Raw genomic sequence first — 71,899 nt, 5'->3', positions numbered from 1 at the left:
AACCATGGGTGACGCTTGTCCTCCCAGGTCTCTTGTCAGCTAGTGAAGCATCCTTCCAATTTACAGATGGGGAACTGGGAAACATGGCAGGGTATGTGAGGAAGGATCTGGCTATCCCTGGTTTCTTATACACTGGTCCAGTGCCCAAGCTGCTAGAAAACCCTTCCAACCCTTGGCAAGTGATTCCTGTCCCAACAAAAGGGAATCACCTAGGGTCATCTCTTTCAGTCACAGCCTTGGAGGTATTTTATACTGCTGCCCATCAGTGCAGCATCTGAGCACCGTCCATGTAAGTTCAATAGGGATAGTGAAGTGCCTAGTGGACTTCATGGAACCTCTGGCACTTCTTCCTTTTTGGAGTAGCTGAAGGGTTAACTCCAATCTCAGGGATGCAAAAGGCTGATGCCACTCCATCGGTTTTTTCATCGTTAGACGTGTCATTATATATTCAATGGTGACTCCATTTACCATCCAGAAATTCAAACTGTCTGTCAGAGGATGACTCTTTCCCCTGTTATTTTATTATGTAATTCTAAATCCACATCCAAAGAGACTGTTTTCCAGGTATAATGTACTGCACCATAACTAAAGATTTTAAATTCTTCTAGTTCTTCCTTTTCACTTAACTTTTACCCACATTTTAACTTTAAGAGCATGAGGCAACATATTGGGTCAGGCTACAATTAATCTGCTTAATTCCAACATTCCTCATGTACTTGTCCAGTGTTCTTATTGGTACCATTTTCCCTTAATTTCAGCCCAGAATGTCAAATCTAACAATTTCATTCTTAGATGTACAGGCACTTCCCAGTAGCAACGTGCATCATATACTGCGGCATCATAAGACGTGAATCACATGCAATTCATAGTGCTTGAGCTAGAACTGACTAACTTTTTAAGCTCTGATCTGGATGAATAACTAAAGGCTTGACACCCATAATCTATGACTGATTTTACTAATGCGCTGCATAGCATCATCAGCACTTTCCAATCTGCCCCCCAATTAATCCCAGCAATACTTCTAAGTAGAATCAGGAGTTCTCAAACTTCACTGCACCACAACCCCCTTCTGACAAAAATTACTACACGACCCCAGGCAGGGGGACTGAAGCCTGAGCCCACCCAAGCCCTGCCACTCCAGGTTGGGGGGGCAAAGTCAAAGCCCAAGGGCTTTAGCCCCAGGCAGGGGGCCTGTAACCTGAATCCCACCACCCAGGGCTGCAGCCCTCAGGCTTTGGCCCTGGGCAGTGGGGCTTGGTCTTTGGCTCTGGCCTCGGGCTCCAGCAAATCTAAGCCAGCCCAGGCAACCCCATAAAAATGGGGTTGTGATCCACTTTGGGGTCCCGACCCACAGTTTGAGAACCACTGAAGTAGATTAATCCTACCTTTTATATTTGTTTGAGAGATTTTCTATATGGCTCTTCCAGATAAGTTTATTATCAGACAGTACACCCAGAAATTTAACACTGTTAACCACACACACACGTTCTCCACAAAGGTATAAACTACACTCCAATTTTGTTTCTAGTGAAGAAAAGCAATCAAAAGTTTAAACCCACAAGCATCTCCCCAGTCTGTGACCCCCATGAGCACTTCATGGAGACTCTCTCAAGCCACTCTAATTCTTCTGTCTTTAACCCATATAGCACAATCATCTGCAAATAAGGTTATGCCTATTTGTGCCCTTACACTTTTTGGAAGATCATGTATCATAATGTTAAGCAAGGTAGGGCTGATAATACTCCCCTGTAGAGTGCCACTGGCAATCCTATAGATACTCAATAAGACTTTCCCTCCTCTTACCTGTATGGTCTTCTCACTCAAAAAAAATCTCTTACCCAATAGAACATTCTTTTTATCCTTATCATGGCCAACCTACAAAATAAACCTCTCTCCATAACATACCCTCTGCTTTTTCAACGTCCACAGCAAGAGTCACCGTACACTTTGTTCCTCATGCGGTTTTGTATTTCTGTTTCTAATCTTACAATAGTCTCCCCATCCTAAAGCCACATTGCATATTATTTAGGATTTCATTTTTCCAGGTACACAACATGCCTCTCATTTAAACCCCCCTTCAGGTAGGTATTTAATCATTATTTTACATATATTCTTTACCTGGGGCTGTGATTTCACTTATCTGTGGCATTTTTGAGTCCCTGCATACTGAAGTTTGCATTCAGTACATTACTCTTTCCCCAACCATTTAGGCTCTCACAATTTTCTTCAATGGAATTCCTTCCCTCCTTCTATCCCACCAGAAAAAACCTGGACTTTGATTCTCATCATTACCAACTTTCCGGAACACCTTTGCTAGGATTTTTGCTTTTTCTTGGATTTGAACTGATAAATATTTTCTTAAATAAGACCAGGGATAAAATTGTTATTGATCTATGTTCCATTCATTCTCTTAACTTGCTCTGAAACCTTGGTATCTTGACTTATTTCCCCACAATATTTCTTTCAACTTGCTTTTTTAGTCCTCTTAACTCTTTGGTGCCACTGCCTTGTTGCTTTTATATTTCATGAAGTCCTCACTGTTCGGGGTGGCTGTAGCTTTTCTATATGCTTTTTCTTTTTTAATTGCAGTCTCACATTCTTCAATCCACTATGGAACCAGGTTTCTGATATTATGGCAAGTCGATATCTTACAAATAGCTACTTTGGCTGCTGCCATAATTCCCTTTATTAAATTATCATTAAATTCCTCTATATCAGTGGTCCCTAAACTGAGGGGTGTGCCCCTCTGAGGGGATGCAGCAGGGCCCAGGCCAGCCCCCATGGGAGTGGGGAGGGAGTGCCACCCAGACCTACTCTGCCCCCAGCTCTACTCCGGCCCCGACTCCACTCCCAACCATGGCCCTGTGCCCTGGCTGCAGCTCCACTCCCGGCCTCACCCCCAGCTGCAGTCCTGGCCGGTTCCTGGTTCTCCACTCCTGGCCCCATCCCCGAGCCCTGCCAGGGGCCCCAGCTTCATCCTCCGGCCACAGACCCATCCCCAACTGCAGCCCCGGGGCTCTTGGCTCGGCCTCCGCTCCCAGCCCTGCCTCCAGCCTCTCTGTCTGTGACTCCGCACCGTGTCATGGCCCTCCTGCTTCTGGCCCCTGCTCCCAATCGCGGTGGGGATGGGGGGCACATGAAGTAAAAAGTTTGGGGACCCTTGCTCCATATTATCCCTTATACACTTGTTGCTCAAACAATGATCACACTTACTCCTGAAAAAACCTCCCAATCAGCCCTTTTAAAATTCCAAATAGGAGTTCCTCCAATGTCTTCAACATCACCCTTTCCTTGCCACATAACAAGTGCCATGATCACTTCTCAGTCCCTCTTTCTTGTAAATTTCCCAACTACATTTATTACTATATTGCTTGTTGCAATTCCCAGATCCAAACAGGAAAAGGAACCAGCACCAGAGTTAAACTTAGTTGGTTAATTAGTATCACCAGATAATGCTAATCAACAAACTGTTCCAAACATTTGCTGTTGCTGTCAAATTTCTCACTTCCTCATTCCAGCTATTCAAATCACCACATATAACATATGAACCCTTTTAATTTTGAACTCTCCAAATCTTTACAGGGGTTATAGACATCACAGATCCATACAGAAGTATTTTTATTCTGCATTGGAATCTCAACAGTATGCTCAAAAACTCCGCTTCTTTACATTAATGTCTACGTCTTAGATTTTCCTTTATAAGTGTACATGCCCCCACTCCCCTTCATATTTCTCTATCATATCTGACTATACTATATCATGGGACTTTAAACAGCTTTTCTGTTAATCACACTTCCACACAGTATCGGGTTTGACCTCTATTTCAAAAATAGTTCCTATTTCAAATAGTTCTATTTCAAAAATAGTTCTTTAGTTCCTGATCATGGGCTATTAGGCTTCCCGCATTCAAACAAATTGTTATTTGGACCATATTTGTTATACTGCAGGGTATGTCTACACTACGGAATAAGGTCGAATTTATAGAAGTCAGTTTTTTAGAAATCGATTTTATATATTCGAGTGTGTGTGTCCCCACAGAAAATGCTCTAAGTGCATTAAGTGCATTAACTTGGTGGAGTGCTTCCACAGTACTGAGGCTAGAGTCAACTTCCAGAGCGTTGCACTGTGGGTACCTATCCCACAGTTCCCACAGTCTCCGCTGCCCATTGGAATTCTGGGTTGAGATCCCAATGCCTGATGGGGCTAAAACATTGTCGCGGGTGGTTCTGGGTACATATCGTCAGGCCCCCCTTCCCTCCCTCCCTCCGTGAAAGCAAGGGCAGACAATCGTTTTGTGCCTTTTTTCCTGAGTTACTTGTGCAGACGCCATACCATGGCAAGCATGGAGCCCGCTCAGGTAACCGTCACCATATGTCGCCTGGGTGCTGGCAGACACAGTACGGCATTGCTACACAGTAGCAGCAACCCATTGCCTTCTGGCAGCAGACGGTGCAATACGACTGGTAGCCGTCATCGTCGTGTTCGAGGTGCTCCTGACCACGTCGGCTGGGAGCACCTGGGCAGACATGGGCGCAGGGACTAAATTTGGAGTGACTTGACCAGGTCATTCTCTTTAGTCCTGCAGTCAGTCCTATTGAACCATCTTATGGTGAGCAGGCAGGCGATACGGATTGCTAGCAGTCGTACTGTACCATCTTCTGCCGGGCAGGCAAGAGATGAGGATGGCTAGCAGTCATACTGTACCATCTTCTGCTGGGCAGGCAAGAGATGAGGATAGCTAGCAGTCATACTGTACCATCTTCTGCTGGGCAGGCAAGAGATGAGGATGGCTAGCAGTTGCATTGTACCATCTTCTGCCGAGCAGCCATGAGATGTGGATGGCATGCAGTCCTTCTGCACCATCTGCTGCCAGCCAAAGATGTAAAAGATAGACGGAGTGGATCAAAACAAGAAATAGACCAGATTTGTTTTGTACTCATTTGCCTCCTCCCCCGTCTAGGGGACTCATTCCTCTAGGTCACACTGCAGTCACTCACAGAGAAGGTGCAGCGAGGTAAATCTAGCCATGTATCAATCAGAGGCCAGACTAACCTCCTTGTTCCAATAAGAACAATAACTTAGGTGCACCATTTCTTATTGGAACCCTCCGTGAAGTCCTGCCTGAAATACTCCTTGATGTAAAGACACCCCCTTTGTTGATTTTAGCTCCCTGAAGCCAACCCTGTAAGCTGTGTCGTCAGTCCCCCTCCCTCTGTCAGAGCAACGGCAGACAATCGTTCCGCGCCTTTTATCTGTGAGGACGCCATACCAAGGCAAGCATGGAGGCCGCTCAGCTCACTTTGGCAATTAGGAGCACATTAAACACCACACGCATTATCCAGCAGTATATGCAGCACCAGAACCTGGCAAAGCGATACCGGGCGAGGAGGCGACCTCAGCGTGGTCACGTGAGTGATCAGGACATGGACACAGATTTCTCTGAAAGCATGGGCCCTGCCAAAGCATGCATCATGGTGCTAATGGGGCAGGTTCATGCTGTGGAACGCCGATTCTGGGCTCGGGAAACAAGCACAGACTGGTGGGACCGCATAGTGTTGCAGGTCTGGGATGATTCCCAGTGGCTGCGAAACTTTCGCATGTGTAAGGGCACTTTCATGGAACTTTGTGACTTGCTTTCCTCTGCCCTGAAGTGCATGAATACCAAGATGAGAGCAGCCCTCACAGTTGAGAAGCGAGTGGCGATAGGTTCAGGGGGTACTGGCTCCAGGTCTAGGGTGAGAAACAGTTCCTGGCTGTCGGGAAAACCGGTTTCTCCGCTTGCTTGCTGTGAGCTATCTACAACCTCATCATCTCATCATCTTCTTCGTCCCCAAAACCTGCTTCCGTGTTGCCTCCATCTCCATTGAAGCAGTCAAACAACACGGCTGGGGTAGTGGTGGCTGAACCCCCTGAAATGGCATGCAGCTCATCATAGAAGCAGCATGTTTGGGGCTCTGACCCAGAGCGGCCGTTCGCCTCTCTGGTTTTCTGGTAGGCTTGCCTCAGCTCCTTAAGTTTCATGTGGCACTGCTTCGGGTCCCTGTTATGGCCTCTGTCCTTCATGCCCTGGGAGATTTTGACAAAGGTTTTGGCATTTCGAAAACTGGAACGGAGTTCTGATAGCACGGATTCCTCTCCCCATACAGCGATCAGATCCCGTACCTCCCGTTCGGTCCATGCTGGAGCTCTTTTGTGATTCTGGGACTCCATCATGGTCACCTGTGCTGATGAGCTCTGCATGGTCACCTGCAGCTTGCCACGCTGGCCAAACAGGAAATGAGATTCAAAAGTTTGTGGTTCTTTTCCTGTCTACCTGGCCAGTGCATCTGAGTTGAGAGTGCTGTCCAGAGCGGTCACAATAGAGCACTCTGGGATAGCTCCCGGAGGCCAATACCGTTGAATTGTGTCCACAGTACCGCAAATTCGAGCCGGCAAGGCCGATTTAAGCGCTAATCCACCTGTCAGGGGTGGAGTAAGGAAATTGATTTTAAGAGCCCTTTAAGTCGAAATAAAGGGCTTCATTGTATGGACGGGTGCAGGTTTACATCGATTTAACGCTGCTAAATTCGACCTAAAGTCCTAGTGTAGCCCAGGGCGCGGTATTGTCCTCACTCAAAATTGCATAGATGCGCTCTGTTGCCAAATTACTAACATGCCATACTATTTTGCTGCTTTGATTGTCATCTTCAGTTTTTTCCATTCTCTTTCCTGCTTGTGAAGTGCAATTTATTATAAATGCTTCAAATTTCTCTCTACAAACAAAATGTCTCCCCCTTTCTCTTAGATTACGTGCTACTTTGTAGCACTATGTTGTAGCAATAGTACCTTCACCTTATTGGTTTTTGCCTCCTTTCCCAGCTGTCATTCTGAATGCCTTTTAGCAGCTTCTGCAGAAGATACCTTGTCCTTTGCAGCTCCCTAGCCTGTTTAGCTACCACATATGCTCCAGAAGCTGTATTGTGCTTGTCCCCACAGCTGCTACATGTTAGCTCTACTTCTGCACAGCTTTTGTACCAATGCCCCTCTCCACATCTGCCCACTTTTATGTTTCCTCTACATACATTTACCACATGTTCAAACTTGTGGCACTTATAACATCTCAAAGGGTGGTTTAGTCCAAACCATCTGAGACCACACTTTACCCTTGCCAGGTAAAGCACTTCCTCTAAATGCTATTTGCACAGCTGTGGACTGCTTGTTGTTATCTCCCCCTCTTCTACTAATTAACCACTAAACGAATCACACCTGTGACCTGTTCCCCACCTGTACTTTTTAAATGTCATCCTCAGTAACTTCCAGTGTGATCCCTTATATTATCCTTCTTGTTCCCATCATCATAGATTGTGGCTGGCAATCTGCTTTTATTTTCCCTAGACTTGTAATGTTAAGCAGTTTTCCAGCCTGTTCTTTATTGGTACACTTCACCTGTGAAATCTCCACTGTATAATCTGCTAGCTCTTGACAGACCTCCAATACTTTCCCTAATCCATTCAGTTATTTTTAAGTGATTAATGGCTCCTATCTTTCCTTCTTTACTCAGCAATTTAACAATTACAGTATTTTGGTTTTCCACCCTACTCTTTGTTCCCTTTCTGCCTGCTTCTTCTGATTCAGAAAGTTCTGTTCTTTTTTCTAACTTACACCCAGTCTTCATTCCTGGCTGCTTCACTCTGACTGTCTAGTGTGACTTCTGTGCTAGTCATCCTACTTTCCCCTCCCCAGCATGTCCAACTAACCTGTTCCACTTCTCTCCACCTTTCTTCTAGCTAAGGCCAGCTTGCTCCTGCTGGAGTCTTTTCAGCCCTTTCTCTTTCCAGACCTCTTCCTGACCCAGTGGTCACATGACTTTTATTCTCCCCACCTGGGGAGGTGAATTAACTTTGTCACAGGTGGACTGCAGGTCTGTCTCCCCTTAAAGGGCCAGCCACCCAGTGACACTCCCATAGCATGTCCTTGTTTCAGGGGAATGGATGCAGCCTGTGTGAGGCATGTATTTCTACAGTCGCTGGTTGTTTAGGCCCAGAGCTGGGTGTGGAAATGCCTAGAGCTCCACTGTCAATCTCATGAGAGGGACAGGGCCAAATGTGCTGTACAAGTACTTTCCCTGGGCCCAGGGATAAGCTCTACAAACTCCTCACAGTGCACAGGAAACTCTGCCTGAGGTCAGGACAGAGATCAAGGAGAGAATGCAGCCTTCATGCAACTAACCAACCACTGAGTTATTATTTATTATTGGTTCAGTGTTTTAATAGCACATTGATTGCCCAAGCCTGGTCTGCACTTAAGAATTAGATCAACCTAGCTACGTCACTCAGGGCTGTGGGGAAACTTTTGCATGCTCAGTGTAGATGCACTAGAATTTCTTCTGTCACCCTAGTGACCGACTCTTGGAGAGTTAGATTAACTACATTGAAGGAAAAAACCCTTCCCTGGATAGAGGAAGCATCCACACTATGGCAACACTACAGTGACACAGCTGCAGTACTGTAGCTGTACCACTGTAGCATAGACATGGTTTTCCTGAGAAAATCTGATCCTTCCTATGGCTGCTGCTATCTCTGCCAGTGATTGCTCTCCTTTTCCTCTGCCTCCCATTCTGGTTCTCTCAGCCTTCCCTGTCTGTACGTCTCCCCGTTGTGTCCTCTGCATTGCCATTCCCTGTAGCAACTCTCAATTTCCACACTGTGAGTGTCGCTCCCTCCCCTGTTTCCATCCACTACAACCATCAGTGATTAAGTAGTTAATGTTAGCTCGGCGCAGTCATCACTGGGCTTTAAAGTGGGTACTTCACTCAGATTAATAAAGGACATGGGAGTTCACTCTTCTTAGCCCTGGTCTACACTAGGACTTTAGGTCGCATTTAGCAGTGTTAAATCGATGTAAACCTGCACCCATCCACACGATGAAGCCCTTTATTTCGACTTAAAGGGCTCTTAAAATCAATTTCCTTACTCCACCCCTGACAAGTGGATTAGCGCTTAAATCGGCCTTGCCAGCTTGAATTTAGGGTACTGTGGACACAATTCGACGGTATTGGCCTCCGGGAGCTATCCCAGAGTGCTCCATTCTGACCGCTCTGGACAACACTCTCAACTCAGATGCACTGGCCAGGTAGACAGGAAAAGAACCACAAACTTTTGAATCTCATTTCCTGTTTGGCCAGCATGGCAAGCTGCAGGTGACCATGCAGAGCTCATCAGCACAGGTGACCATGATGGAGTCCCAGAATCACAAAAGAGCTCCAGCATGGACCGAACGGGAGGTACGGGATCTGATCGCTGTATGGGGAGAGGAATCCGTGCTATCAGAACTCCGTTCCAGTTTTCGAAATGCCAAAACCTTTGTCAAAATCTCCCAGGGCATGAAGGACAGAGGCCATAACAGGGACCAGAAGCAGTGCCACGTGAAACTTAAGGAGCTGAGGCAAGCCTACCAGAAAACCAGAGAGGCAAATGGCCGCTCTGGGTCAGAGCCCCAAACATGCCGCTTCTATGATGAGCTGCATGCCATTTTAGGGGGTTCAGCCACCACTACCCCAGCCGTGTTGTTTGACTCCTTCAATGGAGATGGAGGCAACACGGAAGCAGGTTTTGGGGACGAAGAAGATGATGATGATGATGAGGTTGTAGATAGCTCACAGCAAGCAAGCGGAGAAACCAGTTTTCCCGACAGCCAGGAACTGTTTCTCACCCTGGACCTGGAGCCAGTACCCCCTGAACCCACCCAAGGCTGCCTCCTGGACTGGGCAGGCGGAGAAGGGACCTCCGGTTAGTGTACCTTTTAAATACTATACATGGTTTAAAAGCAAGCGTGTGAAAGGATTACTTTGCCCTGGCATTCGCGGCTCTCCTGGATGTACTCCCAAAGCCTTTGCAAAAGGTTTCTGCGGAGGGCAGCCTTATTGCGTCCTTCATGGTAGGACACTTTACCACTCCAGGCCAGTAACACGTACTCGGGAATGATTGTACAACAAAGCATTGCAGTGTATGTTTGCTGGCGTTCAAACAACATCCGTTCTTTATCTCTTTGTGTTATCCTCAGGAGAGTGAGATATCATTCATGGTCACCTGCTTGAAATACGGTGCTTTTCTTCAGGGGACACTCAGAGGAGCCCGTTCCTGCTGGGCTGTTTGCCTGTGGCTGAACAGAAATGTTCCCCGCTGTTAGCCACGGGGAGGGGGGTGGGTTGAGGGGGTAGCCACGCGGTGGGGGGAGGCAAAATGTGACCTTGTAACGAAAGCACATGTGCTATGTATGTAATGTTAACAGCAAGGTTTACCCTGAAAGAGTGTAGCCACTGTTTTATAAAATGTGTCTTTTTAAATACCGCTGTCCCTTTTTTTTTCTCCACCAGCTGCATGTGTTTCAATGATCACAGGATCTTCTCCTTCCCAGAGGCTAGTGAAGATTAGAAAGAAAAAAAAAACGCACTCGTGATGAAATGTTCTCCGAGCTCATGCTGTCCTCCCACACTGACAGAGCACAGATGAATGCGTGGAGGCAAATAATGTCAGAGTGCAGGAAAGCACAAAATGACCGGGAGGAGAGGTGGCGGGCTGAAGAGAGTAAGTGGCGGGCTGAAGAGAGTAAGTGGTGGGCTGAAGACAGGGCTGAAGCTCAAATGTGGTGGCAGCGTGATGAGAGGAGGCAGGATTCAATGCTGAGGCTGCTGGAGGATCAAACCAATATGCTCCAGAGTATGGTTGAGCTGCAGCAAAGGCAGCTGGAGCACAGACTGCCGCTACAGCCTCTGTGTAACCAACCGCCCTCCTCCCCAAGTTCTATAGCCTCCACACCCAGACGCCCAAGAACGCAGTGGGGGGGCCACTGGCCAACCAACCACTCCGCCACAGAGGATTGCCCAAAAAAAAGAAGGCTGGCATTCAATAAATTTTAAAGTTGTAAACTTTTAAAGTGCTGTGTGGCATTTTCCTTCCCTCCTCCACCACCCCTCCTGGGCTACCTTGGTAGTCATCCCCCTATTTGTGTGATGAATGAATAAAGAATGCATGAATGTGAAGCAACAAGGACTTTATTGCCTCTGCAAGCGGTGATCAAAGGGAGGAGGGGAGGGTGGTTAGCTTACAGGGAAGTAGAGTGAACTAAGGGGCGGGGGGTTTCATCAAGGAGAAACAAAGAGAACTTTCACACCGTAGCCTGGCCAGTCATGAAACTGGTTTTCAAAGCTTCTCTCATGCTTACCGCGCCCTCTTGTGCTCTTCTAACCTCCCTGGTGTCTGGCTGTGCGTAACCAGCAGCCAGACTATTTACCTCAACCTCCCACCCTGCCATAAACGTCTCCCCCTTACTCTCACAGATATTGTGGAGCACACAGCAAGCAGTAATAACAGTGGGAATATTGGTTTCGCTGAGGTCTAAGCGAGTCAGTAAACTGAACCAGCGCGCCTTTAAACGTCCAAATGCACATTCTACCACCATTCTGCACTTGCTCAGCCTGTAGTTGAACAGCTCCTGACTACTGTCCAGGCTGCCTGTGTACGGCTTCATGAGCCATGGCATTAAGGGGTAGGCTGGGTCCCCAAGGAGAACTATAGGCATTTCAACATCCCCAACAGTTATTTTCAGGTCTGGGAATAAAGTCCCTTCCTGCAGCTTTTGAAACAGACCAGAGTTCCTGAAGATGCGAGTGTCATGTACCTTTCCCGGCCATCCCACGCTGATGTTGGTGAGACGTTCCTTGTGATCCACCAGAGCTTGCAGCACTATCGAAAAGTACCCCTTGCGGTTTATGTACTCGGCGGCTTGGTGCTCCGGTGCCAAGATAGGGATACGGGTTCCGTCTATGGCTCCACCACAGTTAGGGAATCTCATTGCAGCAAAGCCATCCACTATGACCTGCACATTTCCCAGGGTCACTACCCTTGATATCAGCAGATCTTTGATTGCGTGGGCTACTTGCATCACAGCAGCCCCCACAGTAGATTTGCCCACTCCAAATTGATTCCCAACTGACTGGTAGCTGTCTGGCGTTGCAAGCTTCCACAGGGCTATCGCCACTCGCTTCTCAACTGTGAGGGCTGCTCTCATCTTGGTATTCATGCGCTTCAGGGCAGGGGAAAGCAAGTCACAAAGTTCCATGAAAGTGCCCTTACACATGCGAAAGTTTCGCAGCCACTGGGAATCGTCTCAGACCTGCAACACTATGCGGTCCCACCAGTCTGTGCTTGTTTCCCGAGCCCAGAATCGGCGTTCCACAGCATGAACCTGCCCCATTAGCACCATGATGCATGCATTGGCAGGGCCCATGCTTTCAGAGAAATCTGTGTCCATGTCCTGATCACTCACGTGACCGCACTGACGTCGCCTCCTCGCCTGGTACTGCTCTGCCCGGTTCTGGTGCTGCATATACTGCTGGATAATGTGTGTGGTATTTAATGTGCTCCTAATTGCCAAAGTGAGCTGAGCGGCCTCCATGCTTGCCTTGGTATGGCGTCCTCACAGATAAAAGGCGCGGAACGATTGTCTGCTGTTGCTCTGACGGAGGGAGGGGGACTGACGACACAGCTTAAAGGGTTGGCTTCAGGGAGCTAAAATCAACAAAGGGGGTGGCTTTACATCAAGGAATATTTCAGGGAGGACTTCACAGAGGGTTCCAATAAGAAAAGGTGCACCTAAGTTATTGTTCTTATTGGAACAAGGAGGTTAGTCTGGCCTCTGATTGATAAATGGCTAGATTTACCTCGCTGCACCTTCTCTGTGGGTATGTCTACATTCCGAAATTAGGTCGAATTTATAGAAGTCGGTTTTTTAGAAATCGGGTTTATATATTCGAGTGTGTGTGTCCCCACAGAAAATGCTCTAAGTGCATTAAGTGCATTAACTCGGCGGAGCGCTTCCACAGTACCGAGGCAAGCGTCGACTTCCGGAGCGTTGCACTGTGGGTAGCTATCCCACAGTTCCCGCAGTCTCCGCTGCCCATTGGAATTCTGGGTTGAGATCCCAATGCCTGATGGGGCTAAAACATTGTCGCGGGTGGTTCTGGGTACATATCGTCAGGCCACCGTTCCCTCCCTCCCCCCGTGAAAGCAAGGGCAGACAATCATTTCGCGCCTTTTTTCCTGATTTACCTGTGCAGACGCCATACCACGGCAAGCATGGAGCCCGCTCAGGTAACCATCACCCTATGTCTCCTGGGTGCTGGCAGACGCGGTACGGCATTGCTACACAGTAGCAGCAACCCCTTGCCTTGTGGCAGCAGATGGTACAGTACGACTGGTAGCCGTCATCGTCATGTCTGAGGTGCTCCTGGTCGCCTCTGTGAGGTTGATCAGGAGCGCCTGGGCAGACATGGGCGCAGGGACTAAATTTGGAGTGACTTGAGCAGGTCATTCTCTTTAGTCCTGCAGTCAGTCCTATTGAACTGTCTTATGGTGAGCGGGCAGGCGATACGGACTGCTAGCAGTCGTACTGTACCATCTTCTGCCGAGCAGCCATGAGATGTGGATGGCATGCAGTCCTTCTGCACTGTCTGCTGCCAGCCAAAGATGTAAAAGATAGATGGAGTGGATCAAAACAAGAAATAGACCAGATTTGTTTTGTACTCATTTGCTTCCCCCCTTCCCCTGTCTAGGGGACTCATTCTTTTAGATCACACTGCAGTCACTTACAGAGAAGGTGCAGCGATGTAAATCTAGCCATGTATCAATCAGAGGCCAGGCTAACCTTCTTGTTCCAATAAGGACAATAACTTAGGTGCACCATTTCTTATTGGAACCCTCCGTGAAGTCCTGCCTGAAATACTTCTTGATGTAAAGCCACCCCCTTTGTTGATTTTAGCTCCCTGAAGCCAACCCTGTAAGCGCCCCTCCCAGCTTCAGAGCAATGGCAAACAATCGGGCATCTGAGAGTGCTGTCCAGAGCAGTCACAATGGAGCACTCTGATGGGGCTAAAACATTGTCACGGGTGGTTCTGGGTACATGTCGTCAGGCCCCCGTTCCCTCCCTCCCTCCATGAAAGCAAGGGCAGACAATCATTTCGTGCCTTTTTTCCTGAGTTACCTGTGCAGACGCCATACCACGGCAAGCATGGAACCCGCTCAGGTAACCATCACCCTATGTCTCCTGGGTGCTGGCAGATGCGGTACGGCTTTGCTGCACAGTAGCAGCAACCCATTGCCTTCTGGCAACAGACGGTGCAATACGATTGGTAGTCGTCCTCGTCGTGTCCGAGGTGCTCCTGGCCACGTTGGCTGGGAGCGCCTGGGCAGACATGGGCGCAGGGACTAAATTTGGAGTGACTTGACCAGGTCATTCTCTTTAGTCCTGCAGTCCTATTGAACCGTCTTATGGTGAGCGGGCAGGCGATACGGACTGCTAGCAGTCGTACTGTACCATCTTCTGCCAGGCAGGTAAGAGATGAGGATTGCTAGCAGTCGTATTGTACCATCTTATGCCAGGCAGGCAAGAGATGAAGATGGCTAGCAGTCGTACTGTACCATCTTCTGCTGAGCAGCCATGAGATGTGGATGGCATGCAGTCCTTCTGCACCGTCTGCTGCCAGCCAAAGATGTAAAAGATAGATGGAGTGGGTCAGAACAAGAAATAGACCAGATTTGTTTTGTACTCATTTGCCTCCTCCCCTGTCTAGATCACACTGCAGTCACTCACAGAGAAGGTGCAGCGAGGTAAATCTAGCCATGTATCATACAGAGGCCAGGCTAACCTCCTTGTTCCAATAACAACGATAACTTAGGTGCACCATTTCTTATTGGAACCCTCCGTGCAGTCCTGCCTGAAATACTCCTTGATGTACAGGCACACCCTTTGTTGATTTTAGCTCCCTGAAGCCAACCCTGTAAGCCGTGTCGTCAGTCGCCCCTCCCTCCGTCAGAGCAACGGCAGACAATCGTTCCGCGCCTTTTTTCTGTGCGGACGCCATACCAAGGCAAGCATGGAGGCCGCTCAGCTCACTTTGGCAATTAGGAGCACATTAAACACCACACGCATTATCCAGCAGTATATGCAGCACCAGAACATGGCAACGCGATACCGGGCAAGGAGGCGACGTCAGTGCGGTCACGTGAGTGATCAGGACATGGACACAGATTTCTCTGAAAGCATGGGCCCTGCCAATGCATGCATCATGGTGCTAATGGGGCAGTTTCATGCTGTGGAACGCCGATTCTGGGCTCGGGAAACAAGCACAGACTGGTGGGACCACATAGTGTTGCAGGTCTGGGACGATTCCCAGTGGCTGCGAAACTTTTGCATGCGTAGGGGCACTTTCATGGAACTTTGTGACTTGCTTTCCCCTGCCCTGAAGCGCATGAATACCAAGATGAGAGCAGCCCTCACAGTTGAGAAGCGAGTGGCGATAGCCCTGTGGAAGCTTGCAACGCCAGACAGCTACCGGTCAGTTGGGAATCAATTTGGAGTGGGCAAATCTACTGTTGCGGCTGCTGTGATGCAAGTAGCCCACGCAATCAAAGATCTGCTGATATCAAGGGTAGTGACCCTGGGAAATGTGCAGGTCATAGTGGATGGCTTTGCTGCAATGGGATTCCCTAACTGTGGTGGGGCTATAGACGGAACCCATATCCCTATCTTGGCACCGGAGCACCAAGCCGCCGAGTACATAAATCGCAAGGGGTACTTTTCGATAGTGCTGCAAGCTCTAGTGGATCACAAGGAACGTTTCACCAACATCAACATGGGATGGCCGGGAAAGGTGCATGACGCTCGCATCTTCAGGAACTCTGGTCTGTTTCAAAAGCTGCAGGAAGGGACTTTATTCCCAGACCAGAAAATAACTGTTGGGGATGTTGAAATGCCTATAGTTCTCCTTGGGGACCCAGCCTACCCCTTAATGCCATGGCTCATGAAGCTGTACACAGGCAGCCTGGACAGTAGTCAGGAGCTGTTCAACTACAGGCTGAGCAAGTGCAGAATGGTGGTAGAATGTGCATTTGGACGTTTAAAGGCACGCTGGCGCAGTTTACTGACTCGCTTAGACGGTGTGAAAGTTCTGTTTGTTTCTCCTTGATGAAACCCCCCGCCCCTTGGTTTACTCTACTTCCCTGTAAGCTAACCACCCTCCCCTCCTCCCTTTAATCATTGCTTGCAGAGGCAATAAAGTCATTGCTGCTTCACAGTCATGCATTCGTTATTCATTCATCACACAAATAGGGAGATGACTACCAAGGTATCCCAGGAGGGGTGGTGGAGGAGGGAAGGAAAATGCCACACAGCACTTTAAGCACAGCACTTTAAAAGTTTACAACTTTAAAATTTATTGAATGACAGCCTTCTTTTTTTTGGGTAATCCTCTGTGGTGGAGTGGCTGGTTGGCCGGAGGCCCCCCCACCGCGTTCTTGGGCGTCTGGGTGTGGAGGCTATGGAACTTGGGGAGGAGGGCGGTTGGTTACAGAGGGGCAGCAGTGGCAGTCTGTGCTCCAGCTGCCTTTGCTGCAGCTCAACCATACTCTGGAGCATATTGGTTTGATCCTCCAGCAGCCTCAGCATTGAATCCTGCCTCCTCTCATCACGCTGCGGCCACATTTGAGCTTCAGCCCTGTCTTCAGCCCGCCACTTACTCTCTTCAGCCCGCCACTTACTCTCTTCAGTCTGCCACCTCTCCTCCCGGTCATTTTGTGCTTTCCTGCACTCTGACATTATTTGCCTCCATGCATTCATCTGTGCTCTGTCAGTGTGGGAGGACAGCATGAGCTCGGAGAACATTTCATCATGAGTGCGTTTTTTTTTTCTTTCTAATCTTCACTAGCCTCTGGGAAGGAGAAGATCCTGTGATCATTGAAACACATGCAGCTGGTGGAGAAAAAAAAAGGGACAGCGGTATTTGAAAAGACACATTTTATAAAACAGTGGCTACACTCTTTCAGGGTAAACCTTGCTGTTAACATTACATACATAGCACATGTGCTTTCGTTACAAGGTCGCATTTTGCCTCCTCCCACCACGTGACTACCCCCTCAACCTTCCCCCCTCCCTGTGGCTAACAGAGGGGAACATTTCTGTTTAGCCACAGGCAAACACCCCAGCAGGAATGGGCTCCTCTGAGTGTCCCCTGAAGAAAAGCACTCTATTTCAACCAGGTGACCATGAATTATATCTCACTCTCCTGAGGATAACACAGAGAGATAAAGAACGGATTTTGGTTGAATGCCAGCAAACATACACTGCAATGCTTTGTTCTACAGTGATTCCCGAGTACGTGTTACTGGCCTGGAGTGGTAAAGTGTCCTACCATGAAGGACGAAATAAGGCTGCCCTCTCCAGAAACCTTTTGCAAAGGCTTTAGGACTACATCTAGGAGAACCGCAAATGCCAGGGCAAAGTAATCCTTTCACATGCTTGCTTTTAAACCATGTATAGCATTTTAAAAGGTACACTCACCAGAGGTCCCTTCTCCGCCTGCTGGGTCCAGGAGGCAGCCTTGGGTGGGTTCGGGGGGTACTGGCTCCACGTCTAGGGTGAGAAACAGTTCCTGGCTGTCGGGAAAACCGGTTTCTCCGCTTGCTTGCTGTGAGCTATCTACAACCTCATCATCATCATCATCTTCTTCGTCCCCAAAACCTACTTCCGTATTGCCTCTATCTCCATTGAAGGAGTCAAACAACACGGCTGGGGTAGTGGTGGCTGAACCCCCTAAAATGGCATGCAGCTCATCATAGAAGCGGCATGTTTGGGGCTCTGACCCAGAGCAGCTGTTCGCCTCTCTGGTTTTCTGGTAGGCTTCCCTCAGCTCCTTCAGTTTCACGCGGCACTGCTTCGAGTCCCTGTTATGGCCTCTGTCCTTCATGCCCTGGGAGATTTTGACAAAGGTTTTGGCATTTCGAAAACTGGAACGGAGTTCTGATAGCACGGATTCCTCTCCCCATACAGCGATCAGATCCCGTACCTCCCGTTCGGTTCATGCTGGAGCTCTTTTGCGATTCTGGGACTCCATCATGGTCACCTGTGCTGATGAGCTCTGCATGGTCACCTGCAGCTTGCCACGCTGGCCAAACAGGAAATGAGATTCAAAAGTTCGCGGTTCTTTTCCTGTCTACCTGGCCAGTGCATCTGAGTTGAGAGTGCTGTCCAGAGTGGTCAGAATGGAGCACTCTGGGATAGCTCCCGGAGGCCAATACCATCGAATTGTGTCCACAGTACCCCAAATTCGAGCCGGCAACGTCGATTTAAGCGCTAATCCACTTGTCAGGGGTGGAGTAAGGAAATCGATTTTAAGAGCCCTTTAAGTCGAAATAAAGGGCTTCATTGTGTGGACGGGTGCAGGTTTAAATCGATTTAACGCTGCTAAATTCGACCTAAAGTCCTAGTGTAGACCAGGGCTGAGAGTGACTGCAGTGTGACCTAGAGGAATGAATCCCCTTGTTTTGATCCACTCCATCTATCTTTTACATCTTTGGCTGGCAGCAGACGGTGCAGAAGGACTGCATGCCATCCACATCTCATGGCTGCTCCGCAGAAGATGGTACAATAGGACTGCTAGCCATCCTCATCTCTTGCCTGCCTGGCAGAAGATGATGCAATAGGACTGCTAGCAATCCGTATCACCTGCCTGCTCACCATAAGATGGTTCAATAGGACTGACTGCAGGACTAAGGGAATGACTTGATCAAGTCACTCCAAATTTAGTCCCTGTGCCCACGTCTGCCCAGGCGCTCCTGATCGACCTCACACAGGCGACCAGGAGCACCTCGGACATGATGATGATGGCTACCAGTCCTATTGCACCGTCTGCTGCCACAAGGCAATGGGTTACTGCTGCTGAGTGGCAATGCAGTACCACGTCTGCCAGCACCCAGGAGACATACGGTGACAGTGAGCTGAGCGGGCTCCATGCTTGCCGTGGTATGGCGTCTGCACAGGTAACTCAGGAAAAAAGGTGCAAAACAATTGTCTGTCCTTGCTTTCACGGAGGGAGGGAGGGAGGGAGGGAACGGGGGCCTGACAATATGTACCCAGAACCACCCCGCGACAATGTTTTAGCCCCATCAGGCATTGGGATCTCAACCCAGAATTCCAATGGGCAGCGGAGACTGCGGGAACTGTGGGATAGCTACCCACAGTGCAACGCTCCGGAAGTCGACGCTTGCCTCGGTACTGTGGAAGCGCTCCGCCGAGTTAATGCACTTAATGCACTTAGAGTATTTTCTGTGGGGACACACACACTCGAATATATAAAACCGATTTCTAAAAAAACGAATTCTATAAATTTGACCTAATTTCATAGTGTAGACATACCCTTAGTCATTGTTTCAGGGTCCCTGTACAATCGAGACTTAAAATGTAGACCTACCTAGCTAGTGCACACTGGAGTGTGAAAAATTCACACCCTGACCACCCTAGTGAAGCCAACTTAACACCCAGTGTAAATGCAGCTAGGTCAAGGGAAGAATTCTTCCATCAATTTAGCCTCCACTCCTTGGAGAGTGGATTAGCTACAGCAAGAAAAATCCCTCTCCTGTTGATTTAGGAAGCATCTACATTATGGCACTCCAGCTGTGCCTGCCTTAGTGTAGAATCACAGAATCACAGAATCTCAGGGTTGGAAGGGACCTCAGGAGGTCATCTAGTCCAAACCCCTGCTCAAAGCAGGACCGATTCCCAATTAAATCATCCCAGCCAGGGCTTTGTCAAGCCTGACCTTAAAAACTTCTAAGGAAGGAGATTGTAGCCCTTAGGCAAACAAGGAGGAATTTTTAGCGCAGCCCTTGAGTCCATTTCTGTGTTATTTATCCCACTGTGGGAGCCCAGGTTTCACTGTATTTGTCCTCCTTGTTTGTGTAGGTGAAGGCCTGGGCTGAGGGCTAGGATCCTTTCCTGCTAGGCTTTGTAGTTCCCACAGGCTGAGCCCTAACAGCAGTGGGGGGCGGATGTCAGCAAACTAAATGTTTGTGGAACCATTTGCAGTGGGAAGGAAAGTGTGAAAGTTGCTCAGGGTCTTTTCCTGCCTCTTTCAAGACACAGGGATGAACAAAGAGCCTGTGGCTTTCGCTTCAAAGGAAGAGGGAGCCCCTGCGATGCTGGAGTCAGAGACCTGGCTTCTGAGGCTTTTGTCTTCATTCATACAGGGAGATAATTGACACCCAGTCATTATCTGGATGCCCAATCCTCAGAGCTGACCAGACACTGGTAGAGTTTACCATGACGTAGCTAGATGAGATCAGCATTACATCTGCTACTCCTGGCTAACCCCACTACAAGCCTACACTCTCTAAAGTGCCACAAGGACTCCTTGTTGTTTTTGTCTCCACCAGGCACTCATCTACACATGGCGTTATTCCAGAATACCAAGTCCTGAATCATTCCATGTGTGGACTTTTGATTCTAGAATAACACTAGCTTGTCTCACCAAAAACTCTAAAAGTGCTTCATTAAGGAAATTACAGTCATCATCCCCATTTTACAGATGGGGATACTGAAGTACAGAGCAGGGAAGTGACTAGTCCAAGGTCACCCAGCAGGCTAGTGTCAGAGCCAGAAATAAAACCCAGGTCTTAGGCAAGTGCTGTAGCCATTAGGCCATGCTGACTTTGCAAGTAGATTAGGTGAGATTCAAGGCACTCTGATTCAAGAATTAACTTGTAAGTGTAGACAAGCCTTGTGTTTTTAATGCCCATTAGTTATCCCACGGTAAAATCACACTTTTTGTCAGTGAAGACATAGCCTTAGTGACACAATCAACATGGACTAATTCCAGTGTTGTCAATTATCCCAGCATTATTGTGAGACTCCTGATATTTGGTGTTCTCAGCTCTTGGACTGAGGTGATATGGTAAGAATTGCAGTTTTTATATTTAAGAAAACAAACAAACAAAAAAGTTCTAGCCTTCAGTTGGAGGAGAAAAATAAGCTGAGGGTAACCCTTCAGACACCAGAAAGTACAAAGAACCCCATATTTAAAAAAACTCATGATTGTTAAGACTATCTTGGAATTTTGAACCTTTGATGGTGGTGATGCTGTCCTTTACCTTAATGGGTCAAGTCTGATTTCCCTGATCTTGCTGGAGGACTCACTGGAGGTGTCTGGGATGTGGCCCATGAAAGTGCACAAGAATCCGAGAGGGGTGAATCTTTCACAACAACATTATTTCTCCCAAGTGTTTCTCGGGCCTTTGAGTTGATTGTGTGTTTGAGTGGCAAACAATTTCAATAAACAGCTCTGCCCCTACTAGCTAATCAGGTTTCACATCTATGGTAGCTCTGATGGCATTGTCCTACCAGTTCTCCAGTCACGCATAGAGTTTTCCAGGTTTGTGCTAGGTGCCGTATGCACACATAGTAAGAGTGTGTCTCTGCCTTGAGGAGCAAAGTCTAAATACACAAGACAGGCAAAGGACGAGAGAAAAGGATTATTATGGGGGGCTGGGCTAGATGACCTCTTGAGGTCCCTTCCAGCCCTATGTTTTTGTGAGTCTATTATTGTCCCCCATTTTAAAGATGGGGAAACTGATGCATGGAGTAATTTTTTAAAAGGTTTGGCCTGAACCTTTTGTGATCTTTTAAACCATGGTCAAAGGCGTGCAAAGTGATTTGCACTGGTGTAAGTGATAAAACAAGGGGGCTCACTCTCTAGCACCTCAGATCTCATTGGGCCATTTACCCCCATGTGGAAAACACACCTCACTCAGAATGGTGGCATTCTGCATCTGCCTTGCAGGGATGTAAATGACCACACAGGTAATGAACTGGACCCACACTGACGCACCCAAGGTCGCACGGTTGGTCTGGGGCAGAGCCTGGAACCTTTCCCAGGAAAACCCTTCTCTTCTTATTTAAACATTGTATTTAAAAAACATGCATTATTTTAAGGAAAATGGGCAAATACATCCCATGGATTTATGAATTTTCCCAAAGGGTCAAAAATATTAGGCCATGGTAATTAGGAAGACTACAAAAGAAACTGCGAAAAAACAAACAAAGGGAAACTTAATAAGGAACAGAGTAATCACCCTGCATCCTTTCCAAGCCTGAACAAAGGCTGCACCGGATACTCCATAGCAAGTATATGAAGGATGTAAATAGCAGGGATCATTTAGGGTGGAACTTAAGGAAGTGGCTAGGAGCTCTGGGATGAAAATAAGAAATGGATGATACTGGACAAGCATCAAGAAAACTGCTTGGTACTGAAATATTTGAACCCAATTGTTCTCTGGAATCATAGGCACTGACTCTGTGCGTACTCTGGGGCTGGAGCACCCATAGGGAAAAACTAGTGGCAGCCAAGCTCCCTGCCCAGCCCCACCTCACCTCCCTCTGCCTCCTCCCGTGAGCGCGCCTACCTCCCAGTGCTTGATGAGGCCAAACAGCTGTAGCAAGCTCCAGGAGGGAGAGGAGCGGAAACATGGCGCGTTCAGGGAAGGAGGTGAGGAAGAGGCGGGGTAGGGGCAGGGATTTGGGGAAGGAGTCAGAGTAGGGGCAGGGAGGGGGCGGAGGTGGGGCGGCGACTTTGGGCGAGGGGATTGGAATGGGGGCGGGAGGGGGCAGGGTAGGGGTGGAGTCGGGGCAGGGTCGGTGGCAGTCGGGGGTCAAGCACCCACCAGCACCAGTACAAGTTGGCTCCTATGTCTGGAATCATGTCCTTAAGGGAAAGTTGAGAGCCCTATTAACTGGGATTTTAATAAGAAGAAAGCAAGAATAAGACCACATATTTTTTGTTACAATAGGACCAAGAGCTCTCATGCTTGGCACTATGCAGACATAAAGACAGAGACAGTCCTTGCCCACATGAATTTACAGTCTAAATGGGCAAGGCAGACAAAAGCTGGGAGGGGAAACTGAGGCACAGAATGGGGACGTGACTTGCCTGGGTCAGTACCAGAATTGGGAACAGAACGCAGGTCTCCTCTAGAGTCTGACTGCAGTGGCCAATACAATGACGACGATGAGTTACTTATTAATTAATTAACATTTGTGTGCAGAGATGAAGATGTGCGTGCCATCTTACTGCAGAATCCAAAACCAAAATCTTTGTTAAGTTTCCATTTAGATTGCTCAGTACTATTCAAGAGAAAAAGTTCATCCTTTTAAAACACATCCAGTTGTGCAAATCACAAGAGCAGGTCACCTACAAATTTCTGACACTAATTGTAAGTGCTCATTTCGGGCCATTGAAGGGAAAACATAGGCCTCATCTACACTACTCACTTTGCTGGTTATAATAATGTCGCTTAGGGGTGTGGTTTTTATTTACATCATTTGTAGTCTCGCAAAAGCCCTAGTGTAGACAGTTATACTTGCAAAAAAGTCCTTTTGCCAGAATAGCTTTTTTCATTCTGGGAAGTAGTACAAGCTCTGTCAGCAAAAGGACTTGTATAAACTGTATAAACTGCATTGTGCAGAGAGTGGTCACTTTGGCTGGGCTATCACCAGCAGGAGAGTGGGTTTGTGTGTGGGGGGGTGGAGGGTGAGAAAACCTGGGTTTGTGCTGGAAATGGCCCACCTGATGATCACTTTAGATAAGCTATTACCAGCAGGACAGTGGGGTGGGAGGAGGTATTGTTTTATGATCTCTGTGTGTATATAAAGTCTGCTGCAGTTTCCACGGTATGCATCCGATGAAGTGAGCTGTAGCTCACGAAAGCTCATGATCTAATAAATTGGTTAGTCTCTAAGGTGCCACAAGTCCTCCTTTTCTTTTTTAGTATAAACTGCCTCTCCACTAAGAGGGTTTGCTAGTATAGAGATATAGTTAAATCTTTTCTAGTCAGACCTGGCCTTACTCAATGATCGGCACGCAGATAACCTTAACTCTTTCCCTGAAACGAAAGGTGCTAAGTACAAAGTCTAAACAAACCAAATGATCTACTGATCACACAACTTCCCCTCGGGACTGTGCATGAAAACTTTAATACCTTACTTTAATTCATACAGAGCTTATCAAAAGCCAGGCCTTTCATATAACCAAACACCTATTACAAAATCAAAAATACTTTAACAATTCCAGACTATCTATATCCATCTCCATACATCACCATCTGGCTCTCTCTGTAGTGCTCACTTTAGTTAATAGCCTTCTTTTCATCCCTAAATACCAACCCACGTTACAAAGGAAGTCAGTATCATTATCCCTTTTTACAGGTGGGGAAAATGAGGCACAGGGAGGCTGTTATTTGTCCATAGTCATGCAGCAGGCCAGTAGTCGAACTAGCAATAGAACTCAGGTCTCCTGAAACCCCACCCAGTGCTCTATCCACAAGGCCAAACTGCCTCTCTGATAACCACATCTAAAGAACAGACTTTTCCTCCCGAGACTAATACGGCATGTGCTCCTGATTAGACGAATAGCATGAGAGACAAAGCCACTGACGGAACATAGACTAAACACAATTTACTATGATGCTGGACCAGAAGAATACGTCCATTACACTGAGACAGAGACAACACTTGTCATAACAAAAGGAAAACTAGATACCCCAGAATAGATAATATACATGTACTGAATGCTCAATTATCTGATTGTATAACGTTGATAAGGTACGTAAAGGCTTGGCCTAACTCACATCAAAGTCAAAGGAAAATCTAGTCTTGACTACAGTTGGTCAACTTTTTTGCCTCAAAACTTTTTTTCTTTTATGAAGAAACTGTTTTTCTTTTCCTTTTTGACTAAATGGAAATTGCCTTTAAACAATGTTGGTTTTCATCAATCCCCCACCATCTCCCCTTCTCCACCCACACCCAAAAAAATGGGGTTTTGTCCAAAAAAATTTCCATTTTCAGGGGTTTTTTTTAGGAAAACCTGAAATTTTGTCATGAACATTTTTTGCAGGGGGAAAAATATTAAAAAATCCTGACCAAGTCCACCCTTTGACTTCAATAAGTGTGGTATCTGGCCACAAAAACGGACACGCATCCAGGGTCAGAGGCTTTGGGAGGGAATTCAAAGGCTCTCCTTGAGCCTCCTGTCTCAGGAACTGCTCTAGCTTAAAACCTGTGGCTTGAAGCCATATCTCCCCTAGTAGTGCTTTAGTGGTACAGCTATATGCCATGCTGGCAAAACACTCCTAGTTTGAATGCAGCTTAGACAATCAGAGTTGTGCTTTTGCCAGTATAGCTTATTCTACGACCCCGAACGAAACAAGCTAGGCTGGTAAAAGCACAGTTTGGCCAGGATAACTGTGTCAACACAAGGACTGGTGATGGGACTTCACATGCACTGTATCATAGAATAGCTGGGTTGGAAGGGACCTCAGGAGGTCATCTAGTCCAACCCCCTGCTCAAAGCAGGACCAATCCCCAATTTTTGCCCCAGGTCCCTAAATGACCCCCTCAAAGATTGAACTCACAATCCTGGGTTTAGCAGGCCAATGCTCAAACCACTGAGCTATCCATCTTCCCCTAAGGTCATGCTGGCAGAGGCAAGGTCCTGCTGGCGGGGGTGGGGTCATGCCGGCAGGGGCAAAGTCATGCTGGTGGGAGCGAGCTCACGCCATTCCTGGAAATCCCAGAATGTCCAGTATTCTGGAGATGCAAGATTGGACACCCTTGTGTACGCTAGGGACTTCTGTGGGCACAGCTATGTCGGGTTAGGGATCAGACCCAGGAGTGGCGGAAGTTCTCTAAAAGTGGAGGGGCCACTGGTGACCAAACCATGGCCCCGCCCACCATGCTGCCACTTCCCTGAAGGCCCCACCCCTGTACCACTCCTTTCCCTTAGGCTCCGCCCCATTTTTCCTCTTCCCCCCCAAGATCTTACCCCTCTCCATCATCTCCCCCACATTGCTCACCCTACTCCAGAGCCCCTGATCAGACCTCTTCATGTCCCTCACCAACATAGCTACACTGGCAGAAATCTGTGTAGCAGAGAGCCTCAGTGAGGAAAGACTTTGTAGGTCACTCTCTAGTTGGCTGGGCCAGCCAGTGCCAACCCCTGCATATTTGCAATAGAATCGCTGCTTTCGAGACTATCTCGGTGCATCTCAGCCTCCTGCTGGTATCTGAAGGACAACAAATCAATTTGTACTTTTTGTTTTGTTCATGATAATTGTTTTGTGATTTTTAATTAATTAAATTAATTAACTTATAATGATAATACCTTACCCAAGAGTTTTTCATCTGTAGACCTCAAAGCACTTGACAAAGGAAGCCAGTAACATTATCCCCATTGTGCAGATCGAGAAGTTGAGGCACAGGGAGGTGACACGATTTGTTCAATATCACCCAGCAGCAGAGCCAAGACTAGAAACGAGGTCTCCTGAAGGCCTGGCCTATGTGCTCCCCACTAGGCAACACTACCTTCCTTCTTCTTAGTGTATGCGCAACATGCCTCAGGTGGCCTGTGATCAGGATTAATTAATTAATTAAATCAGGACCTGAATTTGGGCCGCTAGTTGGATCACTAGCTTCCTCGGTGCAGGCCGGGTACTGATGGGGAATGGATGTGAATGCTGATCCATGCCACTGTTGCCAATCCTTCTCCTTCCTCCCACTCAAATCTCAGAATAGGTGGTTTCAGTCCTTGCCTACAGACAGCCCCCCAACCTGAAGCAAATACTCACCAGCAACCACATACCACACAACAGAACCACTAACCCAGGAACCTATCCTTCCAACAAAGCCCGTTGCCAACTGTGCCCACATATCTATTCAGGGGACACCATCACAGGGCCTAATAACATCAGCCACACGATCAGAGGCTTGTTCACCTGCACATCCACCAATGTGATATATGCCATCATGTGCCAGCAATGCCCCTCTGCCATGTACATTGGTCAAACTGGACAGTCTCTACGTAAAAGAATAAATGGACACAAATCAGATGTCAAGAATTATAACATTCATAAACCAGTCGGAGAACACTTCAATCTCTCTGGTCACGCGATTACAGATATGAAAGTTGTGATATTACAACAAAAAAACTTCAAATCCAGACTCCAGCGAGAAACTGTTGAATTGGAATTCATTTGCAAATTTGATACAATTAACTTAGGCTTGAATAGAGACTGGGAGTGGCTAAGTCATTATGCAAGGTAACCTATTTCCCCTTGTTTTTTCCTACCCCCCCCTCAGACTTTCTTGTTAAACCCTGGATTTACGCTGGAAATGGCCCACCTTGATTATCATACACATTGTAAGGAGAGTGGTCACTTTAGATAAGCTATTACCAGCAGGAGACTGGGTTTGTGTGTGTGGTGGTGGTGGGGGGGGTGGTGAGAAAACCTGGATTTGTGCTGGAAATGGCCCAACTTGATTATGATACACATTGTAAGGAGAATGATCACTTTAGATAAGCTATTACCAGCAGGAGAGTGGGGTGGGAGGAGGTATTTTTTCATGCTTTGTGCGTATATAAAAAGATCTTCTACACTTTCCACAGTATACATCCGATGAAGTGAGCTGTAGCTCACGAAAGCTTATGCTCAAATAAATTGGTTAGTCTCTAAGTTGCCACAAGTACTCCTTTTCTTTTTGAGAATAGGTGGTATTTTTCTAAAAGCTCCAGCTCCTAGAATCATATGAGTTTGTTCAAATCTCAGGTTTAATTTTAAACTGTAATTAGTTCCTAGCCCTCTGTGGAGGAAAGCTTCAAAATTTGAGCCTCAAAAGCTCAAATCCCAAACTACTGACTTTATCTGAGTTGTTCTGGATTGACACTGTCCAGTCTTCAGGGCAGGGACTGTCTTTTTGTTAGGCACTTGTAGACAGCCTCACATTAGAGCCTCTTTCTTTTTTTCTTTTTTTAAGAAAATTTCCACAAAAACATGAGGAAAATCATTTTAATCCCAAATTTCCACAGCAAATTTTTACTTTTCATCCAAAAAAATGAACATTTTCAGTTAAACCCACAAAGCGTTTGGTTTTTCAGCTGACCAACCCTCCAAAGTTGGTCCAGAGTCAAGGGAAGTGAGGCAATATATTTTATTGGACCAACTCTGTTGGTGAAAGAGACAAGCTTGCATGCTACACAGAGCTTTCCCTTTGGCCTGACAAAGGAACTCACAGTGCCACAGTTAAATATAAGGTGGAACTCCAGTGGTTTTCCACAGACAGGAAGCACTTTTTGCAAAAAAATAACCCCAAAATTCTCCAAAAATTCATTTAATCAAAAAACCAATTTTCCAACAAAAATTATTTTGACAGAAAATTTGCTGTCAGCCCTGCCTAGTATAATGGATCCCTGATCCATGACTAAGCCTCCCACCAAATAATAATATTAATCACGGTCACAAAGATGAGAAGTTGGCTGGGGGCTCTCACAGTATAAACCCATGTGCTGATCTTGCAGTAAGCTATTTCCCAACAGCAGCTTCAAAAGGCTGCCCTCTCCCAACCAATCCAATCAAGTGGGAAGCCACTGCCTAATGGGGATTCCTTGCTGAGCAACAGACGTCTCTCTCGCTCTCTATTCCCTGCCCCTGCTGTAAATGAGTGAACTGACTGCAAAAGTAAAAGTGTTCCATTTGCAGAATTAAGCATAAACCTGCCAGGAACACAAACATTATGCAAGTTCACTTCCCTTCAGTGCATTCAGAAATATTTGTAATTGCTAGTTAGATTGCTACATGTGTATCTTCCTAGCTATTGAGTCAATCTCTGAGGCCCTTAACTTTTTCATTTCATAGAATCATAGAATATCAGAGTTGGAAGAGACCTCAGGAGGTCATCTAGTCCAACCCCCTGCTCAAAGCAGGACCAACCCCAACTAAATCAACTGAAGTGTTAGTGTTTCAATAGCCTTAATTGTGCATAGGGTTCCCCCCTTCCAACCTCCTCCCTGCAGTTAATACACCAATATTTAGTGATGGACCCACCCCCCTCCCTGCTCCTGAGTGAAGGAAAGAAGTTTTGTCGCAAAATTTTCAACCAGCCCTCCTCAGGATTTCACGTCGTCCACTTCAGCCATGGAACTATCCCAGAACCCGCCTTTGTAACTGGGAAGCATCTGAATCTAGTGGTTGGGATAGGAGGTGCAGGTCGGAGAAGGTAAAGATTAGACCTGTGTCATGGAGCAGCCATTACATCCTGCAGTTTGAGGTTGGAGTGCACTATCTATCCCATTAGGATGATGGATCAGATTCAATGGTTTGCCCAAGGAGGGTAATAGAACTGGATGAGCTGTAGATGGCTCTGAGGAACCAAGGGACCTGTCTAGCAATGGCTTGGTCATGCCTCAGTATTCCTAATCACCGAGTCTTTCCCCACAGGTGCACTGAGTTTATTCTGTCCCTGTCTCAGCAGGGAGTGCAGTGGCTTAGGCTCTGTCCTCACTATAGAATGAGCCAGATTTGAATTACCCTATCAAAGCGTGACTCAGACACCATTTCTCCTCCACCTGCCACCTGTTTATGTTGGTTCTGAGCTTGCCTGTCCATCTAGAGTGGACAGCGCCAAACTGCAACATGAGGCCTATGGACACTGACTCCAATTTAGGGCATGTCTACACTACAATCTTAAATCAATCTATGTTAAGTCGACTTACAGCTGGTGCAGTAATTACTGCAGTGGCTGATGTCCACACTCCCCTCCTTCTGTCGGTGGTGCACGTCCTCACCAGGAACGCTTCCACTGACTGAAGAGGGGCAGTCTGAGGGGCTGAGAGCCAAGGATCTCAGCTCCATGCACAGTTCCCCACCAGCAGCCCAGTTGCCCCACGGATGTTTGCTTCCTGCTCCCAGCTGGGAGCGAGGGGGCCAGCGGTGTGGGGCTTCTCACCTCCGTGCTCTCAACTGGGGCGGGAGGGCGGGGGAAAGTTGCCCAGGGCTTCTTGCTTCTGGCGAGTAGATCCATGCCCGGAGCCTGGTCTGCCTGGAAGCTGGGACCCAGGATCCAGGAGGGCAGCAGGCTCCCCGTGGAGAGAGGGGAGCCTGGGTGGCAGCCCGGCTTTGAGCCAAGACCCAGCAGCAACCCAGCTGGGGAGCCAGGAACTGGCTTTCTTGTTAACCTCATGGCTCCAGAGGTGAAATGGACAAGAATGACAGCCAACAGCTGATGTAAGGAACTCAGTGTCTACACAGATGCTGTGTCACTCTAACTACACTGACAATAGCCCTATACCTCTTGTGGAGGTGGAGTTATGTCAGTGTAGTAGGGCACTTACATCAGCGGGAGCAAGACTGTGGCATAGACACTGACAGAGTTAGGTCGACATAAGCTGTTGTGTTGACCTAACTCTGAAGCGTAGACCAAGTCTCAAGCTTTGTCTACACTAGCACTTTTGTTGGCAAAACTTCCGTTGGTCAGGGATGTGAAAAAAACACCCTGACATAGCTAATGCCGCTTGTTCAGGCAAAGCCCAGCTACACGGGAGACCTTATAGAGGCACAGCTGTAGTGGTACAGCTGTGCCGCTTAAGGTCCGTAGTGTAGACAGCCTCAGTGTCTGGCTGCTCATGCTCAGTGCCTTTGTCCCATCAGCTCATGGTCTTGGGGAAACTCCCATAAGACAGGTCTTTCCATGGTAAAATCAACCACCATGCTTTGAACCAATTGTTCCCCTCGTCCGTCTCAATAGAGAGGCCAAGGACTGGATGGGCCATAGACACTAAACTCTCGTCTCATTCTTAGGCTAGGCCTACACTACAGATGCTACAGTGGCATAGCACTTTTCCACTGTAGTGTAGATGTGTCCTACATAGACAGAAAGGGTTTTTCTGTCAGTTATAGGTAACCCGCCCCTCCAAGAGCTGGTAGCCAGGTCAATGGAAGAATTTTTCTGTCACCTAGTCACATCTATACCCAGGGTGAGGTCAGCATAGCTACCACGCTCAAGGGCGTGAGTTTTTCGGAGCTATATCAACCTAACTTTTAAGTGTAGAGCAGGCGTTAAAGAGCTCTCCTTGAGAGAGCACACTGCCACTTTCTGATGCCCTCCACCACATCTCAGCTTCCTCCTCCTTCCCAAGTGGGAGCTGCCTTAGTGCCAACATTCATTACCATCCCTCCGAGTTGGAGCCATGCCTGGCCACAGATTGGAAGGCAGGTCACAAAGCATGCCAAGACAGAACTGGTTTACTACAGTGAGTTGCCCAGGCTCATAACTTTTCCACACACAAGCCCCAGAAGAGCCAAATGACTTTGACCATAATACACTGCGAAAGCATTCTTGGAGCAGCCCAGCATACTGCAGCACTACGAACCACGAGGCATATCCCTGGAAATCTTATGCCCCATATGAGAGAGTGCAGTACCAGGGGTTACAGTCACTTGCCTTTAGTGTGTAGTGTGGTTGCCCTCATGGGCAGATAACAGAGCTGGTCAGGAAATTTCCAAGAAAACTCTTTTTTGTTGAAAATTGTTGACTCATTAGAACCAAAACTGTCTGCAGGAAAGGCTCAGTTTTGATGAATCTCTGGATTCAAAACAATTTTGAAATCCCCCCCTCTCCTCCCAAATTGTCCCAATGTCCCCTTTCAACATTTTCTAAAAGAAAAGTTAAATTTTCCGGTTTGGAACTACCTTCCATTTTGAAATTTTAGTTAATTTACAGTTTAAAAAGTTGAGAAATATTTTTCATTGAAGGTTTGATGCGACACGGAACATTCAGAAATGATCTAATGTTTAACCAAATGCTTCGTTTGCCCCACTCAAACTGTTTTTTGGGTAACTGGTTTGCAAAAAGTTTCACAATTTCCATCTTTCATCCCAATTCAGAACATGAAAAACGGTCAAAATCTCTTGTGGGATGGCAAAACTGTTTCCTGCCCGGTGGTAGTAGATGGCTGGAGTTAACTATGCAGTGAAAGGCTTGCTTTTGGGGCGTGTCTCTCTTGGAGCTGGTGGTATAATTCCTATCTCAGATTGACATACCCATGCTACCATCTTTGATCAAACGAGCATGCTAAAAATAGCAGTGTAGCCATGGCCCCATGGGCTAACCACCCTGGGCATGTCTACACTGCAAAAACCAAAAACAACGCCCCTACCCACCCCCAACACCCCCAAGTCTCATGGCCCGGATCAACTGATTCAGGGTGTCAGGGCTCAAAACAGCAGTGTAGATGTTCCCACTTAGACTGCAGCCCAGGCTCTGAAGCCCAGCAATGGGTCTACACTGCTGTTTGTAGCCCCGTAGCGCAAGCCCTACCATGTGACCCAAGCTCTGAGACTGGCTGCAGTTTTGTGGTGGCAGGGTTTGCAGTGCAGACATAACCCCTGTGTGCTAGCCCATCTGAAACCCTAGGTCAACACTCAGGGCAGCCAGCTTCTCCTCCTACCTGTGCAGCCATGGCTACGCTGCTCTTTTTAGCATGCTAGCATGACTGAAGCTAGGGTGGGTATGTCCACCTGGAAATTACAGCTCCGGTGTAGCCATCTCATTGGGGGTGAGCAGAGGGTAGGACAACCTTTACCAGGTGATGTGCATGGGGGGCACATCAGTTGCCCCTGCAGTGTCTGCTCTATGGCTACACAAAATTCTCCCGGTCCCAAGTGATTTGACACCTAAAGAGAGTGCAACCTCCCCGGGGCACCTCCCACTCTAGCTGGTTTTTGTCATTGCCCAGTGCAGACTTACTAACCTTCCTTTCCTGATGCAGATTTCAGTCCTGCCTCTCTGAGCTCGACTTGCCTTATTAGGCTGCTCAATTGCATCTCAAGGACACATTTTCCCTTCCCGCCACTATCTTTAGTCGGTTTCCACAAACACTTTTCAGCCCTTGTTTTTCAGCTCAGAGGCCTAAAAATAAAAAGAGCTCAAATTAGCCCAGCACGTAGCCATTCAGCAACACTGAAGCTGACAAAAACAAATCATAAACACCCCCTCAATCCCAGCTTCCTCCTGCAGTCACCGCCTGCCTCTTTCCACCCCGAGGAACAAGGGGAGGCCAGCAGATGGTCTCACCTTGGGAGCAGGGACTGGGACAGCTGGTTCCATTCTTCACCCTGCAAGTTCCGTTTTTCACTCTGCCCCAGCACCTCTGTGCCTCAGTTTCCCCTCTGCCAAGTGTGGCAATTTACTTCAGCGAAGGGTGGGAGCCAATCAGAGAGGAAGGATGACTCACTGGTTAGGGTGGCCGTCTGGGTCTCAGGAGATGTGGGTTTGATTCCCTACTGTGGCACGGACGTCCTGTGTGAGCTTGACCAGAACATAAAAACGGCCACACTGGGTCAGATCAGTGGCCATCTAGCCCAGTGTCCTACCTTCCAACAGTGGCCAATGCCAGGTGCTTCAAAGGGAATAAACAGCACAGGGTAATCATCGAGTGATCCATTCTCTGCTGTCTTGTCAGAGGCTTAAGGACATGCAAAGCATGGGCTTGCATCCCTGACCATCTTGGCTACTAGTCATTGGTTGACCTAACCTGCATAAATTTATCTGATTCCTTTTTGAACCCAGTTATACTTTTGGCCTTCACAACATCCCCTGGTAACGAGTTCCACAGGTTGAATGTGCGTTGTGTGAAGAAGTACATCCTTTTGTTTGTTTTAAACCTGCTGCCTGTTAATTTCTCTGGGTGACTGCTGGTTCTTGTGTTGTGTGAAGGGGTAAACAGGGCATGTAAACTTTCTGTAAAATTTTCACTGTAAAATGGGGCTTAAAATGGGGCTAAGGCACTTTCCAACCTTATGGGTGTGTTATAAGTAGGGCTGCAGATTTGTCTCAGTGCTTTCTTCTATCTAAAATCACAGCGCAGTCACAGCACATTTAATGAAAGTCACAAGTTTTGTGATTTTTTATTTAAAAAAAAATGCTGGGACAAATGAAATTCAATTCTACCTCTTTGCAATCATGGGCCAGCATCTTTCTTCTCCATAACAACAGAGGGATGGCTGGACCAAATCTCATAGACTCAGAGACTTTATGGCCAGAAGGGGCCATTGTGATCACCTAGTCTGACCTCCTGCACATTTCAGGCCACAGAACTTCCCCTACCCCTCCTGTAACAGAACCTCTAGCTGAGTTACTGAAGTCCTGAAATCATAGTTTAAAGATTTCAAGTTACACAGAATTCACCATTTACACTAGTTTAAACCTGAAAGTTACCCATGCCCCACTCTGCAGAGGAAGGTGAAAAAACCCTAGGGTCTCAGCCAATCTGACCTGGGGGAAAATTCCTTCCTGACTCCAAATATAGCACGTGGGTAAGACCCACCAAACAGACACCTGGGAAAGATTTCAGAGCCCTCCCCACTGCCATGTAGGGTTACCAAACAGCAAGTTTGGGGGAGGGATAGCTCAGTGGTTTGAGCATTGGCCTGCTAAACCCAGGGTTGTGGGTTCAATCCTTGAGGGGGCCATTTGGGTCAAAAATTGGGGATTGGTCCTGCTTTGAGCAGGGGGTTGGACTAGATGACCTCCTGAGGTCCCTTCCAACCCTGATATTCTATGATTCTGTGATTCTAAGTGTGTGGGAGGTGGGGGTAATAGATGTCCATATAAGACAAAGCCCCAAATATTGGGACTGTCTGTCCTATAAAATCAGAACATGTGAACACCCTAATGACACAGTATGCACCAGTTTGCACACCCAGAATGGGGAGCTGCGCCCAGCTTCAGGGGACACAGGAGCTGCTGCTGCAGAGTGAGAGTGGGGCAGGTTTGCTCTCCATCACCAGCCCTAGGATCTTCCCTCTGCACTGGACCAGAGGGGGAAAACCACCTAGAGCCTGCCTGCACGGAGGTCACAGGCAGAGAAGTCACAGAACCTGGGACTTCTTTATCCCCGTGACAAACCTGTAGCCCTAGTTACAAGTAGTTGGGAGAAATCAGGACCCCAGGTAATAGTGGGTGGGGGATCATATGTGTACCATAGATAGAGACCAGCAAAGGGGGCTTGCTGGTCTAGCGAGACAGTCACTCACTGAGTCTGACCGCTGCTCCTGATTGGCTGGAAGCCAGGGAAAAATTTGGCCCAAGGAGTGAATTTTGTGCTGGTGGTACCAGCTCAGCATGCCCCAGGTTGGGATAAATCTCCTTTTATCCACAGATACACAGCAAGCTTCCCATCATATGCTGCCACCCTGCCACAGAGGGGCTGCTCTGACGTTTCCTGTGCTTGGCCTCTGAGTCCCTGCTGACTCATGTGAGTTGAAGTGGGTGGGAGTTTTGTGGTATACACAGGAATGGGAGAGGTACATGATTTCCCATGGAGTCCTTGCTTATTGAATGGAGAAGTCAGTGACCTCGGAGGGTCAGGATTCAGACTGGAGGTTCCCACCACTGGGACTGGCAAGAGCAGCTAGAAGTGGACACATGCCCCTTTTCCAGTTTCTGCATTCCCAACTGTAGTCTGGTCTCAGGCCCTTGTGCTGCCTCAGTTTACCTTCCACCTTGCCTCAGGCAAAACACAGCTGGTGTTTTGACCCCACACTCCAACCTTCGAACTCTCTTCAGTTAGACCCAAATTCAGTTAACCCTTTCAGTTTATAAGGGCATCCATATAGCTCTCTCTCCAGGATCAGATGTCTTCAGTCTTTTCTCAGGGCTTCCCCTTTCTCCAAGCTACACGTGGGCAGGAAACAATTTTCCCATCCCACAAGAACTTGAGACATTTCCAAGACTTTTCTCCCATCCCAAATCAGGCCAAACAGTCCAAGTGTCAAAAATATTCACAAACCAAATGTTCAGTTAGATCAAAACCATTTTGTTTCAGCAATTTCAAAACATTTTGTTCCAGTTTTGACCTCTTTTTTGTTTAGCCTTTTTTAGCATCAATTGACCTTCAAAACAAAAATGTCCTTTCGAAACAAAAGACAGCAACACTTTTCATTTTAAAAAAGGGTCAAAAAGGGCACGTCAACCGTTTTGAAATGTTTGCCTCCCACTCACCATTTTTTTAAACCAGGGAATCCATCAAAGCCTCTTTTACGAACAGTTGCAGTGTCAAGAAATCGTATTTTTCAGGGGGAAAAAAACACATGAAATCAAAACTAGACTTAAGATAAATGTGGGTATACTGGAGAGAGTCCAGTCCAGAAGAGAGCAACAAAAAGGATAAAAAATCTAGGAAACCTGACCTATGAGGAAAGGTGAAAGAATTGTATGTGTTTAGTCTAGATGTCAAATTGCAGAACTGCTAACTGTGGTATGTAAACTATCATTTAAACCAGCTTCTGTACCAAATGATTGGAGGTTAGCTAATGTGATGCCAATTTTTTAAAAAGGCTCCAGAGACAATCCTAGAAATTACAGGCCAGTAATCCTAACTTCAGTACCAGGCAACCTAGTTGAAACTATAGTAAAGAACAAAATTATCAGACACATAGGTGAACACGTTTGTTGGGGAACAATCAACATAGTTTTTGTAAAAGGAAATCGACTAGAATTCTTTGAGGGGGTCAACAAGTATGTGGGCAAGGATGAGTCAGTGGCTATAGTGTACTTAGATGTTAAGAAAGCCTTTGACAAGATTCCTCGCCAAAGGCTCTTAAGCAAAGTAAGCAGTCATGGGATAAAAGGAAAGGTCTTCACATGGATCAGTAACTGGTTACAAAGGTAGGAATAAATGGTCAGTTTTCAGAATGGAGAGAGGTAAATAGTGGTGTCCCCCAGGGATCTGTACTGGGACCAGTACTGTTCAACATATTCAAATGATCTGGAAAAGAGGGTAAACAGTGGCAAAATTTGTAGATGATACAAAACTACTCAAGATAGTTAAGTCCAAGGCAGACTGCAAAGAGTTACAAAGGGATCTCACAAAACTGGGTGACTGGGCAAAATGGCAGATGAAATTCAAAGTTGATAAATGCAAAATAATGCACATTGGAAAACATAATCCCAGCTATACACATAAAATGATGGGGTCTAAATTAGCTGTTACCACTCAAGAAAGAGATCATGTGGTCGTTGTGGATAGTTCTCTGAAAACATCCACTCAATATGCAGCAGCAGTCAAACAAGTGAACAGAATGTTGGGAATCATTAGGAAAGGGCTAAAATATCATGTTGCCTCTATATAAATCCATGGTATGCCCACATCTTGAATACTGAGTACAGATGTGGACACCCCATCTCAACAAAGATATATTGGAATTGGAAAAGGTACAGAAAAGGGCAACAAAAATTATTAAGAACATAAGAATGGCCCTACTGGGTCAGACCAAAGGCCCATCTAGACCAGTATCCTGTCTTCCAACAGTGGCCAGTGCCAGGTGCCCCAGAGGGCATGAACAGAACAGGTAATCATCAAGTCATTAGGGGTATGGAACAGCTTCCATATGAGGAGAGATTAATAAAATTGGGATTTTTCATCTTGGAAAAAAGGTGACTAAGGGGGGATATGATAAAGGTCTATAAAATCATGACTGGTGTGGAGAAAGTAAATAAGGAAGTGTTATTTATCCCTTCACATAGCACAAGAACTAGGGGTTACCAAATGAAATTAATAAGCAGCAGGTTTAAGACAAACGAAAGGAAGTATTTCTTCACACAACACACAGTCAACCTGTGGAACTCTTTGCCACAGGATGTTGTGAAGGCCAATACTATAAGAAGGTTAAAAAAAGAACTAGATACATTCTTGGAGGTTAGGTCCATTAGCTATTAGCCAGGATGGGCAGGGATGGTGTCCCTAGCCTCTGTTTGCCAGAAGCTAGGAATGGGCAACAGGGGATGGATCACTTGATGATTACCTGTTCTGTTCATTCCCTCTGAAACACCTGGCATTGGCCACTGTAGGATGACAAGATACTGGGCTAGATGGACCTTTGATCTGACCCAGTATGACTGTTCTTATGTTCTTAGAGAAAAGAAGGCTGAGTGGGGACCTAATAACAGTCTTCAAATATGTAAAAGTTGTTATAAAGAGGCCAGTGATTAATTGTTCTCGATGTCCATTGAAGATAGGACAAGAAGTAATAGGATTGGGGACCGACTGGCTAAGCAAAGTTCTGCAGAAGAGGACCTGGGGATTACAGTGGATGAAAAGCTGGATATGAGTCAGCAGTGTGCCCTTGTTGCCAACAACGCTAACGGCATATTGGGCTGCATTAGTAGGAACATTGCCAGCAGATCGAGGAAAGTGATTATTCCCTTCTATTCGGCACTGGTGAGGCCACATGTGGAGTATTGAGTTCAGTTTTGGGCCCCCTTCTACAGAAAGGATGTGGACAAATTGAAGAGAGTCCAGCAGAGGGCAACAAAAATGATCAGGGGGCTGAGGCACATGACTTACGAGGAGTGGCTGAGGGAACTGGGCTTGTTTAGTCTGCAGAAGAGAAAAGTGAGGAGGGATTTGATAGCAGCCTTCAATTACCTGAAGGGGGGTTCCAAAGAGGATGGAGCTAGGCTGATCTCAGTGGTGGCAGAAGACAGAACAAGGAGCAATGGTCTCAAATTGTAGTGGGGGAGGTTTAGGTTGGATATTAGGAAACATTATTTCACTAGGAGGGTTGTGAAGCACTGGAATGGGTTATCTAGGGAGGTGGTGGAACCTCCATCTTTAGACGTTTTTAAGGCCCAGCTTGACAAAGCCCTGGCTGGGATGATTTAGTTGGTGTTGGTCCTGCTTTGAACAGGAGGTTGGACTAGATGACCTCCTGAGGTCTCTTCCAACCCTAATCTTCTATGATTCTATGATTAATCTGAAGCAAGAGAGATTTAGATTAGATATTTGGAAAAACTTGCTAACTCTATGGTTAGTTAAGCACTGGTTTCAAAGAGAGATTGTGGAAGCCCCATCACTGGAAAATTTTAAGAGCAGATTAGCCAAACTCCTGTCCAAGATGGTCTAGGTTAGAAAACACCTGTCCGAGATGGTCCTGCCTTGGAACGGGAGGCTGGACTAGGTGATTTCTCAAGATCCCTTCCAGCCCTACATTTCTGTGATTCTGGATTCTAAAAAAAAAATCGCAGCCAGCTCTAGTTACAAGCTCACAACCTTTCATAGCCCTCCTAGCTCGGTCCCTCAGCTGAGGTTTATCCCTCAACAGGCCTCTGAATAGACCTTCTGTCCACACTCAGGTTGCTCTTATATTCCCCAGCTAGCCTGATTTCTAGTCACATGCCCCTGTCATGTGACCCCTGGACTCATTCCCTCCCCCTGGGGAGGTAGACTAAGCCTGGAACAAGAGAAGCTGAGCTCCACCCACTTTAAGGGCCAACTCACCCTGTGACACCATCTCTGGTGATTTGATTGGGGAGCTGGTTGGAAAATTTTCTTCGACACACTTTTTTCCCCAAGGAAAATGCTGTTTTCACTGATAGCCAAACTTCTGGAAGACGGATCAATTTCAATGAAAATTTCCATGCACAAAAAAAAAACCCGCTTTCATTTCATTTCAGAATTTCAAAACAAAATACCCCAAATCCAAAACGAAACTCAAACCTTTTCCAAAATAAAAAAAAAAATGGGGGGAAATTCTGTTTCATGGGAAATTTGGAAAGTATTAGGGTTTGTTATGGAACGAAAAGAAATTTCAAAAGGCCAAAATTTCCCATGAACCAGAAATTACAAGTTTCAGCCAGCTTTGTTTTATTATGTCTTTCGTGACTTTGGATGACCTTCCTAAAGCCTGTATTCCTGGAGTCATGTTATTATGTGAGAATCACAGCTTTCCTTTTTAAAAGTGAGGTTTGGGGCCCTTGAAAACATGCCATCTTTCTCCCCAAAGTCTCAAAAAGCAGAAGACAAAATAAAGCAGCATTTATTATTTTTAATAGCTGATGATTACTAAGCCAATCTTGTAATTTTTGTACCTGGCTGGCTCATGCTTTTCGAATGGCAACATGGCTTCGTTGGACAGCAGTAGCTCTCAGCTACATTTGGCCTGCTCTAATTGTCTCAGCTGTACCACTGGAGGCACCAAAGAGTCCTCTGCATATCTGACACAGTTGTAACTGGTCTCAGGATTGGATTGCTGGGGAGGGGAAGGGGGCTTTGGGCCAAAACTGAGGGGCTGTGATGTTGTCTGATTAAAATATAATTATGCAAGCCATTATTTCTACCACTGTTATATAATTGCAACTACTCTTATACAAAGCATAACACATGGCCAGAAAGGGTTAAACAGCTTGCAGGCTAACTAACCCAAAGTGACCTTTAAAGACATGTTAGAAAGGTATGTGAATGGAAATTAGGGCCACTCATGCTAAATAGGCTAGAACTTAGAAATGATACTAATTGTGTGTATCTTTAATTCTAGCCATGTAAACAGACAGTTCTTGGCTGTCACTATAGCTACACTATGCACACACTAAATAAATAACTATAGCTACTAATTCAGACATCAAAAGGGAATATTAACATTTAGATGAAATCTTGGGTAAAATAATGTCATTGTCTATATGTCTCTTCGAAGTTTGTAATAGACTGCCTAATGAATAAATTGCCCTGTGTTAATTTGCGGAACTAATAACTGTTGGTGTTTAGAAAGCAAAAGCCTATTATTTAACCAGAACTGTGTGGTCAAGTGGATGCTAGAACACTGTATAAAAAGACCCTTGGGTTCTGATCCTGTTCATCTCAGATCTGCTTAAGGTTTCATACAGGGAAAAACTAAGCCACAAGGATTGAGATCCCAGTTTTAACTGGATTGCCCTGAAATATAAACATTGGACTATAACCTATGGACTAATTCTGAAAGAACTCTTTGCAACTACAAAGCTCACCATCTCTGCTATGAATCTGAATCTTAAGAATTGAACTCATGTCTGTATGTATAATAAACTTTTAACCATATTCTCTCTCTCTCTCTCTTTTGTTTTTTAATACATTTTAGTTTAGTTAATAAGAATTGGCTGTAGCGTGTATTTGGGTAAGAGCTGGTTATATTACTGGGCGGTAAATGTGTCCGATCCTTTGGGGTTAGTAGAACCTTTTCTTTTATATGATGAAATAAGATTTTCTGAAATCATCATATTTGACTTGGGTACCTGGATGGAGGCCTGAGCTTGGATCACTTTAAGGCGGGGTGGGCAAACTTTTTGGCCCGAGGGCCATATCTGCCTATGGAAATTGTATGGCCAGCCATGAATGCTCACGAAATTGGGGTTAGGGTGCGGGATGGGGTGAGGGCTCCAGCTGGGGATGCAGGCTCTGGGTTGGGGGTACAGGAGGGTGCTCCAGGCTGGGACCAAGGGGTTCAGAGGGTGGGAGGGGCATTAAGGCTGGGGCAGAGGGTTGGGGCACGGGAGGGGGTCAGGGTGCAGGCTCTGAGCAGCACTTACCTCAAGCTGCTCCTGGAAGCAACGGCATGTCCCCCCTCCGGCTCCCACGTGGAGGCGCAGCCAGTTGGCTCTGCGCCCTGACCCGTCCACAGGTGTTGCTCCTGCAATTCCCATTGGCCTTGGTTCCCAGCCAATGGGAGCTGTGGGGGCAACACTTGGGGCTGGGGCAGCATGCGGAGCCCCTTGGCTACGTCTATGTTTAGGAGCCGGAGGCAGGACATGCTGCTGCTTCCAGGAGACACGCAGAGCCACGGCACACATGGAATGTGGCAAGCCCCCGACCCCGCTCCCCAGCTGGAGCTCTAGAGTGGGGCAAACCCCAGACCCCACTCCCTGGCGAGAGCTTGAGGGCCGGATTAAAACTTCTGAAGGGCCGGATGTGGCCCCCAGGCAGTAGTTTGCCCACCTCTGCTTTAAAGGAACTGTGTTGTTTGGACTTCTGAGTAACCAGTAAGGTGATAAAGAAGCTGTTTTATGCTGGCTTGGTAAATCTACGTACTGGAATATCCACCAGCTTTTGGGGGATTGTCTGCCCCATTCTTTGCAGTTCACCCTAATTGTGTGACCACAGCTTGCCCTCACTGGGACCCCAGTCACAGGGGCATTGGCAGAGCTATGTGCATGGGGATCCCAGCACTGGAATTGCAGGGGGGCTGCAGGTCAGGATTGAGGGGCATCAGCAGAGCTGTGCCTATGAGGCCCCCAGCGTTGGGATAGCAGGGCAACTGCCGCTTGGGTTGGGGATGCATTAGCTGAGCTTTGACAGAAAGAATCCAAGTCATTTGGACCCCAGTCAGAGGGTGCTTTCTTGCCATTATTTGTGGGTTGGGATTGGATACCTGTGAGCAGTCTCTGAAAACTCTGGTAAAAGCTGGGGGTGATGTGTGGATCCGCTTGCAGACGAACTTTTGTTTTGCAAAGAACCCCAGTGGTGGGTGTTGATGCTCCTTGGGGTCAGTATCCTAAGGCAATGCCACAGCTGTGATTGGAGGGAACACACTGACAGGCTGTTGTATAGGTAGGCAAATCCCAGGGAGCAGAATGACAGATCTGCGGGCACCCTCTCCACACACACACCCACGCAGACATGCATGAACTAGGGTGACCAGATGTCCTGATTTTATAGGGACAGTCCCGATATTTGGGGATTTTTCTTATAGAGGTGCCTATTAGCCCCAACATTCTGTCTGATTTTTCATACTTGCTATCCGGTTACCCTCTAGAACGAACACAAACAAAAGGCAAGCTCTGGCCATGTGCATTTCCACATGCAGACACAGACATGCTTCTCCGCACGTGAGCTAGACAGAATGATTTTGTACACGCATATGGGGCAGATTGACATAGAGGGGACACATGCAAGCTGACACATGGAAACACAGGCCGATCAGCACGCACAGGCCAACACACCAGGAGAAACAGTTCCCATGCATCCCTCTGGGGAGGGTGTCTTACAGGTCCTCTGTTGTGCCAATCTGTGAAAAGCCTGAGTTGTTACAGCTCCCGGATAAAGCGATTTGGTTCTTTTGCTCAGGCTGGAGCAGCTCATGATTTTAGCTCCGGAGGCCCCTGGTTTAACATCCCATGTGGACAGCCGCCACTCACACACACGCACATGCTGACCTACATGCTACAGCACTTGTGTGCAGGTATGCCCTCAGACACAGACATGAAGGCACAAGCTCACAGATACACAAACATGCGTAGGCAAATGCCTGCACACTGCTATAGAGATAAGAGCGTTCACACATTCACCAAGACAAATGTACACCAACATACATGTAAGCCAACATGCATGGACAGACACACCCACAGAGAACCAGAGACCAACACACATGTACATCAACACACATGTACACCAACATGCATGCACGTAGACATACAGAAGCAGACACCAACACACATGTACACCAACATGCATGCACATAGACATACAGAAGCGGACACCAACACACATGTACACCAACACGCATGTACACCAACATGCATGCACGTAGACATACAGAAGCAGACACCAACACGCATGTACACCAACACGCATGTACACCAACATGCATGCACACAGTAGACACTCACACATAGACACAGTGCCTGCTCAGAAGTCGGAACCAAAACACACACATTGACATCCATGTGCCCACAAATACCTCATTTACTGCACAGACAAGTGGTCCCCTCTGGAGCTTTGTGCCCCTGCAGGCTGATTCTGTCCCTTTCCCACCACAAGGGAAAGCCGCTTCTTCTTTGTCCCAAGGATTCTCCAGCAGGTCTGGACAAGCAACTGGTTCTGGTCAGAAAAATGGCCCAGGATCTGGCTTCTCCTGGGAGTACACCAGTGACTCTGCCTACAATCCCATCCCAGCCTGCATCCCCCTCTCCACATGCCCCCAACCCCTGAGCAGCTAAGGGGCACTTTAACCCACACATGTTTTGGGGGTCGATTGACCAGGCAGGGCCTTCTGCTCTCTCCCTGCCCCCTGCCCCCAGCCTCCACATCTGGCCATTAGGCCTCCACGTCTGGTCTTCATTTAGCAGCTCCACCCAACAACAGCTCCTGAACAGCTGTTTGCTCCTGTTGTAAATTCAAGGAGCCATCTGGCTTTGAAGGGCTGTGGCAGGAGAGATTAAACAACGGTGCTGACACACACATACCCCCATCCAGCTGTCTCCTTCCCCTTGTCTCTCCTCCCCACCCTTTCTTTCCACTCTGTGTCCATTATCCCCCACCTTCACCATGGTCATTCCCCCATCTCTGCCCCCTCCACCATCTCTGCTCCCCTCTCCCCTGTGGTCTCTTCCCCGCTCCCTACCTCCTTTAATCCCTTCCCCATCTCTGCCCCCTTTCTCCACCTCTCTCCCCTATCCCTCCCCCACCCTTTGATCACACACACCTAACCAGGATCTCCATTAACTTCCCCCAGGGCAGTTATTGAGCTCACCTGACAAGAGGCATTTAGTCAAGGCCCATTTATTCATCATACACAACAACTGCCCATTGCATTGGCATGACAAGAGGCGGCCCCCATCTCAGCATAGTCTGAGCAGCACCCCATTGTTCAGAGTTCTGATGGAGCAGCCCTTGTGGGGGCCAGAATCCCAGAGATGCCCCCACAAGTTGGCAGGCTGCTCCCAAGTCAACCCAGAACAATATTTGGCCTGGAGATCTCGCCAGGGGATCGTGGCCTCTCTTCTGTCGCCAGATGTCCACTTGGAAATACAGGTTGCCTGTGGGCTCTCTGGTCTTCCAGACTGTGGAAGCCGTGTCCCAATGGAGAAAAGGCTGTGGATGGGCTGTTTTTACCCAGGCTCTAGTTCAAATGGAGCTACCCACCCTCCCTGGGGCCCCTTCTCCAGCCTCAATGGATCCATAGCAAGCCAAGAGTCTTCACCATTCCCCCCAAGAGCTAGGTCAGGTCAGGGACTGCTCTTATTTGCCCAGAGTCCCTCCAGAGCCCTTATGGGTGAAGGGGGATGTGGCCACAGCACATCAGTGCCAGGCTTTCTTCTAGCATGGTCTTCAGAGGCAGGGTGGGTAAGGTAGGGAAGCCCAAAAAATCCACAGCACCTATGGGAGCGGCTGCAACCTCAGAGCTTTCCTGTTGCTGTTTCACCTCCTGTGCCTCTGCAATCGTTGGTGGCTAGCCGACTTGGGCCTTCCGTTCACTTCCTAGCCCTTCAGCCCCTCACCCAGAAAAGGGACACATAGCAAGAGATGTAGCCCAGTGACCCGCTGGCCCCTCACCTGCCACACCCCAGTCTGAATAGCAAAACTGCCCACCCCTTGCTCCCTACAATGCCCTTCTTACACAGCTTCTCCTATAGTCCATCAGACTCAGGGCATGGGCAGCGAGTAGAGCTATTCCTGAATCTGGCCTGTTAGGTGATTCTGGGCAAGTCACGGCCTTGTGCTGTGCCTCAGTTTCCCCACCTGGTACTAACCTACGTTGGGAAGCACTTTGCAATCTGCTGATCAGAAGGGCCAAGTATTATTATCAGGGATTGGTTAAGAAGCAAGAGTAATATATATCTATATATACCCCCTCTGCAATCAAACCAAAGCCCCTCCTTCAAGGAGCTAGGCTGTGCGGGGGCAGATGCCTGCGTGTGCGTCCTCTGAGCCACTCTGGAGTTGTGGCTGAGGCCATCTGAGCAGGGGGAAGACCGTGACATGTGAGCCGTGACCCCCATTCACCTCCTCATGATCTTTTTTTCCCATGTGGGTGAAGGCGAGCAGGTGAATAAATACAGGACCATGGGGGAGCAGCAGCTTGGATTTCGAAATCGGGGGGGCCCTCCTGTCCCCCATCCCCTCTTTTTCCTCCATTGTGAGATGATTTCCTTTTCCTCCCACATCACGGCTGAAGTGGGACACACACGCCTTCCCCCGCCCTTCTACCCCCCCCAACAGAGCCTGGTGTGGCTCTGGGGTGCACACTCACCCCCAGACAAAACAGCCCAGTGGGAGATCCTGGGTGGATGGGGGATGTAAAGGAGGGAGGGCTGGGTGAGCGGAGGATGGCTCTCAGTACAGGGATGTATGTGCCTGGGTGGGAGGGAATCCCACGGCTAACAGCTTCCTCACAGGCTCCACCCAGCCGGGGGAAGAATTGCTCCCAACACCTTGTGGGTCTGGGTGTTGACCGAGGCATTAAGAGAGAGGGGGACCCTCACCCTACCACAGCAGACAAAGGGTAGAGTGAATTTTCAGGGGGACAGGAGCCAGTGTCTCAGGAGAGGCAGCAGCAGCAGCCAACAGTTCCCTCCAGCCATAAGACACTGTGCAGATTAGGCTAGAGCGGGGAGGGCAGGCTATGTATGTTAGGGGGTGGTTTTTTTGGGGGGGGTCTTCCAGCCCCCCCCCAAAACTAACACCACACCCCCAATGCCCAGCCAGTGACCAGCGCTGGCCACTGCCAGCCCTGTGTATGTGTGTGTGTGTGTGTGCGGGGCAAAGGCTGGGAATGCAGAAAGCCCTCGTCCCTGGGGCCATCTGCCTCCAGGCCATGAGCCCTTTAGAGCAGGGGTTCTCAACCTTTTTCTTTCTGTGGCTCCCCTAACATGCTATAAAAACTCCATTGCTCACCTGTGCCACAGCTGATTTTCTGCATGTAAAAGCCAGGCTGGCATTAGGGGGTAGCAAGTAGGGCAATGATCCAGGGCCTCAGGCCACAGGGGGCCCTGTGAATCTAAGCTGCTCAGGCTTCAGCTTGAGGCCTGGTTGGCAGGGCTTGGGTCAGTGGGGCTTTGGCTTTCTGCTCTGGGCCCCAAACAGTCTAATGCTGGTCCTGCTTGGCGGACCCCCTGAAACCTGCTCGTGGCCCCCAGTGGGCCTCGGACCCCTGGTAAAGAACTGCTGCTTTAGGGTATGTCTACACGGCAGCTGGGGAGATGGACAAGCGCTAGGTCTGCTGGAGCTAGCGCGCTAAAAATAGCAATGTGTAGCCATTGCAGAGTGGATGGCGGCCTGGGTGGGTCTGTGAGGCTTCTCCCAGCCGCAGTGTAGACATGCCCCTAGCGCACAGTCCGTGCCTTAAAGGGTCATGCTGAGGTTCTACAGGGTAGCCACAGGCCTTGAAAATGCCTTATCCGCATAAGGCCTGCAACAAGGGAGAAGCAAATCCGAGAGAGAGCTGGAGGAAGAGAAGAAGGAGAAATCGAAGAGATAGTGAAGGGTGAAAGAGGGAGACAGTGATGGAGAGAGAAAAGAAAGTATGAAAGAAGGAGTGAGAGAAACAGTGAAAGACAGAGTGACAGCAGAGGAGGACTCACTCTATCAGATGTCCCCAGAGGCTGGTCCATGTCATCCCCCTTTTCTTAGCCTCGGAGCAGAGTCTCCTGCCTGCCTGGACCCAGTTTCTCCCGTGGCAGCTCCCTACCCTTCCCCTGCAGGTTCTGACTGTGGCTGGAGGAGTAGCTGGCTGACTTGTCCTTGCCGGACCCTGGCCAGCGCCCCCTGCTGCAGCACAGGACAGCAGCACAGGCCTGCCGGAAACGAGGGTCAAAGAAGGCATAGAGGAAGGGGTTAAGGCAGCTGTTGATGTAGGCCACACAGGTGCAGTAGGGGTGCAAGTTACTGAGGAAGGCATGGAAGCCGCAGGACCAGGGCATCACCTCCAGGTCCATCAGCACGTAGATGGTCTTCACCAGGTGGTAGGGTAGCCAACAGAGGGCAAAGGTGGCCACCAGCACAATGATGATGCTCAGCAGCCGCTTCCTCTTCCTCAGCTCCTCGCTGCGCTCCTTCCGGAAGTGGTCAGCGATGGTGCGGGCGATGAAGAAGTAGCAGGTCAGCATGACGACAAAGGGGACCACAAAGCCCAGCATGGTGGAGGACAGGCCCAGCCCCACCTCCCATGCCCCCTCGGTCCCATTGGCCACCAAGCCCGAGTAGTCCATGTAGCACGTCACCTTGGTTTCTCCCAGTAGCACTGCTGCCTGCCGGAGGATCATGGCTGGCAAGGCCAAAATGGCCGCCAAGGCCCAGAGGGCAATGGTGGCCACCAGCCCACTGGCCCTCCACCTCAGCTTAGCATTAGCCATTGGCCGCACAATGGCCAAGTAGCGATCAATGCTGAGGCCCATCAGGCAGAAGACGCTGGCGTGCATGTTGACAAAGATCAGGTAGCTGCTGAGCTTACAGGTGAAGGAGCCAAAAGGCCAGTGATAGCCCAGCCAGGCATAGGCAGCCCAAAGTGGCAGGGTCACTACAAAGGTCAGATCAGCCATGGCTAGGTTGGCGATGAAGGTGTCGGCTGAGCGCCGCTTCTCCTGCCCTCCCCGGAAGATGGTCCACAGCACCAAGCCGTTGCCTGTTGTGCCCAGCAGGAAAACCAGCAGATAGATGGTGGGGAGGAGCACCAGGGATGGACTCCATTCCTCATACTCACAGTCTCCCGTCTGGTTCTCACCATAGGCCGCCCAATCCAGCTGCTCCTCCATGCCTCGGGGATCCCAGCTCCAAGGCTGGGAGAAGGATGCTGGAAGCGAGGAGTTTCTTCTGGCCCTGAAAGTCTCTCAGGCTGGGACCTGGGTCTATGGGGCAAATGTTCTAAGTCCCTCTGACTTCTCAGCCACGTCCTTGCTGTTGGCGCTGGGGAGACAGCCTAAGCCCTAGTCTTCACTCAGCTCATTTCTCTTCTCTTCTCCTTCCTTCCTTAATCCTCAGACAGATGTGGCCAGAGCCCTCCCTGATCTCTCTGTCTCTCTCTGTCTAACACACAGGCAGCTGTTCCTTCCTCCTGCCTGTCAGTCCCTCAGCCTTGAGTCTAATTAGAATCGTTAAGTTACAGACCCTTCCCCCTTCTTCCCATCCCCACCCCTCCCCTCCGCCTCTCACTCAGCATCCTCAAGGCCAGTGGATGAATTGGCTCCTGAGGTGCTGGGCAGAGCAGCTCCGGCTGCTCTTTGAATCCATGAGCCCATGCCGCCTGCTCCTCCATCCCCACCTCCCTGGGTCCCCAGAGCCAGGGCTGGAATGTGGACTAAAGCCAGCCGGAGCTGCTGGGGGGCAGTGAGGGGGGTGGGTCCGTGTGAAATTTCACAGATGCAGTTAGCAACCCCACTAAAGCGATCAGCCCTGACCAGGGGCGGTGAGTTATACGGGCCCAAGCTCCAGCAATATTCAGGCCCCGGGGGCCCAGCTCCAACAATGTTTCAGGCTGTGTCTCTCCCCCGGCACTGCCTGCTGCCCCCACGCACCTCCTGCGAGCCTCCCTGCCTGCGCCCTGGGCAGCAGGCGGCTGCCCCCTACAACTCTGTGCTGCACGCCACTCTGCTGGCTCCCGGCATCAACTGCCGCCACAGGGTCCTAGCGCCCCCAAACCACTACTGCCGGGGCAGGCTGACCCTAACTCTGCCCTTCTGCCTCAGACAGATGAACACTTCCCTTTTCCGACGGGACCCTTCACCAGCACAGGGGGCCCCCTGCCAGCAGTCACCGCTCCTGCACACGCTGGGCAAGGGGCAGCCCATCCCCACCCCCAGTGAGGCTACAGTGAGGGGCAGCAGCAGGGGAGGAGGTGCACACGTGATGGCAGCCCCCCCACTCCCAGCACCCACCATAGGAGAGGCAAGGGGGCTTCCTGGACCTGAGAGGAGCTCTAGGAGCATGTGCTGTGACAGTGGTGCGAAGCGAGTGTGCTGCTGGGGGGGAGGAGGGGGGCCCCTCCCCCAGAGCTCACTGCTGCCGACAGGGAGAGGGCTGGGAGGAGTCCTCCTCTCTGGCCCCAGCCCTGGGGCAGCCTGCCTGCACCCCAAACTGCTCATCCCTGGCCCTGCCCCACCCCAGAGCCCATACCCCCAGCCAGAGCCCTCGCCCCCCCCCACACCCAACCCTCTGCCCCAGCCCTGAGCCCCCTCCTGTACCATGAACCTCTCATCCCAGCTCCACCCCAAAGCCCTCACCCCCACACCCCAACCCTCTGCCCGAGCACCTCCCATAGCCCAAGCCCCTCATCACCAGCCCCACCCCAGAGCCCTCACATTTTTACATTATTTAAAAAAATATATATCAGCTTATAAGGCAGGTGTGTGGGGGGGAGCAGCTCTTGGACCTGTTCTGGGCACCACCAAAAATTATACAAACCTGCTGCCCCTGGCCCTGACTGTCTGTCGGTCCCTCTGCTGGTTCCAGCATTCACTTACAAGAGTTTTACCGGCATGGCCAGGGAAGTTGCCAAAGCAAATATCAGTCCCCTTTGGTCCCATCTGTGCTGCAGAACCAAAGACATGGCTGTAACACAGTGGCCCTTGATGCCCTCCGAATCAACCAGGGGCTCCCCGTTCTAACTCAAGACACACAGTCTGGTTTTGCAGTGCACAGAGGAACAAACCATGTATTTGCCATGCTCCTGAACATGCAAAGAGCACGGCTGTAGCACAGCCCAGGGACATGATTCAAATGTGGCCTGCCCCTGTCCACAATTCAAGAGCAGATGGAGTTCTACACACATGCTCCTGTGTTGTAACTGGCTCTCCTAGCTTGGGAAAGTCTACAACAGAGATGGGCTAGTTAGGAGCATCTGCACTACAGTTTGAGCCCATGTTGCTCAAAACGGGCAAATGCCTGTCAGATCCTGGCCTAGGCAGGAGCTAAGCATGTTACAAAACACATAGGCCTTGTATAGAGCGGCAAATCATGCCACATGAGATTAGAACATTAGCACAGGTCTGTGTGTGACTGGTACTCTATTGAATGACCACAGCACGTCATCTGTCTTTAGTCCCCTAACTGCATGCAACAGCATAGTACACAGGAAATAGTACATTACTGGAGTTGTGTTCCACATTCTAGTGTCCACGCTTTGAGATGGATATTGAATAACCAGCAAGGGGGACCCTATGTTATTTTAACATTTTTGTTAATGGGCTGGAAGGAAAGATAAAATCGTCACTGATAAAGGTTGCAGAGGACACCACACTTGGGGGAGGGGTAAATAACAAAGAGGACAGGTCACTGATACAAGAGATCTGGATCACTTGGTAAATTGGGCGTAAGCAAACAATATGGCTAAATGTAAATGAAATGGAAATGCATACACCTAGGAACAAGGAATGGAGGCCATGCTTACAGGATGGGGGACTCTATCCTGGGACTCTGAAAAAGATTTGGGGGTTCTGGTGGATAATCAGCTGAGCTCCCAGTGTGACACTGTGTCCAGAAGGGCTGATATGAACCTTGGATGCATAAACAGGGGAGCCTTGAGTAGGAGTCAAGAGGTTATTTTACCTCTGTATTTTACTTTGGTGCAACCATTGCTGGATATACTGTCCAGTTCTATTGTCGACAATTCAAGAAGGATGTTGATACATTGGAGAGGAGTCAGAGAAGAGCCACAAGGATGACTGAAGGATTGGAAAACCTGCCTTATAGTGATAGACCCTAGGAGCTCAATCTATCTAACTTAACAAAGAGAAGGTTGTGGTGTGACTTGATCACAGTCTGTAAGTGGGGAACATGGGGAACAAATATTTAATAATAGGCTCTTCAGTCTAGCAGAGAAATATCTAACATGATCCAATGGCTGGAAGTTAGAGCTTGACAAATCCAGACTGGACATAAGGGGTACATTTTTAACAGTGTGAAAATAATTAACCATTGGAACAATTTACCAGAGGAGAATCTCCATCACAGGCAATTTTTCAATCAAGATGGGCTGTTTTTCCAAAAACTCTGCTCTAGGAATGATTCTGGGGCAGGTCTCTGGCCTGCATTCTACGGGAGGTCAGACCAGACGATCACAATGGTCCCTTCTGGCCCTGGAATCCATGGAAGAGCTACAAGAAAGATTTGAGGGCTGGAAAGCTTGCCTTGCAGTGACAGACTAAAGGAGTTAGAATCTTTTTAGTTTATCCAGCATCAAACTGTAAGCGCCTAGGGAGAGAGAAGGAGCAAGGGCTCTTTTATCTAACGAAGGCATAACAAGAGCTGATGGCTGCAAACTGAAGCTAAGCAAATTCAAATGGGAAAGAAGGTGCAAATGTTTAACAGTGGGGGTAATTAACCAATGAGACAACTCACCTAGGGATGTGGTGGATTCTCCATTCCTGGAGTCTTTACACTAAGGTTGGGTGTTGGTCTAAAAACTCGTTTCCCCACAAAATATTGGGATCAATGCAAAAATTACTGATGGAATTCTATGACCTCTTTCCTAGAGGAGGTCAGACTATAATAAGAACACGAATAAATGCCTAGTTCTTCTATAGTGCTTTTCATCCACAGATCTCAAAGCCCTTCAAGTTATCCTCATTTTAAAGATGGGGAAACTGAGCCAATCATCATGCTTCCTTTTGGCCTTCACCTCTGTGGGTCTTTGAATGACTGGGGCACTGGGGCATAGTGGCCTTTTAAGTAGCATGCAAGCAAGTTCACCTGCACTTTTCATCTCCCCAATCACTGTCCTATGACACACAAGCATAGGCTAGAAACAAATGTGATTTAGGTTTCTTTGCAGCAGAGCTAATAGCCTAAAGCCTCAGCAGTGCGTGGGTAGCAAATTTGTGTGGAGACATTCAAGGTGCTAAAGGTTAATAAACTTATTTGGCAGGACAAAACCTTCCAGTGTGGCTGATGACCAATATTTTAAGTATGTGCTAGGCATGTTTAGTGGTAGGTAGCTTTTATACAATGGGTCAAATTCAATCCTCAGCTATCCCCATAAATTCCCATTCAGGTCAGTGGGGCTGCACAGTGGTTTGACATTTTTGTCAAATTTTTGATTCAGACATTTTTGATTCAGCAGCTGAGGATATCATGGATTCTGGGAATGCGTCTGTGCCTCTTCTCTTTCTCCCAAAGTTCAGCGAAGTTTTGCTCCCTGGCATTTTACTGAAGGAATCTTTCATTTGGCCAGCCCTTTAGATGGTATAAATTGGCATAGCTTCAAGGGAGCTGCACCAATTTACCCCAGCTGGGGATCTGGCTGTGACACTCAGTATCTTGGGAGAACACCCTACACCCCCATGTTCATCCTTATAATACTATTGTGTGGTATCCAATGCAAAGTTTGTCATGTCGCATGTCTTCAGAAGGCTCATGATGCACTGAGTATTGTTGTTACAGTGATGTTACAGGTTGTAATTTCACGTATATAGTTATGAGGCTGAAAATGTGTCCTCATGGCTTAAAACAAGCCCAGGCACAACTCTCCAAGAACAGAGAGGCAGTTCACACCTCATCAGGGCATGTATGGGTCAAACCCAGCCCAGCCTCACAGGAACAAAAGACTCTGGCCTAGGCAGCAACAAAGGATCTGTTGGACTCTCAAGTGAGTCACCTCCTTCCTATGGTCAGTTTGGGACTGCGATGAGGAAATGCTCACCTGACTATGAACGGGTGGGGCAAAGCCAACAGGGAAGAAAGGACATGATAAAAGGGAGAGACGTTTGCCATGCTCTCTCTCTCTCTCTTCCACCTACATCTACAGACATCACCACCAAGCGACTGAAGCACTGATCAAACGGGAGAGCCTGGCTGAAGGGAAACCAGCCAGCCTGTGGTGAGAAGCATCTAAGTGTATAAGGGCACTGAAAGTGTTAAGATCAGCTTAGAATGCGTTTTGCTTTTATTTCATTTGACCAAATCCGACTTGTTGTGCTTTGACTTATAATCACTTAAAATCTATCTTTGTAGTTAATAAATGTGTTTGTTTATTCTACTTGAAGCAGTGCATTTGGTTTGAAGCATGTCAGAGACTCCCCTTGGGATAACAAGCCTGTTACATATAAATTTCTTTGTTAAATTGATGAACTCATATAAGCTTGCAGCATCCAGTGGGCATAACTGGACACTGCAAGATGGAGGTTCCTAGGGTTGTGTCTGGGACCAGAGATATTGGTTAGTGTCGTTCGGTTGCACAATCCAAGCAGCAACTGGCCAAAAGTGCTAACTCACGTAGCTGGGAGCAGTTTATATGCCAGAGGCTGTGCGTGAACAGCCCAGGAGTGGGGGTCTCACAGAAGAGCAGGGTAAGGCTGGCTCCCAGAGTAGAGGATTGGAGTGACCTAGCAGATCACCAGTCCAGATAACACCAGGGGAATATCACACTGGCCCATTGATGTCTATAGAGCTGTGCTGATTTACACCTACTGGGGATCTGGCCCCATTGATTCTAATCATCCAAGGAAGCATCCGATGGTTTGCTCAGTGAAGTGGAGATGTCTCTCAATTTCTCCTCTGGTTTGTTGGTTAAATAATCTGAAGTCCCCCTTCAGTACGACTCCAGGAGCCTTTGGTGTCTCAGGTCGAGTTCCCCCTTTGAATCCCTGACTCCCCAGTTGCTGAGAATTTGTGTGAAGGAACAAATATGGACACCGTGTAGAATCAAGCACGTGGGTGTATTACGTACAGCGCTGATGGAGTGTCACCTCGCTTATTAGGCTTAGAGACACTGCCAAACAATTGATTACAATGGATTATATGGATTTTCCATGGGCAGAGGGAAATGATGGGGTAGGCAGTCCCAAACCCCTGGATAGGTCGAGCAGAAAGACAAGATAAGCATAGTAGCCAATGGTCAAAAGGTTACATAATGTCTCCACCCATGGAGACACCCTGGAACACATGACTTATGAGGAGAGGCTGAGGGAGCTGGGATTGTTTAGCCTGCAGAAGAGAAGAATGAGGGGGGATTTGATAGCTGCTTTCAACTACCTGAAAGGGGGTTCCAAAGAGGATGGCTCTAGACTGTTCTCAATGGTAGCAGATGACAGAACGAGGAGTAATGGTCTCAAGTTGCAGTGGGGGAGGTTTCGATTGGATATTAGGAAAAACTTTTTCACTAAGAGGGTGGTGAAACACTGGAATGAGTTACCTAGGGAGGTGGTAGAATCTCCTTCCTTAGAGGTTTTTAAGGTCAGGCTTGACAAAGCCCTGGCTGGGATGATTTAACCGGGAATTGGTCCTGCTTTGAGCAGGGGGTTGGACTAGATGACCTTCTGGGGTCCCTTCCAACCCTGATATTCTATGATTCTATGATTCTATGATTCTATGGTTTCAAGGTTAACACATGACACTTAATTAGTACACAGTGTTTTCCATTAAACAATATATAGAGTGTGTTAGTATAAAATATATATGTTGAATTCTGATTTGGGATCCATAGGAATGAAGTAGCTCCCCTGATTGTCCAACAGGTACACACCTAGGAGTTAAAGCAAAAGGACAAATGAAAAGTATATAGGAATAAAGATTGTCTTTTAATTGTTCATTTGTGTTTCTAAGGCAGGCACTGGCAATGGCTTGGAGGAGAGGTGCACATCTGTGAGAGGGAGGATATCATACCTCATACTGAGATGTTTGAACCTCTTCCATAAACTCAAGGCTGGTGTGTAGGAAGGCACCTCTTCTACAGAAGAAACAGGGCCCCTTTCATTCCTTTGGTCTGTTTGCAACTTTGAGATAAAGCCCCCAATTATAATTTCCACCTGGCTTCTTGCTGACCAAGCTTATCTTAGCAAAAAGCAAGGTTGTCCTATGTTTGTTCTGCTTCTTAGCTAATATTGTTCACTATTTGCTAGGCCTCTGTCTTCTTGACCAAACTCTGGATTTTGGACCTGTAAAAAGAGCTGAGTCAGTCTATATATCAGGTTGTAACATAAACAGCATATGGATTTTAGCCCTTCATTGTGTTTCCTGGATTCCACAGAAGGAAGCTAATTGTTCATGGCCCCAGACATCCCTTGGGTTATTGCCAATGTATTTATTTTTCTGTATGGTAAAGGAAGCAAGGAAAGGTGCCTGCCCAGAGCCCTGGGCACCCTGCCATTGCTGAGATATACAAACTGTGCACATGCCAACAGCCCCTCCCCGGGACAGCAGCCTCCTTCACTCCAGCCAGGTCTATATGAGGAAATTAGGTCGGTATAACTACATCGCACAGGGAAGGAGGGGGGGGGGGGTGAAAAATCAACACCCCTGACTGAAGCAGTTAAACTGACCGATGCCCAGTGTGGACAGCTAGAATTCGCCTGATAACCTAGCTACCACCTCTCGGGCAGGTGGAGTACCTACGCCAGTCGGACAACCCTTCCCATCAGCATAGGTAGCATCTTCGCTGCAGCGTTTTAAGTATAGACAAGCCCCATGTAACAACCCTAGAACCCCAGCCCACCTCAGACCCTCTCTGCAGAAAGAGTCACATTGGGCAGTGGATCAGGCCCGATACTGCCACCCTTTTCCAGTGCCTGCGAAAAAGAGACCTCCTCAAGGTCAATCAATTCAGGCGATTTTTAGACCAGGTGGAGAACGCCCTGCCGAGAGCCCTCTCTCTAGTACTGGTTCTTATATAACCCTGTATAGCCTAGGTCTCAAAAGCACTTTATAAAGGAGGACAATATCATTTTGAAGGTGGGTAAACTGAGGCACGTGGAAAGACATGACTTGTCCACAATCTCCCAGCAGGCCAATGGCAGAGGGAAGACTAGACTGCAGTCCTCAGAGTCAGAGTGCTCTTCTCGAGTCACTAGCCAGCTCAGGTCTCACCCTGTATCATTGTCCGTCCTTATGCAGAGGTCATCCACCAATGCAACCAACTTCAGTGAGGCTCCTGCACAGGCACTGATAGTGATCTCAGCGGCTTGTGGTGGGTTTTTTATCTTTCTGTCTCAGTATCCTCTGTGCTATGTGTGCTTCTGTGTGGGACCTGGGAGAAAGCTAGCTCTCTGCTGTTTCTTTTATATGATCTTCCCAGTATCTCTTCTCTGTGTGTGTTTTGCGGGTGTGTGTGATAACAAACAGTGTCTGCTCCCATGGCTTCCTTCCTGTTTGGGAAATGAACCTTTACGTGTGTGATAGAACCCTGGTAGCATCCTGCCATCAGAAATGGACAAGGGGAGTGAAATTCTCAAAAGCTTTAGGAGCCTCAATTCTCTGAGGTGTTCCAGCTTAGGCTCCTAAGTCACTTGGGTCAAGAGCCTCAAAGGTATTTAGGTGCCTTTCAGAATTAGACTCTTTAAGCCCCTTTCTTGTCTCTGGGCCATATATCTTGCCTGTTCACAAAAGTTGTACTGCTTTAACTATATCAGTATAGCTATACCTCCTCTATAGGACTTTTTTTAATCCATCAATCACAAATGGGGAAACTGAGGCACTGAGAGGGGAAAGTGACTTGCCCGAGGTCACCTGAAAATCCAGTAGCACTAGGAATTGAACACACAGTTTCCTGAAGCCCAGGTAAGTGCTCCACCCACTATGCCCTCCACTGTCTCTGTGTAAAGAGCCCATACTAGGAGTTGTACCTATGTAACGATAGCTGTTAAAAATTGCCCTAACCAACAGAATCACATTGATGCGAAACCTGCAGGTAGAGCAGATCTTAGGCACTTCTGAAGTTTTTATCCAACAATCCTAAACGGATCAAGAGCATAAAATTCTACTCTTTGGCATAGCTGGGCTGATGTATGCTGTATTGGATGTGCCTGGGAGCGATACCTGTACCAACCTGCACCTGGTGTGTGAAACAATACCTGGTGTTTTGGTCCTTTACCAAGCTGGGTAGCTGTGTGATTCAGCTGGGGGGAGACTGCGAGCCAGTTTGCAATGAACTCATGTGTCAGTTGGGAGCATCAGAACAGCAGTCAACATTGGCAACGTTCAGCAGTCGCATTATCCAGCACAGCTCAAGGGTGACAGTGTAGCCTAGTGGGTGGAGCATTGGACCTCAGGAGACTTCCATTCTGTTTCTAGTTTGGCTGCTGGGGAACCTTGGGCATATCATGTCACTCTGTGCCTCACTTTACCCACCTGTAAAATGGGGATGATTGTGAAGCGTTTTGAGCTTCATGGATGGAAAGTGCTATAGAAGAGCTGTGTATTACCATCTCTGCTCTTCTTTTCTCAGCCTCTGGGCCAGAGTCTATCCTGTTCTAGGGCCTGATCTGAAGCTCACTGAAATCAATGGAAAGATTCCTATTGACCTCAGTATTATTGAAACCTAATATTGATTCCTATTGACCTCAATATTATTGAAACCTATTGACCTCAGTTTATTGAAACCTAAACCTCTGGTGCGACCCGTCTGGACTCCATAGCAAGGGCATTGGAACCTTTGTAGAAGTGGGGGGGCCAAGGCCAAAGTGTACCCTCCCTTTCTGCAGCTGGCTGCTCTGGCGGTTCCCTCTCTTCTGGCACCACAGCAGTCCCTAGTGGGTGAAAGATGTAATTGCAGCATCTCCCCAGCAGAATCTATTATTCTGCTGGGGATGTGGGGAACTGTGGGGAACATGAATTCTGCACTTATGTTTCTTTTGTTAAAAAGTGGGGGGCCATGACTAAGGCTATGTTTATGTTATGGAGACAATGGAAGTCACGGAATCCATGACTTCCAGAGACCTCTGTGACATTCTTTGTTTCAGCTCCAGGGGCCGAGGGACTGGAGCTGGCAGCCAGCGGGGCCCTGGGAGGATTCCAGCAACAGGCAACAGCCTCCTCATGGGGCCCCCTGCAAGGTTCCAGCAACAGGTAACACCCTCCTGAGGAGGCCTTCCTCGGGGTTCCAGTAATGGGTGACAGCCTCACGCAAGGCGGTGGGGATGGGGTGTGCCCTGGGTAAGTGGCTGGGGGTGTCCCATTTTCTCTTTGGGAAATATGGTCACCCTGCAGCTTCCAGCTGCCGTGGGCAGAGGGGGTACCCCACAGCTCCAGTGGGGGGAAATCATAGAGCTGCAGCAGCAAAAGTCATGGACAGGTCACGGCTTCCGTGAATTTTTGTTTTTTGCCTGTGTCCTCTCTGTGACTTTTACTAAAAATAACCATGATAAAATCTTAGCCTTAGCCATGGTCCCCTGCCCCGCCCAGTTCCAGCTCCAGTTCTCCATAGAGCACGTCTCACCATTGCCTACCCCTTGTGGAGCCATTTACACTGGGTCTGGGTGTAAGCCCTGCCATTCTGATTGGCTGTCGCTTGGCCCTGGTGAAAATGAAAACCAATGATATTACACCAATGTAAGACAGAGCAGAATTTGGCATTCCGTGCATTCTCCTCCTGTGGAAAGCTCTCTCCCCATGGCAGGATCCACTAACTTTGGATGAAATCAATGGGAGTTATTCATATGCTACCAGGGAAGAATAAAGCCTTCAGTTTCCATCTGGCTCTCTCTCTCCATGTCGTTTGCTCTCTGATGCTCATGGGAAGCCAGCTCTGGGCTCCTGCCAGTGGAAAAGGATTAGACAGGGACCTACAGAGGGAGTCTCAGAGAGCTGGAGAAGGAATATGCTTGAGATGAGGGAGGGAAATCCAGGAGGTTTGCAGTTACTAGGGTTTTGCCCTCTCCTGAGGAACTGGTCTGTTGAATGGCCCACACTAGAGCAAAGAGACCCAAATCTACTTGGGATTTTAGTCACATGGGGCACAAGTGGCCAGCCAGCCCATCACCAGCCCTGCTCAGGTGTTAGGACTCTGCCCCTCCCCAATCTATCCACTCTCCTCCACCAGGGCCCAGTAACCTAGAGATGACAGACTCCATTTGTGTAACCCATGCTAGAAGAGGCCTCTCTGGGTGGAGTGGGGATGTGACTGGGCCACAAAAGAGGATAAGAGTTTGCTAAAGCCATTAATTATGGGACTTTCTTCTTTAGCTCATGCTTTTAGTGCTGAAGGTCCCAGGTTCAAACCCCCATGTGGACCCTAACAGGGTGGTGTTAGATACATCTTGAGCTATGCACTCCCTTGAACTATACACTGTGGAAATCTCCAGGCCCAACCTGAGCTATCCAGACTCTCCCCCAGAGGCCATGCTGTCTGGGATACACTCAGAAACAGGTCCAGACATGTCCCAGGATTGGGGAGGGAGTGATAACGGTCACAACCTGCAGTTTGGGATGCCTGAGCCATCTCAGGAGTGAGGGCATGAATTGGGTAATACTTGCTCTAGCCATGTCTGGTACGTGAGGAGAAGAATCTCCCCTGATCTCCTGCATTGGGAAGGAAAATCAGTTCTTCCCCTGGGGTATTTTTAAGAGATTTTACAGGTAGATCTGTCCATCTCTAGTTGGTCACCAGTTTGATCCAACCCCAGGACTTAGAATGGAGCAGGGCAGCTCTCATCTGGAGGCAGCTAATTCAAGCCCAGCCCAGGATGGTGGGTACTGGAAGCTGTTACCAGCGGACACTTGAGTGGGAGCCTACATGGAATTAGTTTTGCAGGGCTCAGTGCCGTTGCAGGGGGTGCATGTGTCTACTTTGCAAACCCCAGGACCAATTGGCCCCCTTGCTGGCAGCCTTGGTACAGAGGCCAAGGGCTATGTGGGCCACAGAGCCTAAATTTCACTCTGACTCATAGGGGACATCTATCCAGGGCTGGGGGAGGGAGGCAGCCTGGCTGGGTGGGAAGCCTGCCCTGATGGTGCCCATGAGCAGCGCTGGATTAATGCAGGGGCTTTAGGGGCTGCAGCTCAGGGCCTTGGGCTAAGGGGAGCTCTGCAAAAATAAATCCATAATTATATACAATTCAGTGGTCGATCCTGGAGCCTCTGCCAGTTGATCGTGATCTCCAGGCCGCTAAAAGTCCAGCAGCGCAGCAGAGTTCAGGCAGGCTGCCTGTATGCCGTGGCCCCACGCCACTCCCGGAAGTGGCCAGCTGCTGGCATGTCTCTGTGGCCCCTGGAGGGGGGGTAAGGAAGCTCTGTGCACTGCCCCCGCCCCAGCACCATCCCTGCAGCTGTGGGGGCAGCACTTGTGGGCTCGGGCAGCGCATGGAGACACGCTGTCCCCCTGCCCCCGGAGGTGCACAGAGGTGTGCCAGCAGCTGTCCACTTCCAGGAGTGGCAAGAGGTCAAGGCAGGCAGGCAGGCAGCCTGAACCTTGCTGTGCCGCCGGCCGGGAGCTGCCTGTGGTAAGCGCCTACCGGCTGGAGCCTACACCTCACACCTCCTCCTGCACCCCAATCTCCTGCCTCAGGTCAGAACCCCCTCCTACACCCAAACTCCCTCCCAGAGCCTGCACCCCTCACCCTCTCCTGCACCCCAACACTCTGCCCCAGCCTAGAGCCCCCTCCTGCACCCAAACTCCCTCCCAGAAAGAAACTAATATAACAGCTGTTCTAAGGTAAGAGGTAGGCTATTTTGAATTAACTTAACTATATTCTACATGTTTTAAGACTGAAATGTAACCACAGAACGGCTTTATGATAATTAAAAGTCAAGTTTAGTATAGCATTAATAGCCTCGATGCCATAATTATGATCATTTTGTTTTAAATTAGGAAAAAGACTTGTATACAGTGGCCCCACAAAATCTAATAGCCCCGGGCCCACAGGAGAGTTAATCTAGCCCTGCCCATGAGCCATGGATAGCTGAAGGCCATTAAGCCTCCCAGGCTGTCAACCCAGCACTGAGTTCTCCTGAGGGTGGAACAAATCTCCTGCAGGTTTGCATGGGAATCAGCCGGTATGGGCTGTTTCTCTGGAACAACTGCAGCCTGCACAGTTCCAGGGCTGGGCAGGTCTTGCCTCCAGCAGAGGGATGGGGGGGGGGGGGGGGGCAGGAAACAATCCCACAGCTGGACCCTGCGCTCCCCTATCCCCCCAAACCCTAGGCTCTCAGCAAAAGCACTGAAAGAGGAGGCAACTCATGATTCCACCTCTCTCCTTTCTAGCAGAGTGGGACTGTCCCCTTGCTCGGGGCCACATATTTTGAGTATCAGACAGGTCCTGGGGTTATCCTCAGTGGCTTCCTGGGGCCCATTAGTCTGGTTCCTGGGGAAGTTGCTAAGGGAAAAGACTCCCCATAAATCTCAGGCTGATTCCCTAGATCCTTCTCTTTTGGTTCACAAAACCAGTATGGTAGTAACACAACAGGCCTGTCTACCTGTGGACATTATTCTGGAATAGAAGTGACAACTCGGGGAGCTACTCTGGCCAATATCCCCATGTAGACAAACCCTGATTTAACCCCAGGTGAAGAGAAGGGCTGTGAGAGAGAACTGGAGCCAGGAGCAATGGGCTAGAGCAGGGGTCGGCAACCTTTCAGAAGTGGTGTGCCCAGTCTTCATTTATTCACTTTAATTTAAGGTTTCGCGTGCCAGTCATACATTTTAACGTTTTTTAGAAGGTCTCTCGCTATAAGTCTCTGTATTATATAACTAAACAAGGTTTTCAAAATGTTTAAGAAGCTTAATTTAAAATTAAATTAAAATGCTGATCTTACACCGCTGGCCCGCTCAGCCCGCTGCCAGCCTGGGGTTCTGTTCACCTAGGCCGGCAACGGGCTGAGCGAGGCCTGTGGCCGGGACCCCGGCTGGCAAGGGGCTGGCAGCCAGAACTCCAGACCGGCAGCGGGCTGAGCGGGGCTAGCAGCCAGGACCCCAGACCAGCAGCGGGCTGAGCGGCTCAGCCCGCTGCTGGTCTGGGGGGTCTGTCCGCCGGCTCCTGCCAGCCAGGGTCCTGGCTGCCGGCCCCACTGCCAGTCTGGGGTCCTGGCCCTGTCCACGTAGAGTGGGTACCTACCTTCTCCCTGGTTCTAGCCCATTCTCTTCCTCTCTCTACACTGAGATGAGGCTGGGAGTGCGCTGAGTACAGGGCTGGGGGTGAAGGAGCAGGCTGGGGGATGGGGTGCAGGGTCTGGCCAGGAGCTAGAATGAGGGAGGGGGCTCAGGGTTGGGGCAGGAGGTTTGGGTGTGGAGCGCTTACCTGGGCAGCTCCCATTTGGTGTGAGGGGTGCAGGTGGGAATGTGGGTGTGTGTGTGTGCAGGAGCTCCCGTTCGGTGCTCAGGATGGGGGTGGGGATGTGGGGCGTGCAAGAGTCAGGGCATGGGGCTGGGGGTGTGTGAGTAGGGTGCAGGAGTCAGGGCTGGGGGGGCTGGGTATTTGTGGGGGGTGCTGGAGTCAGGGCTGGGGTTGTTGCGGGATGCAGGGGTCAGGGCAGAGGGCTGGGGGTGTGTGAGGGGGTACAGGGGTCAGGGCAGAGGGCTGGGGGTGTGGGCTGGGGTCGTGGGGGTGCTCCCAGCCCCCTGCCCTGAGCGGCTCACAGCAGGGGGCTGGAGGGGATATGCTGATTCCACCCCCCTTCCCCAAGGTCCCCGGAGTGTGCTGCGGCTCCACTTTTCCCTCTCCCCATGCGTAGCAAGGGCCGTCAGCTGATCGGCTGCAGGTAGGGCGAGAAGGAGGGGCAGGAACCCAGCATGCTGGGGGAAGAGGCGGGGGAAGGGGGAAGCTTGCCTGACCTGCAAGGAGAGAGCGGTGAGCAGAGAAGAGCGGGCTGGGCCAGGCACGATTTTTTAGGCGTCCCCGGCAGACAGCAGCATGCCATTAAAAATTGGCTCGTGTGCCGTAGGTTGCCGACCCCTAGGCTAGAGGCTCAGGATGTGTCTACACTGCAAAAGGAACCAAACCCTTAAGTGTGTTCTTAGCTGGATGGAGTTAGCTACATGGGGGTAAAATAGCCATGAAGACAGGGCAGCTCAGCTTCAGCCCCAGGCTCCCCTGTTTGGTTGAACTCCAGCTGCTAACCCAAGTTAGGAGCCACTGTGCTGCGTCTCCACAGCTAAGCCCAGCCCAGGTAAGAACACACCGTTCTGTGATTCAATGAAGGGAAAGAGACGAACAAATGTCCCAAGGAGATGGTGGAGGTTATGGTCTCCCCTTGTCAGTCTCCGATTTCACATACGCCCCCCAACCACCTGTCTCATATAGGCCCCTTCCCAGGGCAGCTGACATCTGTGTCCCTAACAGTTGTGGGCTAGGGGCGTTATCACCAGAGGACGGGGGAGAAGAAAGATAGGGGCATTGAACAGTGCTGCCGACTGGGGAGCTGGAGTGGGACCAGCTGGCTCCTTCCTTAGGCAAGCTGCCCCTTTTTTGTCTCCCTCCCTCCTTTTTCTCCTTCTCTTTCTCTCGCTCAATCTCTCCCAGCCATCCCTTTCTTGCAGACACAGGACACCCTTTCCCCTCCCCATAGGGGAGGACCCCTTTTCCCACACCCCCACTTCCAGACCTCTCTGTCCCACCCACTCCACAGGAAAGGGATTCTTCTCTCCTTGCAAGGTCATTGGGAGGGAAGCCTCCTCCCACGAGGGCAAAAGTGGGACAATGTGAAATGGGAGCAGGGTGGGGGAGGCGCTCATGGGGAGGGCATGAAGGCGGAGCACCCACAGGAAAAGATATGGGAGGTCTGTCCATGGCAGAACTGGGGTTCTATTGGTGGAGCAGGCTGCAAAGGGAAAGGGTGTCACCCTAGGGGGCAGAGGCAGTGTGCTATGGGGGGAGTAGTACGTGGGTGTCCCCCTCTGGGGTGGGATCCCGTGGGGGGAGCAGTGTGTGGGTGTCACCCTGTGAGGCAGGGGCAGGGTCCCATGAGGGGCAGTGTGAGGGGAGGTGGGGTCTCTCTGGGGCAGAGTCGGGATCTCACAAGGGGAGCTGTGTGAGGGGAGGGGGAGTTCCTCTGCAGCTGGGTTGGAGCCCCATTGCTGGTGCTGTGCATGTGTGGAGCTGGGATCCTGTTGAGGAGGCAGTATGGAGGGGACTGGGGGTATCCCTTCAGGGCAGAATTGGGGTCCCTTGCCAGTGCCATAAGAAGGTCTCCCCAGGGCAGGTTGTTGACCCTGGGTGAAACATAAAGCAGTCGGGGTCCCTACAGCCCTGTTTATCACCTCCGTGTCTCTGCCCCTTTCTGCAGGGCCATGGTGTTGTTGGGAGCATGAGGCCATGTCTGGCAGAGGTTATCCAAGGCAGGAAATGGAGAAGAGACAGGAAGGGGAAAATAGAGAAATGGGCCCAGGGCCCAGCTCACACTCAGCAAATCCCCAGCCAGCGTTAAATATAAATCTCTGCTTGGCAGCATCCTTAAACAAAAGGATGATTTGCCAAACAAAGGACATATGGGCCAGGGAATCCCTGCCCAGAGAGAAGCTGCTGCCCAGGAAGGTCCTGTGTCCACCATCCAGATTTCTGTCTCCTATTTCCCTCAGAGTTTGCACTCAGTGTCTGGGGGGATATGCAAGGATCCAGGGCTGGTTCTCTCCCCTGGTGCCTTCCTTCTCCACGCTCCCCACTGGAGTTTGTTCCCTTTCCATCCTGCAGTCTCCATCCTTTTAGGTCAAAAAATGCCTAATGCTGCCAGTTCCCTGCATTCTTTGCTGCTGCTGGCACTTTGCCCCAGTGATTTCATTGAGAACTTTGATGCTTTCTTTAAAGCCCCAGCTCCTAGAGTCAGGTGATCACGGCAGACTCTCAGCTTGCATTTGCAGAAAACAAAGAAAGTTTCTTAGCTCTCAGAGACCAAGAGGCAAGGGAAAAGAGCCCTATATATTTAATAGCATAATTTTTACGCCAATCTCGTGATGTTTTTGAGGCCTGTCGCATGACCTTCATATGTGTAGAGTTGGCAACGCCGCTCCCTCCACTGGCCCCAAATGTGGAGTGGCAAAGGATCCAAGCATCCAGGCTGCCTGGCACAGCAGCCCCAAGTGTGCCCCTTAATGGTGGGGTGCAGGAGAGCCGGTTTAAGAAGTTCTTCACTGTCACTACTCAAGGTGGGTCAGCTAATATTTCTGTATTGCCCCAACTTCTGTTGGTGAGAGATACCTGCCTTGTCTTGCTAATATCCTGGGACCAATATGATTACAGCAACACTGCAGTGCACATGGCTTCTTCTGAGCCCATGCGCAACGTGCCTCAGGTGGCACGTGACCAGGGTTCATCACCGGATTTGGGCCGCTGGTTGGATCATTAGCTTCTCTGGCCCGGGCTGGGTGCTGACAGGGAATGCAACGGGAATACTGATCAGGCATTTTCCAATGGAATGTCTTCCCGTCAGAAAATGCCAATTTGATTAAAGCAAAATATTTTGTGGAAACATGTCAATTTCCATCAGATTTTGTGTGGGGGAAATGGAAGTTTTGATAAAGCTGAAATGTTGCATTTTGTCATTTCTAGGAATGGACCGTTCTGGTTTTTTTTTTGTTTTTGTTTTGAAGAACAGTTTTATTTTATTTGATAGAGTTTTTTCCAAAATGTTAAAAATCAGAAAGAAACATTTAATTTCTTCATCTCAAAATGGAACATTCTGATTGATCTGAAGAATTTTGGTTTCAGAATTTTGTTGCAGGGGAAATTTCCTTTTGTTGTTGTTCATGTTGTTTCATTTTGGAATGGGGAAAAAAAATCAAAGGTGGAATTTCCTGGAAAGTGGAAATTCAGCAGGCAGGACAGACCTGGTGTTCTGTAGGGTGGCAAGACGGGTAACACTGAAGTCTGGCTGGCCTTGGTAATGCACAATGGCTGATGGCTCTACGCTTTAGAGCAGTCTAATTTGTGTCCCTAGTTCACTGGCTTCTATGGACCATTGCAAGGATGCAAAACCATGAGGGCCTTAACCCTGCTCCCAGATCCCTGTACTGGGGATCCCTAGGAATGGAAAGGGAACACAGGGCAGCCATTATTTAGTCCCCATGTGGCATTAAAGGTACCTAGCTCTTCCCTTAATTTTTCGCCTGTATAACTTAGCTAAGTAGCAAAGGAATGATAACAGAAGCTTCTATGCTTATCTAGTGCTTTTCATCAGTCGGTCTCAAAGTGCTTTACCCAGGAAAGCAGTAATCATAGTTTCCTAGAATCATGGGACTGCGAGGTAATCTAGTCCAGTCCCCTGCACTCATGGCAGGACTAAGCATTATCTAGACCAGTGTTATCTCCGTTGTACAAATGGGTAAACTGAGGCACAGAGAGGGGACGGGCCTTGCTCAGGGTCACCCAGCAGTGAAAGAGCTGGGAACAGAGCCCCGTTTGCCTGCCTCCCAGTGCTGTGCTCTTGCCACCAGGTCACACTGCCGCCTGTTACAAGTCCCCATGTCAGAAGGCAGTTCCCTCCTTTTCCTGCAAGCGAGTCCCTGGGAAAACAAAGGCTGGACTGTCATGCGGATTTCTCAGTTGCAGCTGGTGCTCTCCCAAGCCCCGCCACTCTGGCTCAGCCCTTTCCATGCACCCCGAATTCAAACCACATTGAATTGCTACACTCCTTGAGTGCAATGAGCTGCTCAGGAAGAGGTCTTTGACCCTGGGTTTTACGCTGCCCATGCATTGTATAATATATGAGGTTTAGGCCACTGTGGGCATGGCTACGCTGCATTATAAACCTGGCCTTGTGGACTCAGTGTTTCCAAGGCTATACGTCCACAGAGGCCTAGATTGCAAGGCCAGAAGCAGATTAAGGTTTCCTGAGGCCCTGGGCCAAACTAAATGGGGGCCCCTCCCCACCCCTTCCGCCAGCGGCCCCACCCACATCCCTACCCCTTTCTGCCTCTTTCCCGGGCCCATCCCTGTTCCACCCAGGATTCCACCCATTCTGCGTGCCCTCCCTGCCACTGCAGCCCCTCAACCCCTTTTGCTCTTTTCTGCCCCCCCTCCCTGCACTGCGGCCCCAAGACCAGAGAAGGTCTGTCCCCATGCCACAGCCCCGGGGTGTAGCAGGGAGTGAGAGCTCCTCCAGTCCCAGGGCCGCAGGGGGGTCCGGGTGCTGGGGCTTCCCCCACTACCCACTGCACATCTGCCGGGGACCAGGGTCGGGGTGCTGAGGCTTCTCCCACCCCACCAGCCTGGCAGTTCTGCCAGAGAGCGGGGTTGGGCACGGGGGCTTCCCCTGCTGCTCCACAGCTTCTGCTGGGAATGCATGGGGTGTGCTGGGACTTCCCCTGCCCGGGGGCTTCTGCCAGGGACACTGTCAGGAGCCACTGGTGGGGATGGGGAGCTTCCCCTATCCCGCGGCTTCTGCCAGGGCTGGGATCAGGCCTGGGCCGTTGTTGGGGGGGCTTTTCTGCTGAGGATGGGGTCAGGGGCTGCTGGCAGGGGGAGGGGCTGCCCCGTCCCACAGCTTCTGCCTGGGCTGGGGTCAGGCCTGGGCTGCTCAGGGCTGGGGGTCTTTCCTTATCCCGTGGCTTCTGCTGTGGATGGAGTTGGAAGTCGCTGGTGGGGATTCCCCCACCCTGCCTGCCTGGCACTGTTGCAGGGGCATGGGAGCTTCCCCTATCCTGCCCGTGGATTTTTTTCTGGGGGCCCCCCAGTTGACCAGGGCCCCTGGGCACAGACCCTGTGGGCCCAGTGGCTCATCTGCCACTGCAGAGGCCTGAGAGCTACCCCCAATCATTCCTAAAGGAAAAGTTTGAAAAAAACATCCATCTTGCCTGAAAAATTGCCAGTGTTGGAGAATCCACCTCGACCATCCTTCACTGGTTGATTACCCTCACTGTCAAAAATTCACACCTTATTTCCAATGTGAATTTGTCTAGCTTAAACTTCCAGCCATTGGGTTGTGTTAGACCTTTCTCTGCTGGACTGAAGAGCCCATTATTAAATATTTCTTCCCCCTCTCGATACCTACAGACCGTAATCATGTCATCCCTGAACCTTCTCTTTGCTAAGCTTGAGCGTTCACACACCACATTGTAAACCTAAGTTGCTGGCCCGGGTCTCACAGCTGTGCCAATAGTCCGGCCAGCAAGATTCAGACCTTCTGACTCGGGTCTGCAGCTTAGGGCATGTCCACACTGAAAAAATGACAGGCCTTGGACCCCAGTCACATCGACCTTTGGCTCTGATCCACCTCCCCAGCATGGTCCTAGCGCCTGGGTAGGGTTGCCAGGCATCTGGTTTTCAACTGGAATGCCCTGTCGCAAGGGGACCCTGGCAACTCTGGTCAGCACTGCTGACTGGTCCGTTAAAAGTCCGGTCGATGGCACAGTGGGGGTAAGGCAGGCCCCCTGCCTGCCCTTGCTCTGCGCAGCTCCCAGAAGCAGCAGCATGTACCCCCTCCAGCTCCTATGCATAGGGGTAGCCGGGGGGCTCCACATTCTGCCCCTGCCCCAAGTGTCGGTTCCGCAGCTCCCATTGGCCTGCCCAGCCTCCTCCCATACTCCCCTCCTGCACCCCAAATTCCTCATCCCCGGCCCCACACCAGAGCCCACAACCCCAGCTGGAGCCCTCACCCCCCCTGCACACCAACCCCCTGCTCCAGCCTGGAGCCCTCTGCCTCACCCTTAACCCCTCGTTTCTGGCCCCATTCTAGCACCCACACCCCCAGCCCAGAGCCTGTATGCCCTTCCACACCCCAACCCCCAGCCTCAGCCTGAAGCCCCCTCCCATACTCCAAACCCCTCGGCTCCATCCCTCAGTTTGGAGCACCCTCCTTCACCCCAAATCCCTCATCCCTGGCCCCACCCCAGAGCCTGCACCCTAAGATGGAGCCCTCACCCTCTCTTGCACCCCAACCCCCAGAGCCAGCCCAGTGAAAATGAGTGAGTGAGTGAGGGTGGGGAGAAGGAGCGACAGAGGGAGTGGGGGATGGAGCAAGCAGGGGAGGGGCTTAGAGAAGGGTGGGGCCTTGGGGGAGGGGCGGAGCAAGGAGTGTTCGGTTTTGTGCGAGTAGAAAGTTGGGAACCCTAGGCCCGGGTCCTGAGTCAGACTGATTTGTGTGTGGATGGGAAATGGGACTTGGGCTCAAATCTGAGTCAGACGCTGGACTTAGTGTAGATGTACCCTACCAGAGCCAGGATACCCATCAGGAATCGTGTTTCAGACCTAAGGGAGCAAATCCTAACTTCCTGCATCTGTGCCATGTTCTCGGTCTCATCCCTGAGCTCACAGCAACACCTGGTGGTGGCTTCCATGTCTGTGGCTTTCCATTTCGTGTGCTCTAAGCCAGTGCTTCTCAAGCTTTCTGATGTGGGGGACTGGCAATTTTTTTTTCCAATGTGTGGGCAGACCGGCAGCCAATGGCTCGCGGACCGGCAGCGGTCCACGGACCACCACTTTGAGTAGCACTGCTCTAAGCAGCTACATCTCCTGTTGTTATTTCCTGCCTGTGTTTTTAACCTTTCCAGGTTCCTTTGTGTTATTTCCCTTTTCTTACTGGTGTTGGGGGCCCTTTACAATGCAAGAGCATCTGTGAACACCATTAAGAGGCTATTTACTCCCTTTTGCAGCTCATTAAAAATGCTGTTAAGCCAGAATGGGCCTAAACCTCTGGGGTGCCACCCCATACAACGCCATTTACCACCCTGAGGTCATAGGGCGATAGGACTTCCCAGACTGAATCAGATCACGTCCAGCCCAGCAACGTGGCTCCTGACAGCACCAGCTGCTTCAGCAGAAGGTCTCTAAACTCTGCTGTGAGCAGTCATGGGATAAGCTGCCCGCCCCACAGGCAAAGGGTTTTTTTCTGATCCCAGACTGTGGGAGGTCAACTCATTCTCTGAAGCATGAGCATTTATAGCCCTAATAAAACTCTTGGTTTCTCAACATCCCCTGCTGCTCCTGATTCTCTCATTGTCCCTACAAATGTCCAGTTCTGTTTGGAATCCGGCTAAGCGTTGGGCCCCAGGCAGCGGTGAGTCCCACAAATGATTACTGCTGCGTGTGAGAAAAAGCATTCCTATTTTGTATTGCTTTGTTTTGTTTTGACTTTCCCACAACGTCAATTTCATTGACTGGCATTTTGTTTAAATATCATGAGACAGGGAGAACAGATGGGCCAGATCTCCCGTCTCTGGACCAGTCATTCCTGGTTGAGCTTCCAAAGGCCTCACACTCAATATACGAGACCCTGATGGGGGGAAGGGGGCACACGGGGACCCTGGTATGTGGGAAGGAGGCCACATGGGGTCCCTGGAATGGGGGAAGGGGGCACACAGAGACCCTGGTATGCAGAAAGGAGGAAATGGGTGTGCATAGAGAGCCACTGGCTGAGGGGACTGGGATGACCCTAGTATGGGAGGAGGGGGAAATAGGAGCCACACAGAACCCCTGGCAGGGGGAGACTGGGGAGGGGGGTTCCACGGAGACAGAAGGGGATAGGAGGGTAGCTCACAGGGAGTTTTCAGGGGCAGGAGAAGAATGGAAGGATGCACAGAGCTATGAAGTGTGCACCCCCCAAGTTTGATCACATCCCCTCTTTTCGTGCTAATATTAATAGATGAGGAACCATTGTATCATCTAGGCTGACCTGTACAGCGCAGGCCAGAGAATTTCATCCAAGTGACTCGTGCACTGAGCCAAATCTGGAGTATTGCATCCAGTTCTGAGGCCCCCGCTACAGAAAGGATGTGGACAAATTGGAAAGAGTCCAGCAGAGGGCAATGAAAATGATCAGGGGGCTCGGACACATGATTTATGGGGAGAGGCTGAGGGAACTGGGCTTATTTAGTCTGCAGAAGAGAAGAGTGAGGAGGGATTTGATAGCAGCCTGCAACTACCTGAAGGGGATTCCAAAGAGGATGGAGCTTGGCTGTTCTCAGTGGTGGCAGGTGACAGAACAAGGAGCAATGGTCTCAAGTTGCAGTGGGGGAGGTCTAAGTTGTGTTGTGGAAAACGAGTCACACCATCTGTTTGGTTCAAACAGTCTGAGGTCCTTTTATTTGAATACAAGCATGCAGGGAGGAGGAGACAGAGATGGCCACATGCAGGTGCCACCCTGGTCTCTCTCTGTCCTGCTATAATACTAGTCTTATATAGTTTTTTACATTCAAGTCAAATGATACATTTCCTTAATTTTTTTATCACTCAAGCATTGTTAATAAAGCTTTATAAGTGTAAGCAGTGTCAGGATGAGCTCCACCCTGACATCTGGTGGTGAGGTGTGGCAAGTTGTGGAAAAGAACTTCAGGGGCTGATCTAATTTGCATAGGCACACCCACCCGGCCTAGAATGAGGCCCAAATGGTCACTTTGGCTGCTGTGGGATCCCCAGTGTCTCTGTTATTGGGGCAGAAAGAATAAATTGTTATTACCCTGATTATGGGAACTGTGCTTGGAACTGTACTTGGCCTTTTGTTATGATGGAGGGACTCACCATCAACTAAGTAGCACTAGCTAGGCAAGGGTCATGGGTTCCAAAACTGTGTGAATTGAGAGAGGCTGGGGACAAGTGTTAATACTTGGTGGCATGGGCCCCTTAGTAAGGGCCTTATATGCTAATTGCACTTCCTTCTCTCTCCACTGTGGAATATCAGAGTTAATTTTGATTCTATTAGGAGTCTAGTTACAGGCTGCTGAGCTCACTTTGGTGCACCAGCACTGAGGCTCCCCTACCACAAGCGGAATTCACATTGGAGCTGAAATCACTGAGTGTTGTGTTAAGTAGTGGGGGAGCCTGAAGATATATCGTACGCGGGCACGACCCCCTTAGTAGTGCCTGCAAGGACGGAGCAAGAAGTGCTTGTCATGAGTACCTGGCTGAAAGGCAGTAAATGGACGTTAGCAATGATAGAGCAGCCAATGGAAGGAGAGCTCCCTGAAGGAGTGCTGGTCCCCAGTGGAGTCATAACCCTACCTGCTGAAGCCCAGGAAAGGGTGACTATACTGATTGCTAATGAAATGAGTCGTGACATTGTTGTGAAGCAAGGACAAAAGATAGCAGACCTCTTTGAGCCTGAGTTGATTGTAAAACCCCA

General features: G+C 49.2%; 1 protein-coding gene across 1 annotated transcript; it reads right to left on the bottom strand.

Moving 5' to 3' along the window:
• Nucleotides 1-46,842: 46,842 nt before the first annotated feature.
• APLNR (apelin receptor) lies at nucleotides 46,843-47,967 on the bottom strand. Its single transcript, XM_073350586.1, has one exon. It carries the CDS (start codon nucleotides 47,965-47,967, stop codon nucleotides 46,843-46,845), a length of 1,125 nt encoding a protein of 374 aa, XP_073206687.1.
• Between the last annotated feature and the right edge of the window lie 23,932 nt (nucleotides 47,968-71,899).

Source organism: Lepidochelys kempii, chromosome 6 (genome assembly GCF_965140265.1).
Source record: "Lepidochelys kempii isolate rLepKem1 chromosome 6, rLepKem1.hap2, whole genome shotgun sequence".
NCBI lineage: Eukaryota > Metazoa > Chordata > Testudines > Cheloniidae > Lepidochelys > Lepidochelys kempii.
Note: the sequence above shows the minus strand (reverse complement) of the source record. Positions and strands in the feature narration are given on the sequence as shown.

Bases quoted from the DNA above. Each gene is read 5' to 3' on its own strand.
- APLNR (XM_073350586.1), bottom strand. From the start codon at position 47,967: ATGGAGGAGCAGCTGGATTGGGCGGCCTATGGTGAGAACCAGACGGGA.